The sequence below is a fragment of the Triticum urartu genome, chromosome 6A (genome assembly GCF_056163025.1).
Source record: "Triticum urartu cultivar PI428250 chromosome 6A, HENAU_Tu73, whole genome shotgun sequence".
NCBI lineage: Eukaryota > Viridiplantae > Streptophyta > Magnoliopsida > Poales > Poaceae > Triticum > Triticum urartu.
The window spans coordinates 408,083,016-408,155,104 of record NC_141878.1 but is presented as its reverse complement, the minus strand read 5'-3'; positions in this window follow the sequence as shown (position 1 = coordinate 408,155,104).

Sequence of the window (72,089 nt, the reverse complement as noted above, 5' to 3'; positions counted from 1 at the left end):
CTTGGTGTAGTAGGATCTTTATTTAGTTTGATGCATACACTTGTTCTTTTTTGGTATCCCTTTTGTAATGATGGCTGATGTTTGGTTTGGAAGAGAGAGCTGCATCTTCACTCTTCTGCCCTGCTTACTGCTTCTGTTGCACCCCCAGCCCTGGTTGTTGCTGCTGCTGTTTTCAATGTACAATCAGTAGTATATTTCGTCTGTTGGTTGAATAAATGTGTTGTTAGAACGACAAACATAATGTTTTGGAAGTCGTTGCACGGTTCGATCCTTTAGTGCTCTGTACCGTACGTAGCGCATACTATTTTTCATACGGAACACATTTTCCACTTGTTGATAACATGTAGCCCACTGATGAAGGCCCAATAGAGAAGCCCATAATTAACTGGAAGGGAGGCTCTCAAATGAATCCGGCCCAGATACATGCTCATGGTCCCCTAAACCTAAATAAGTAAATAAATAAAGCTAAATGCTCATGCACCAGTTCTTTGGGAAAATAGGTAGTCCAGTATTTCTTTTTGAAGAATACCCAAGCTAGGCCTATTTGTTTTCTTCGAATTACTGGGCTGCAAATCTTTCAAGACGGGGAGGGATGCATTCCGGCCTGGCTTAAGAGTATGGTCAATGTCTGTTAAAAGTAATATCAAAAGGGGTTGAAAATTCCAAAAAAAATTATAGCAAATGGGATATAAGTTTCTTTTTTTGTTTTTGTTCTTCACTGATATCTTATACGTATTTCATTGGATTTAACATGACATAGTGCTAATTTATTTATAAATTTGTTTTAGTATGGCAATTAATTTTTGGATTAAGAATATTTTGTTCCCCAGCAAAAATTTGCGAATTTTCAAAATTTTCCACATATTTAGTTAATTTTTTGACCCTGGTACTGACCAGAAAATGGCCAGCAATTCTAAAAATGGGAAACAGGCTGCAATAAATTCCATATGAATTAGAAAATGACTAAAAAATATATAAATAATAGCAAATGGGTTGTACACGCCACAGATTTCGAGGCTGACTTGTTTACGCAAGGCTTTGTCAGTGAACACACGATTCTAGCATCAGTGACTGTTGGATGTCCATCCAACGGCCGACGTGCTTCTTCAATCTCTAATCTTCCTGCTCCAGCCGCCTAAACTAGCGCCGGTGGGACTGCCTGCTCCCTCCTCTTGTGGCCCGCTATGATGCCACGCAGGCTTCCCCGACCCACCCTACTCCCTCCGTTGGCCTGGCCGCACGCAATCAACTGCCTCCTTATTACGTGAAAAAATGATTCCTCCCACTGACATCTAGGGCGCACCGGTTGGGAGGCTGACCTGTGGGCCTACTAAGTTGACGCGTACGCAGGGCTTGTCAACTTAGTCAACAAACGATTCTAGCAGCAGTAACCGTTAGATTTGAATCGAACGGTCCTGTTACTTCTTCAATCGCTGCTCTTCTTGCACCAGCCGCCCAAACCAGCGCCAGGGAGACCGCCTGCTCCTGCCTCCAGTGGTCGGTTGTGCTGCCGTTGAGGCCTCATCGCCCCCTACTACTCCCACCGCTAGCCAGGCCCTGCTGCGACGGCAGCCTCACATCGCAGTCGAACCAGTGAACCCCCGTACTCCTCTTCGTGTGGGCATCCACTGCTGCGTCTTCCGCGGCTCCGCGTTGTCCCCTTCCTAGGCCTCGCCGTCGTCCACCGCCTTGGTGCTCTCGGTGCGGCGTGGTCAACATGGTCAATGACATTCCATCGGAAGAGTACTGTACGTGGAGAGGCTTACAGTTGAGTCCACGGTCACACCCATTTTTTTGTGATTTGCCAAGTAAGTCATTTTGTCAGGCCTGTTGGGCTGCAAATCTTTCAAGACGAGGAGAGCTTTCATTCGGCTAGCCGAGAAAATGGCCCATCAGTAATAAGAAATGGGCTGTACATTTTTAAAACACATCAAACCGGCAATTAGTTTCAAATATCTTTTTTTTCATTTCGAGATTTTAAATTACATTAATTTGTATGCGTGGAGAATTTGTTGGATTTTATATTGATATACATTTATTTTTAAAATTATTTTGAATGTGAGTTGAAATTTCGGGATTAAAAACAGTTCGGACCACACCGAAATATGCAAAATTCCGTATATTTTCTTAACCGTGGCCACAATATGGGCTGTAATGCTAACAAAAAGAATATGGGCTCCAAAAAAACCTTAATAATTAGCAAATGGGCTGTAAATTATTAGAAATAATGGCAGATGGGCTGTATGCTATTTTCCACAGATTTGAGGTTTTCCTAAAAAAAGGTTGATGCACAAGCAGTGACTGTTGGATGGCCATCCAACGGCTGTCGTGTTTCTTCAATCTCTGATCTTCCTGCTCCAGCCGCTCAAACAAGCGCCGACGGGACTGCCTGCTCCCTCCTCCCCGCGGTTGGCTCTGCTGCCGCGCAGGCCTCACCGCCCCACCCTACTCCCATCGCTGCCTAGCCATCCCTCTACTCACCCACACCTGTTGTTATTCTCCGGTGGCGGCAGACGAACCAGTAAACCCTCGTATAGTCGTACTCCCCTCCGCGTGGGAAACAACTGCCGAGTCTTTCCTGCCTCCGTGTCGTTCCCTTCCTAGGCCTCGCCGTCGTCCACCGTCCTGGTGCTCTCGGCGCGGCCTGGTCAACATGGTCAACGATCGACATGCATCTGAAGTGGATTGTACGTGGAGAGGCCGACAGCTGGGTCCACGGCCGCACGCAAGGAAATGCCTCCTTATTACGTGCAAAATAATGATTCCTCCACCTAACATCAGGGACCCACCGAAAGGGCCTCTGTATTTCGCGAAAAAAACGTTACCGCCGCTGACAGCTCGGACCCACCAGCTATATCTTCGGACGCAAGGAAGTGCCTCCTTATTACGCACAAAAAAAATGAATACTCCCCCTGTTAGCTGGGACCCAGTATAGTGGTAGGCTGACTTGTGGGCCTACTAAGTTGATGGGGATGGAGGGCTTTGTCAACTTAGTCAATATGCACGATTCTAGCTCCAGTGACCGTACGATGTCCATCCAACGGCTGTAGTGCTTCTTCAACCTCTGGTCTTCTTGCTCCAGCCGCCCAAACCAGCGCCAGTCGTGCCTCGTGCTCCTGCCTCCCATGGCCGGCTGCGATGCGGCGGAGGCCTCACCGCCCCCTACTACTCCCACCGCTGGCCAGGCCATCCCTCTACTCACCCACACCCCCTGTTATTCTGCAGCGACGGCAGCCTCACACCGCAGCGAACCAGTGAACCCTCGTACTCCTCTACGCGTGGGCATCCACTGCCGCGTCTTCCCCGGCTCCGCATCGTCCCCTTCCTAGGCCTCTCTATCGTCCACCGACCTGGTGCTCTCGGCGCAGCGTGGTCAACATGGTCAAGGAACGGCTTCCATCGGACGTGGACTGTACATGGAGAGGCTGACAGCTGGGTCCACGGCCGCAGCAAGGAAGTGCCTCCTTATTACGTGCAAAATAATTATTCCTCCACCTGACAGCGGGGACCCACCGGACGGGCCACCGTATTTCGCGAAAAAAACGTTTCCCCTGACTGCTGGGACCCACCAGCTACATCTTCGCACGCAAGGAAGTGCCTGACAGTCGGGACCCACCTGGTCGAAGCGTACGTAGCGTTGTCATTCTGGTCGCGAACGTGTACATACATATATACTGGTGGATGTAGAGGCGCGCACGTGTCGTAGTAGAGGCGCGCACGTAGCATGTACACATACGTACAGCGGCCAGGGTGCAAAAAAGAAAATATGGCCACGTATGTGTACATACGGGCGGGGTCTCGAACGCCTACTTGCGCATACGTACGGCCAGGGCTCGTGTACATGTCTGGGTCAGAACGGAGAAACAACGTCGTCGTCGTGTTCATGGGGAGGCAACGGAATGAGTCGTGTTCATGGGGAGGCAACGGAATGCGTCGTGTTCATGGGGAGGCAACAGAATGCGTCGTGTTCATCGGGAGGCAACGGAACGCGTGGGAACCAACCGGCTGGGTCGGAACGGAATGCGTGGTCGTGTTCATCGGGAGGGCTTGGACGAAACAGGCGATGGAAACGAGGCATGGCGTACCGCAAAATGGAGGAAACGGACCTCCTACGGTCGAAACGGGGGTCCTATTGATCGGGAGGGGTGTGGCGTACCGCAAAACGGACGAAACAGACCTCCTACGGTCGAAACGGGGGTCCTCTTCATCGGGAGGGGTGTGGCGTACTGCAAAATGGACGAAACAGACCTCCTACGGTCGAAACGGGGGCCCTGTTCATCGGGAGGGGTGTGGCGTACCGCAAAACGGGACTCCACGGGATACTGTTCATCTCCACCGTCGACCTCCTCCAGCCTCCACGGGCTCCTGTTCATCCAGCCTCCACCGCGCGCTACTCCACCGGCTACTGTTCAACCACCCCTCCATGGGCAGCCCTCCACCGTCTACTGTTCATCCAGCCCTCCACACCACAGGGTCCTGTTCAATAACCCCTCCACGGGCACCCCTCCATCGTCTACTGTTCATCCAGCCCTCCACACCATGGGGTCCTGTTCATCCAGAGGCAATGCCACCGCTCACTGTTCATCCAACCCCCCCCCCCCCCCCGCAATGCTCACTGTTCATCCAATCGATCGGCTTCACTTAGCAGCAGTAGCGAAGGAATCGCTCAATCGGGTTCAGTTAACAGCCATCGATCGATCGCTCGGGTTCAGTAACGCGTAGCCTGTAGTGCAATCGCTCGGGTTCAGTTAGAGCCCAATGCCTCACTCGGGTTCAGTTAGAGCCAACGCCTCGCACACATGCGCGTACGTGTACGAGAGAAACGTGCATCGCTCGGCCCCCGGCCTCCCACCGTAACCGGGAACTCCCCGAAATTTTCCTCCCCCTCGCTTCTACCATGGTTTTTTCTGTCATGGACGGCCCAAAGAATGTCATGCAGCTGCGTCTCCGGCCCGCCCAGGACGAAAAGCCCATTTTTCGTCATGATTTTTTGTCATAGAAGTAGGAGCCCACCACATCTATGATGATACCAGGTTTTGTCACAATTATCGTCATAGAAGTGTCATATGTATGAAAAAAAATTCGTTTGGCCCAAAATGTCACGGATGTGTCCTTTTTGTAGTGGTTACAAGGGAAGAACAGCCTTGCGAGGTGAGGTGTTCTTGTGCTTGGTAAGTTGATGCTCTCTCTCTCTCTCTTTCTCTTGGATTCGCCCGATCCATCCGAATTAGGTGCTCTTGTGCTTGGTGGACTTGTGCGGTTCGGGATGATCCAGGTCCGAACCAGGTGCCTCCCTATGGTGGTGGCTAGTCCTATATAGAGAGGCTCGGGTCCTCTTCCCAAATATTGAGCGGGAAAGGATCCCACAACGGCCAAATTTGAAGGGAGACAACTAGTACAAGCTATCCTGACAAAAGTAGTCTTCGCTTGCCAAAGGCTCTGGTGGTGACGCCGTCTTGGGCTCCATGGTGACCTTCGTCCAGCTGTCCTGCTGGTCTTGGTCTTGTTGCACCGATATGGAAACCTTTGCCTGATGCCTCGGGACTCCTCGCCTGCGCTTGCCCCTTTAGCACCAAAGAGGAAACGAGGACACTGCACGCACTGGCGCCCGCCTGGCTCCAGTCATCATGGCTTGCATCATAGAAACCTCGCGAGGTGTCCCTTGCCTTCATCTCTCCACCCCTTGCGAGCCAGCCTGGTGAGGCTGCCCCTGAGGAGGTCTTGGATCATCCGCCTCACGAGGCTCGGCCCCTCGTGAGGGTCTTGAGTGTTTACTGGTGAAGATGGGCCGTACAGGGCTGATGGTGGAGCCATGCTGCGGGCCGCAGGAAGGCAAGTCTAGGGACCCCCGTTCCCAGAACGTCGACAGTAGCCCTCGGGCCCAAGGCGCGCCTGGCTTGGCTTCGAGGCGAAGCCAAAGGGCAAGCGCGGAGCGCCGCGGGCCCCAACAGCCTGCATCCACGGTTGGCGTGTGGCGATTGATTGTACATGGGCGTCTGCGCTTCCCCACACTGCCTCAGCAACTGCCCGTCTTGACGAGTCCTGGCTGCATGCAGAGAAATATCATTATTACCTTAGATCGTGGAGGCCGGCGGTTGGCCTCCCCTTGGCTATAAATGGGAAGCGGGGGCGGAGGCCCCATAATCCATCTCTTCCGTTGCTCCTCCCGCTCCTTCTTCTTCCTCATTCAACGGCTTGCTGGCGCGGTCATGGCGCCGATACGGAGGTTCTCGACCATGGAGAAGGGCAAGACGCCCCTCAACGAGCCCGAGCTACTCCTGCCGAAAAAGAGGCGGTCCCATCATCGCGAGATAGCTGTGAGGCCGGTAGTGTCATGGCCGTGGTATGAGCGGCCACCTCCTGGGTACCCGTTGCCCTTGTACGCTCAAGCCAAGGACTCCGAAGGGAGGAGTGATGAGCACCGCCGCCCGCGCCAGGGCCGTGGTCACCGCGCTGTGGTGACGCACGCCATCGCCCCAGGGGTCCATGTCGCGGACTCCTCGCGCGAGTTCGTGCTGTGGGCGGTGATGCCCCCGAGCACTTGGATTCGCTTCCCGCAATTCTTTGCCGCCGAGATGCCGCCGAGAGGTCCCCTTCAGCTTTGGCTACAGCACGACGACTGCGACGCCCCTGCAACTGGAGCGGAGGTTGAGGCCATCTCCTCCGGGAGGATCTTCATGACTCGCGGCTGGGGCGAGGTCACTCGAGTCTACCGCGCGGAAGGCGCCCTCGCCATCCACTTCGAGTACAACGGTGCCTCCACGTTGCTCTTCAAGGTCTTTGATGAGGAAGGCTGCCGCTTGGAGTGCTGCCCTGAAGGGGTGGCCAGGATGGCGCAGCGGCTGGCGCCAGGCCTACCGCCGGCCTCGCCCGTAGCTCCTCCAGCGACAGCGATGACTCCTGGTGGTCCAGCGACTCTCCTGAGCTCGTCGAGTCTCCGGAGACAAGCGACGACAGTTACGTGCCCCCGAGCTCTCGCCACACTCGAAGCAAGGCCACAGCATCCGGCAGCCGCCGTCGATGATCTGGATGGGGTTGGCACCGGCCTCCGGAGGCCCACTGTTGATGATGGAGTCGGCACGCTGTTCGGCATGCGTAGATAGAGCTCCTATGAACTCATTTCTTTTGTTTCATGTGAGGAATTAGAACAAACCCCGTGGGTGTGTGTAAAGGATCTGTAATGTCTTTTGTTGATATTATCCTTTTCATGATAATTTGCGAGCGCATGTCCTGCTGAGGCTCGGTTTCCCCTTTCCAATCCCGCGGCAGCTTGGTGCTCTACGCTGACAGGTCACGGTCCCCAGGCAGGCTGCAGCAGTCGCTGGTATGCCAGGTCGCGATGCCGTGGTCAAGGCCTGGAGGTGAGCGGCTCGAGGTCCAGTAAGAGCTCCTGAGGCGCGATGTTCAAGAGGTTCCCTTTAGCGCGCAAGCAGCTTCCTGAGGATCAGAAAGGGGGGCGGCGTTGCCGCAACAGGCCAGCGAGAGGCGAGGGTCTTATGCCGTAGTGATGGGTTGATCCAGGCGCAAGACTTATCTTGGCGTTCCGGAGCCTCTTCCTCATGTTGCGCCAAATTTGGGCGTCGTCCACTGTTGGGTAGCTAGGTTGGGCCCGTGTGAGCCTCTTCCTCTTCTCCGCACTCTTCTGTGTGCTCTGCGTCCTCATGTCCCGGCCCTCGAGCGAGCTGAGCCGCCGCTGGTATGCCAGGTCGCGATGCCGTGGTCAAGGGGGGTGAGGGCTAGAGAGCCAGTAAGAGCTCCTGAGTAGCGATGCTCAGGAGCCCCCCTTTTAACGCGCAAGCGAATTTCATGGAAGAAGAGAGAGAGTCCGTGGTACCACCCGTTGTAGTCCTCAGGAAGTTCCTGCAGGTTAGTGCGAGGAAAGGCACAAATCACCATGGTGATTGCTGGTCCATCACCGGCACGTGGGAAGGGACTCCCTACTGCGAAGAGCCCCCGGGGCGTGTACAGCCCCGCCCTGACACGCGGCTTGCACGGCATGGCTAGACGAGGTGCGCCTGGGCATTCATGAGCCAGCGTGGGACTCACGAGGCCCTACCTCAAGGTGGGTTGCGCCCGGTCTTGGTTCTTGATGGTTGTGGCGTTCCTGCGAGATGGTTAGACAACCTATGCCGAATGAATTTCCTGAGGGTATCGCACGAGAAGGTCAAGCACCAACGACCCCAGGAGGTGACGTGAACGGGGCCGGCCCGTCAAATAGAGCTCAGCCGTTGCATTTATCGATGCTGCAGGGACGGGCCCGAGCACAGACGTCGTGCCTAGCCTTCTTATGCGAAGGGTCTGATAATCCCCAAGTGCAAGGGATCATCATAGCAATTTCCAAAGGTGGAAGTGATAAGTATGGAGTGTCAAACCCACAAGGAGCTAAAGGTAAGATCAATATTCTCTCAAGCCCTATCTGCCACTGATACGACTCTACGTACACCGAACGTTTGCTTCCAACTAGCAACAAGAAATAATACTATGTTGTGGGTATGAAGAGCATAACTTTGTATGATATCAGAGAGATAAAATATAAAAGTAGGTGTTGTTATCATAAAGTTAGAATATATTACTAAATATTATAAATAGCGAGTGTGTAATAATGGTGGATTGGTGTGCGGAATTGTCCTAGGCAATCGTTAACAAGACCGGTAATCACTATTGCAGTTTCATATGAGGGAGAGGCATAAGCTAACATACTTTCTCTACTTGGATCATATGCACTTATGATTGGAACTCTAGCAAGCATCCGCAACTACTAAAGATCATTAAGGTAAAACCCAACCATAGCATTAAAGCATCAAGTCCTCTTTATCCCATACGCAACAACCCCCTTACTCGGGTTTGTGTTTCAGTCACTCACGCAACCCACTATAAGCAGATCATAAACATATTGCAACACCCTACAGCGGGAATCCCTCACGCTTGTGCGACACGGAGGGCACCATAGGACAGCACCAAAGTAAAACATACAACTCATACCAATCTAGATCATCAATCAACCCAAAGACAAAAGATATCTACTCAAAACATCATAGGATGGAAACACATCATTGGATCATAATATGTGGCATAAAGCACCATGTTCAAGTAGAGATTACAACGGGGTGCGGGAGAGTGGACAGCATAAAAGAGATGAGGGTGATGATGATGGTGATGTTGATGAAGACGATCACCACGGCAATGATTCCCCTCCCGATGGCACTCCGGTGCCACCGAGAGAGAGGAGGAGAGGTCCCCCCCCCTTGTGCTTCCTCCTCCATGGCCTCCCCCTAGATTGGGAGAGGTTCTCCCACTGGTCCTTGGCCTTCATGGTGATGATGGCCCCTCCGGGATCCTCCTCCATGCCCTCCGGTGATGATGGCCCCCTCCGGCAGGGTGCCAGAGAGGGCCTAGATTGGTTTTCGGTGGCTACGGAGGCTTCTGGCGGTGGAACTCCCGATCTAGGTTAATTTTCCGAGGTTTCTGTATTTATAGGAATTTTTGGCGTCGGTCTCACGTCAAGGAGGTGCCCGAGGCATCCACAAGGCAGGGGCCCACGCCCAGGGGGGTGGGCATGCCCCCCACCCTCGTGGACAACCCGGGAATCTTCTGGCCCAACTCTTTTACTCCGGGGTCTTCTTTTGGTCCATAAAAAATCGTCAAAAATTTGCACGTCAATTGGACTCCGTTTGATATTCCTTCTCTATAAAACTCAAAAACAAGGAAAAAATAGAAACTGGCACTGGGCTCTAGGTTAATAGGTTAGTCCCAAAAACCATATAACATAGCATATAAATGCATATAAAACATCCAAGGTTGATAATATAATAGCATGAATACTTCATAAATTATAGATACATTGGAGACGTATCAGGGTCCTGAAGAAAGACGATCGGCGCGCGGCTCCCATGGTGGGTGACAAATCAAGCAAGTGATATCCACAGATAGATTACGCATTAAAGGCAACTAGCTTAGGTAAATGCATGAACGATACATGCCACTGGGTCGGACCCGAGCGGCCTGGGGATGATGCAGCCCGAGGGGCGCCCCGGCGAGGTGAACTAAATATGCAAACGGATACATGCCACAGGGACTGACCCACGCGGCCTCGGAATGATGCAGCCCAGGGGGCGCTCCCAGCTGAATGAACTTGTAAAGATGTCACCTGGTTTGGTTGTCGAAGGAGTGTTGGGGTAGCTGAAGACACGCGCTGAAGAAGCCGCTCCTCATGAGCCGTCGAGACCCCGAGCCTCGGGAGGCTCTGGAGGCTCAGGTGGCCTCCTGAGGACCGTCTCCATCTCTTCCAGGACTGCATGATGCCTAGCCTCCTGACCCGCCAGGGTGCTCCGTAGGCTGCGCTGGAAGGCGGCTACTACGCTCGGCAGGCCGAACGGCATGCGAACGTAGCTGTGAGGTGGACCCTCACACCGTCCAGCACACGAAGGCCAAAAGCGCACCTGAGATGCGGCCCTGTTGTGCCCTGGGATGTCGACGCAGACGCGCAGCTCACCACCCTCGCCTAGGTGGGGAGCAGCGCCAGGTTGGCGGCGGTTGCCGCGTATGGCTCTTGCTTCCTGAAGCTCCTGAGTTGCCTTGGTGATGAACTCATGAGCGTCGGGCGCTCCTCGCTCGGTGTCCTCCTGAGGGAAACGTGTCGCGAAGCATGCCTCCACGTGGTGCCCAAGCAGCTCCCTCATGATGTTGGCCAGGTCTGAGGCCCTCCAGAAGAGAGCCCCCGAGCCCTGTCCGAGGAGGGCGCTGGGCGCGCCTCCCTATGCGAGGGAGGGAGGCGCCCCAGGCGCTGGTGCAGATCCTAAGGTGGCACCACTAGAGGTGCCGCTCACTTGAGGCCCAGTGTGGAGTAGCTACTTCTTCTTCTTGGGGTTGGCCTCAGGAGGGTACTACACACCCGCGCTTTCAGGGTCTTCGATTGCTGCAGCTTGGAAGACACGCTCGAGGGAGCACACCGCGTCTCTTTCTTCGCAAGGGACTGTGATGATTCCGCCGCTTCCCGGCATCTTGAGGACATTGTAGCCATGGTGGGTAACTGGCATGAATTTGGCCAGTGCTGGGTACCCGAGGGTGGCATTGTACGGTAGGCGGATGTGGGTGAGATCGGAGTTGACGAGCTCGGTGTGGTAGTTGTCGCGCTGACCAAAGGTGACAGGGAGGCGAACTTTCCCTATCGAGGTGGTGGAGCCGTCTGTCACTCCTGAGAAAGGCTTGGTGGGCTCGAGCTGATCGTATGACACTTGAAGGTTGTCGAACGTCTCGATGGACAGGACACTGAGCCCTGCGCCACCGTCGATGAGGGTCTTGGTGACTTGGACATTCCTGATAACGGGTGAACAGAGCATCGGGAGGACGCCAGCGGCTGCCGCGCATTTGAGCTGGTCCGCCGAGCTAAAGGTGATGGCGTACTTGGACCACCTGAGCGGGTGCGTTGCCTCGAGCTTGGGGAGGGCTGCTGAGGGAGTCCTGGATTAGGGGGTGTTCGGATAGCCGAACTATACCTTCAAGCCGGACTCCTGGACTATGAAGATACAAGATTGAAGACTCCGTCCCGTGTCCGGGAGGGACTTTCCTTGGCGTGGAAGGCAAGCTTGGCGATACGGATGTTCAGATCTCCTACCATTGTAACTGACTCTATGTAACCCTAACCATATCCGGTGTCTATATAAACCGGAGGGTTTTAGTCCGTAGGACAAGATACACATCAACAATCATACCATAGGCTAGCTTCTAGGGTTTAGCCTCTCTGATCTCGTGGTAGATCAACTCTTGTAATACCCATACCATCAATATTAATCAAGCAGGACGTAGGGTTTTACCTCCATCGAGAGGGGCCGGACCTGGGTAAAACTTCATGTCCCCTGCCTCCTGTTACCATCCGGCCTAGACGCACAGTTCGGGACCCCCTACCCGAGATCCGCCGGTTTTGACACCAACATTGGTGCTTTCATTGAGAGTTCCTCTGTGCCATCGCCGTCGGGCCCGATGGCTCCTACGATCATCAATGGCGATGCAGTCCAGGGTGAGACCTTTCTCCCCGGATAGATCTTTGTCTTTGGCGGCTTCGCACTGCGGGCCGATTCACTTGGCCATCTAGAGCAGATCGAAAACTACGCCCCTGGCCGTCAAGTCAGATTCGGAAGTTTAAACTACACGGCAAACATCCGCGGGGACTTGATCTTCGACAGATTCGAACCACTGCCGAGCGCGCCGCACTGTCACGATGAGCATGATCTAGCTCTGCTGCCGAGCAGTGCCCTGGAGGCCGCACCCGCGTCGGCTCCGACCCCTAGTTCGGAGCCGGCCGCGCCGATCGAGGACGGGCGGTTGGACGCCGCCTCGGGGGCTGAGATCCCAATGGCGGTTGAGCCGAACACCAGCCCCATACCCTGCAAGACTCGTGACTCCATGGAGCCGGATTCTTCTCCGGACTCCGAACTCTCCGTGCCCCTGTCGAGCGAATCTAATTGGACACCGATCATGGAGTTCATGGCCGCAGACGTCTTTCAGCACTCGCCTTTCGGCGATATCCTGAAGTCACTGAAGTCTCTCTCTTTATCAGGAGAGCCCTGGCCGGACTACGGTCAGCAAGGTTGGGATTCGGACGATGAAGAAATTCAAAGCCCACCCACCACCCACTTTGTAGCCACTGTCGACAACTTAACCGACATGCTCGACTTTGACTCCGAAGACATCGACGGTATGGACGCCGATGAAGGAGATGATGAAGAGCCAGCACCTACTAGGCCCTGGAAAGCCACCTCGTCATACGACATATACATGGTAGACAACAAAAAAGAGGGAGAGGGCGATGGAACAGCAGAGGATGACCCCTCCAAGAAACAGCAAAAGCGCCAGCGTCAGCGGCGCCGCTCAAAATCCTGCCAACACAAAAACGGCGATTCCAGCACGGGAGATAATAATACCCCAGAAAGCGCCAAAGAACATCCCCCCGAGCAAGATTTAGCATAGGAGGATGGAGAAACCAACCCTCATGAAAGAGCGGCCGACAGAGAGGTCGAGGACGATAATTGTATGCCTCCCTCCGAAGACGAGGCAAGCCTCGACGACGACGAATTCGCCGTGCCAGAGGATCCCGTCGAACAAGAGCGTTTTCAACGCAGGCTTATGGCCACGGCAAGAAGCCTCAAGAAAAAACAGCAACAACTTAAAGCTGATCAAGATCGGCTAGTCGATAGATGGACTGAAGTCCTTGCGGCCGAAGAGCATAAACCCGAACGCCCCTCCAAGTGCTACCCTAAGCGCAGGTTACTACTCCGATTAGAGGAGGAAGCACTCGACACGGCCGACAGGCCACCTCATGGCCACGACAGAGAGGCCTCATGGCCCTCCACCCAAGCCGCACCCCGTACCAAGGCACGGGAATACGCGCCGGACTTACGAGACATGTTGGAGGACAAGACAAGACAAACAAGATCGATCTACGGATCGCGTAGGCACCCCACACCTCGAGACGACAACCGTCACGCCGGCCACAAATTCGGCAGGGCCGAACACAGTAGACAAAGCTCATTGGAGTTACGTCATGATATCACCCAATACAAAGGCGCCACACACCCATTGTGCTTAACAGACGAAATAATGGATCATCAAATCCCCGAGGGTTTCAAACCCGTAAACATCGAATCATATGATGGCTCAACAGACCCCGCGGTATGGATCGAGGATTATCTCCTTCATATCCACATGGCCCGCGGCGATGATTTCCACGCCATCAAATACCTCCCACTCAAGCTTAAAGGACCAGCCCGGCAGTGGCTTAACAGCCTACCAACAGGGTCAATCAGCTGTTGGGAGGACCTGGAAGCCGCATTCCTCGACAATTTCCAGGCCACTTATGTGCGACCCCCAGACGCTAACGACCTAAGCCACGTAATTCAGCAGCCAGATGAATTGGCCAGGCAATTCTGGACACGGTTCCTAACAAAGAAAAATCAAATACTCGACTGTCCGGACGCAAAGGCCTTAGCAGCCTTCAAGCATAATATCCGCGACGAGTGGCTTGCCCGGCACCTAGGACAGGAGAAGCCGAAATCTATGGCAGCACTCACGGCACTCATGACCCGCTTTTGCGCGGGAGAAGACAGCTGGCTTGCTCGTAGCAACAACATGACCAAGAACCCTGGTCGTTCGGACACCAGGGACATTAGTGGCAGGTCGCGTCGCAACCAGTAGAAGCGCCGCATCAACGGCGACAATGCTAAGGATACGGCAGTTAATGCCAGATTTAGAGGCTCTAAATCCAGTCAACGGAAAAAGTCATTCAAAAGGAATCCTAGGGGCCCGTCCAGCTTGGACCGAATACTCGACCGCTTGTGCCAAATACATGGCACCCCCGAAAAGCCGGCCAATCACACCAACAGGGACTGTTGGGTGTTCAAGCAAGCAGGCAGATTAAGCGGCGACAATGAAGACAAGGGGCTGCATAGCGATGATGACGAGGAGCCCCAGCCCCCGAACAACAATGGACAGAAGGGTTTTCCCCCACAAGTGCGGACATTGAACATGATATATGCCACTCATGTCCCCAAGCGGGAGCGGAAGCGCACGTTAAGGGACGTATACACGGTAGAGCCAGTCGCCCCAAAGTTCAACCCATGGTCCTCCTGCCCGATCACCTTTGATCGAAGAGACCATCCCACTAGCATCCGTCATGGCGGATTTGCCGCATTGGTTCTCGACCCAATTATTGACGGATTTCATCTCACTAGAGTCCTTATGGATGGCGGCAGTAGCCTGAACCTGCTTTACGAGGATACAGTGCGGAAAATGGGCATAGATCCCTCAAGGATTAAGCCCACCAAAACGACATTTAAAGGCGTAATACCAGGTGTAGAGGCAGCTGCACAGGCTTAGTCACACTTGAAGTGGTCTTCGGATCTCCGGATAATTTCCGAAGCGAGGAGTTAATCTTTGACATAGTCCCGTTCCGCAATGGTTATCATGCACTGCTCGGGCGAACTGCATTTGCCAAGTTCAATGTGGTCCCGCACTACGCATACCTTAAGCTCAAGATGCCAGGCCCTCGAGGAGTAATTACGGTCAATGGAAACACCGAACGCTCCCTCCGTACGGAGGAGCACACGGCGGCCCTCAAAGCGGAAGTACAAAGCAGCCTTTCCAGGCAGTTCTCTAGTCCGGCCATTCAACGACCGGACACCGTCAAGCGCGCCCGGAGTAACCTACAACAAGACCGCCTGGCACGTTCCGAGCAGGCGTAGCAATTCGGCCCCGACCCCAACCCTCACAAAAATGCGACGCCAGTACTTCGCATCCATAACTACGCTCTGGAGATACCCTAGGCATAGGGGGAGGGGCACCATCACGGCACGCCCAAAACACGGCTTAAACCGCACCAGGGGCTGCCGATTTTTTACTTTTCTCTTACTTTCAGGACTCTACTCTCCGGAAGGACTGTTCGGCAGTTCAACTACCGCACAAACGATGCAAGAACCAGGAAGCTAACAAGCCATGCCGCATTACGGAAATCACAGGTGGTCTCTATCACGAGCAGTATACCTGTTTCGCATACTATTCCGCAGCTTGCCCCTGGAGCAGACATGTTAAATAGTCCAACTTTTCGTTTATCACATTACTTGTATCGTTCTGCTTTGATCGCAGCCATTTTAATGAACAATGCATAGCTTTTGTCTATTTTTTGCATTACCTTTTTTCCTTAATGACATGTTGCACCCGTACACCTTGGTACGGCAAAAATACGCCAGGGGCTTCAGTACCCCTCAACATGGTGTAAGAAGTCCGAACACTTTCACAAGTGCGGCACCCCGAACTTATAGCATTATATGCATCGGCTCTGAATCATGTCTTGGGTCAATAGTTGGGTTTGCCCGGCTCCTATGTTTTGGTGCCTTACGTTCCGCTATATCGGCTAAGGTAGCACTAGGAGAACCACTGCGATTGTGCCCAGTTGAGCTAGGCCGAGCACCTCAGTGGAGAAAGCTAAAACTGACCGTCATGATGAGGCGAGAGCTGGTCGCTGTTCAAGAGGTCTTTTCAAGTCCTTAAAGACTTATGCCGCTTAGGGCGAGGAGTCGGCTCTGTCCAGCCAAGGCGTGGATAGCGCCCCGAACTCGGTCTTCCGAATACTAGGGGCTTCGCCGAAATTTAAAATTATAGAATTCTATGGCTAAGTGAGAGTGTTCACTCATTATAGTCCGATTGCCTCGTTCGTGCGGCTGAGCGCCTCCCTCGAAGGACCCAAATATGGGAAAAAGAGCGCCCAGGTTTATCCCCGAACACCCCAGCACTAGCGGCAAGGGGGCAGAAGCCGACGACTCGCCATCTCTCAGTATTGATAAACAGCCGCACAGAAGGTAATATTTTAAATTCAAGCAGCATTGTTTAGCGCATATGAACAAGTTTTCAGCACACAGGATAACACAAGCGGGTTTTATTCAAAAAATACATCCTTGGTACATTCATCCGCAACAAGGCGGGCACCCTTCAGAACATCCTTATAATAATTCTCGGGCTTGCGATGCTCTTTCCCCGGTGGTGGACCGTCCTTCACAAGCTTCTCCGCATCCAGCTTGCCCCAGTGCACCTTAGCACGGGCAAGGGCCCTATGGGCACCTTCGATGCAGATGGAGCGCTTGATGTCTTCAAGCCTCGGACAGGCCTCCACCAGCCGCCGCACCAGCCCGAAATAGCTCCCAGGCAGGGCCTCTCCAGGCCACAACTGAGCTAGGAGGCCCTTCATGGCCTGTTCGGCCGCCTTGTGGAGCTCGACCAGTTGCTTCAGCTGGTCGCTCAGGGGCACGGGGTGTCTGGCCTCAGTGTACTGCGACCAGAACACCTTCTCTGTCGAGATGCCCTCCTCGGCTCGATAGAATGCGGCAGCATCAGATACACTCCGGGGAAGATCTGCGAACGCTCCTGTAGAGCTCCGGATTCGGGTAAGTAACAGGTAACTCACGTTTATGTGTTTGCTTTGCATAAAGAATGCCTTACCCACCGCAATCTTCTTCACCTCATCCAATTCCTGGAGGGTCCTCTGGGACTCGGCCTTGGCAGACTTGGCATTCTCTATAGCTGCCGCGAGCTCGGACGCTCGCGTCTTCGAGTCAAGCTCCAAACTCTCATGTTTCTTCATGAGAACCTGGAGCTCTTGCCGCACCTTGCCAACCTTAGCCTTGTACCTCTCCCGCTCGGTGCGCTCCATAGCCGCACTCTTCTTGGCCTCAAGCAGCGCTTGCTTAAGGGTCACCACCCCAGACGTGGCCCCTACAATAGCCATGTCAATCCTGTCATTTTTTGCAATTGCACCTTTTTTATATACATATTCAAACAGGGTATTTCTTACCTTCCTTCTCCTCGAGCTGCTTCTTGGCACGCCCGAGCTCTTGCTCGGACTTCTCAAGACTCTGCTTCAGCACGCCAACTTCCGCAGTCAATGCGGCGGACGCTAGCAGAGAAGCCTGCATACGCATATTGACTCCTTTTGTTAGACTCCTGCGAATTCTCTGATCCTCTATTCGGTTTTTCTTCCCGAACGCCCAACAGAGCATCAGGGGCTACTGTCTATGCGGTAACATTATTTGAACATTCTTTACTTACCTCAAAGCCTGTTAAAAGGCCTGTACAAGCTTCAGTCAGTCCGCTTTTGGCGGACTGAACCTTCTGGATCACCGCACTCATAATAGTGCGGTGCCCCTCGTCGATGGAGGCACCTTGGAGTGCCTCCAACATATTGTCCGGTGCCTCCGGTTGGACGGAGGTCACCGGCACGGCAGGCTTTCTCCTCTTGGAAGGAGGTCGCCCGCCGGACTCTGGAACCCTTGAAGATTCCGGAGCTGTGTCCGGCCTTAAGCCAGACTTGGAGCCCTGGGGGGTTTCATCCCCTTTACTCCTGGAGTCCGGGAGGTCGCATTGCGGCGCCTCCAGGACCACCTCCTCCCGGCTTGGAACCTGTTGGGACAACACTTCGGTGTCGTCCACAAGGCGGGGGGATGAAGTCGTCGAAAGCGAGTTTACTTCCGACGGATCCAGTGAGCCGCTCGACGATGTGTAGAGCCGGTCTTTAGGTGGGCTGCATAAACACATTCGACGTAAGGGAAAGCTGTGCAATAAACAAATACTATGAGTCGCTCTGGTATCCGGATACTTACAATTTCGCCAGGGGCTTGGCCCTGGGCTGCCACTCCTCTTCGTCATCGTCGACGTCGGTGGAGCAGTCTGGAGGAAGGGTTTTCCCCTTCTTGGACCCTTCGGCCTCCTCAGAGAGGGCGGCCTTCCTTTTCTTCTCTCCTCCCGCTGGAGGGGGAGAGAGCTCTTCTTCTTCCTCCTCGTCTTCACGAGAGGAAGGTGCTTCGGGACCATCGGATGACGAGTCCGACACCTCCTGGCGCCGGGCACTCTTTCGAGTCCCCGTGGCCCTTTTCGTGGCCTTCTTCTCCAGCACCACATAGGGCGCCGGGACCAGCAGCTTCGCCAAGCAAGCGTCCGTCAGGCCTTCGGGCAAAGGAGCCGGACAGTTGATCTGTCCGGACGTCACCTCCCAATCCTGTCAAAGATAAGGGAGCTTAGATCCCGCATAGAGTCAAACTGTGAAAAACTAATACCTTGTAAAAAGACGAAAACAGCTTACCGCCAGAGCGCGGTGCTGAGCACTGAATCCGCGATCCTCGGCAGCGGATGCGGGAGCCTCGGCACCCTTGAAAAGCATCCTCCAAAGGTTGATGATGCGCTCTTGAAAAGCATCCTCCAAAGCATCCTCCAAAGGCTAGTCCTATCTATATAGAGGCTCGGGTCCTCTTCCCAAATAATAGGCGGGAAGGGATCCCACAACGGCCAATTTGAAGGGGGCATCTAGTACAAGCTATCCTGACAAAAGTAGTCTTCGTCTGCCAAAGGCTCTGGTGGTGACGCCGTCTTAGGCTCCACGGTGACCTCCATCCTGTTGTCCGGATGGTCTTGGTCTTGTTACACCGATGTGGAAACCTTTGCCTGATGCCTTGGGACTCCTCGCTTGCGCTTGCCCCTTTAGCACCAAACAGGAAACAAGGACATTGCGCGTGGTGGCGCCCGCCTGGCTCCAGTTGTCATGGCTTGCATCACACAAACCTTGCGAGGTGTCCCTTGCCTTGATCTCTCCGCCCCTCGCGAGCCAACCTGGTGAGGCCGTCCCTGAGGAGGTCTTGCGTCGTCCGCCTCACGAGGCTTGGCCCCTCGTGAGGGTCTTGAGTATTTGCTGGTGAAGATGGGTCATACGGGGCCGCTGGTGGAGCCACGCCGTGGGCCGTAGGCAGGCAAGTCTGGGGACCCCTGTTCCCAGAACGCCGACAGTAGCCCCGGGGCCCAAGGCGCGCTCGGACTTGGCTTCGAGGCGAAGCAAAAGGGCAAGTGCGGAGTGTCGCGGGCCCCAACAGCCTGCGGCCCCGCTTGATGCATGGCGATTGATTGGACGTGGGCGTCTCCGCTTCCCCATGCTGCCTCGGCAACTACCCGACTTCACGAGTCCCTGCTACATGCAGAAAATGATCATTATTACCTTAGATCGTGGAGGCCAACGGTTGGCCTCCCCTTGGCTAGAAATGGTTAGGGGGGTAGAGCCCCTATCGCCCATCTCTTCCTTTGCTTCTCCCGCTCCTTCTTCTTCCTTGCTTCACAGCCAGCGGCGACACCCATGGCGCCTGCGAAGAGGCTCTCGGCTACGGAGAAGGGGAAGGCTCGCCAGGAGGGGTCCGGCTCACCGCCGCCCAAGAGGGGGCGCGGCCGTCCCGTAAGCACACCGTGACCCCGGCCGCGGCCCTTCGTGGCCGCGGTGGCGCCTCTTCGCATGGTGGTGGTCGCCCGAGTTGTGGGAGCCCCGTCGATGAAGGGAGGCGCGCCATGGTTGCGCGGCCGCCCAGGCCGCGCTTCACTCTACGGAAGTGCTGCCGGAGTTCATCGTGTGGTCGGAGAACCCAGCCGACACTTGGCTTCAGCTCCCGTGCTTCTTTGTCGACGAGCTACCAGCCACTGGTCTAGGCAGTCTCTGGCTGCAGGCGGACGGCTGCTGCAGCAAGGCTACGTGGGTCGCGGTCGAGGACTCCGTCACAGGCAACACAGTCCTGGCTCGCGGCTGGCAGATGTTCGCCCGCGCGCGTGGCGTGGGCCAACGGTGCTCCCTCCGCTTCAAGTACGACGGCAACGTGACCCTCTATGTGAGGGTGCTCGGGGAAGATGGCCGCCATGTCGGGTGGCGCCCTAAGGACAACGACGGCGATGATGTGCTCGGCCTCGGCGACGGCCGTGACGAGAGTGAAGGCGGGAGCGGCCTCGGTGCTGGCCATGGCTCGTCCAGCTAAGGCGACTCTTCTTCTCGTGACAGCTCCAGCAGCGACGGCTATGACCAGCCGCCATGCCGCCGCGCCCGCTTCGAAGGTGGCAGCGGGTCGTCTCGTCGCCACACTTCAGTGAAGCGCGAGGAGGGGTCTGGCTGAGCTCAGGAGAGCGCCTCGGGCCCGTCCTCGCGACTTGCCGTGGGAGCACGTTCCGCTTTTGTTTCGTTCTTCCTTTCCTTCCTGCATTAAGAGAGAGACAAGTATGGGGCCCCGCTGGGGCGTGCAACAATTATGATTTCTAAGTGGCTGTGCTATGTTCATCATTCTTGTGTCGTGTTGCAGCGTCACGTTTTATGTATGCGCGTAGGAATAACTTAGCTTGATGCACCTGAAGTAGTTTCCGCCTCACGAGACGCGCGTTCCCCAATGCCTGGCGAGGCTTCCTGTGCTCGGGAGGCGTCTGGGAACTGCAAAAAATCGCTAGGAAATTCTTATCCTTCCGAATCCTGGTTGCAGGCACTACCGGTCATGACCCAGTGCTTCGTATCGCGGTACCCGGGGGGCATGGATTGAGAGGGGTGCGCCATCTTGCGAACTCGAGCGAGGGTGCCTTGCGAAAAACAGGAAAACGAAAACGCTCACGAGGGCACCTGTCCAGCCCCCTCGCGAGGCATGCGAGGGAGAGTACAGATCAAAAATGAGAAACCGAGGGCAGAAAAGGAGGAAACAAGGGCAATGGAATCGGGCCAGCAAGGAATGCCAGAAAGCAAATTGTCACTAAAAAGGGGCAAGCCAACTACGGAAAGCAAATGAAAAGTCGCGTCCGGCACCTAGTCTAGTCTTCTTGTCTTCTCGCCAGCGCGGAGCTAAGTGCTGCCACTAACATGTGGGAAAGAGCCCCCGAGGCCCGAGGGCGGCACTCCTGAGACTCCGGGGCGTGTACAGCCCCACTCATTATTACGTGAGAGTGTCACGAGCGAAGATCCTCACAGGCACTGGGCCTTGCTTCACAGGCACCAGGCCTTTCTTCATGGGTAGAACCTCCGGAGGTGCTGGATGTTCCAGGCGTTCTGGATGGGGATCCCGTCCTGCGTCTCCAGGCGCGCGGCGCCAGGCCTGGAGACGTGGGCGACCCGAAACAGGCCCTCCCACATGGGTGAGAGCTTGTGCAGCCCTTCCCTGGAGAGCGCCCGCCTCGGGACAAGATCACCCACCTTGAGCGTCCCGGAGCGGATGTTGCGGCAGTGCTACCGCCACAGCGCCTGCTGGCACCTCGCAGCTCGGAGCGAGGCTTCATGGTGGCGTTCCTCCCCCAACACGAGGTCCATCCCCCGCATGGCATCCTGCTGCATTTCGTCGAATGCCAGGACCCGCGCGGAGCGATGCCTGACCTCGTGTGGGAGAACTGCTTCTGCTCTGTAGATGAGGAAGAATGGGGTCTTGCCTGTCAGCCTGGTGGCGGTGGTGTGGATGGACCACATCATGGACTGGATCTTGTCGTGCCATCCCCTGCCGCAGGCCTCGAGCTTCTTCCTGAAGGTCCTTGTCTTGAGACCCCTCAGGACCTCCGCGTTGGCGCATTCGGCCTGGCCGTTGCTCCTGGGGTGCGCCACGCAGGCGTAGCAGATCTGTGTTCCAAGGTTAGCACAATATGTTTTGAAGAGATTGCTAGTGAACTGTGAGCCGTTGTCGGTGATGATGCAATTAGGGACCCCAAACCGGCTTACGAGGCCCTTGATGAACTTGACTGCTGACCCATCTAGGATGGTGCGGACTGCTTCCACTTCCGCCCACTTGGTGAATTTGTTGATGGCGACGTAGAGGTAGCGTTAACCTCCAGGTACTCGAGGGAATGGGCCCAGGATATCCAGCCCCGAGACTGCGAATGGCCATGAAAGCAGGATAGTCTAGAGGCCCTGAGCTGGCTGGTGGATCTGCTTGGCGTGGAATTGGCAGGCATCGCAGGATTTCACTAGCTCGGTCGCGTTGTTGAGTGTTGTGGGTCAGTAGAACCCGCTGCGGAAAGCCTTGCCGACCAGGGTGCGCGATGATGAGTGGTGCCCGCAGTCCCCGCCATGTATGTCGGCCAGCAACTCTTTCCCTTGTTCCCTGGAAATGCATCGCAGATAAACATCATTTGGCCGCTTCCTGTATAGCTCACCGTCCTGGATGCAGTACACCGTAGCCTGCCGGGCCACACGCTCCGCGTCTTCCTCCTTCTCCGGCAATGTGCCTTCGTCAGGTACGCCCTGAACTCTTCGATCCAGCATCCCTCCTGATGCTCGAGCGCTAAGAGGAGGCGCGCTCCTAAGGTCGGGCCGCAGACTGGGGATCCCGAGGCTGGTGGCTAGGGGAGCTCCTCCTGAGGTGGCGCCGACTCCACAGGCGGAGGTGCTACCGAAGGCTTGAAGAGCCGCTCCTCGAAGACGCCAGGCTCTTGGGGTAGCCGCTTGGATGCTCTTTTGGCGATGTCGTCAGCCTCTTTGTTGGTGCCACGGGGCACATGTTGTAGCTCCAGGCCCAGGAATTGCTTCTCCATCTTGCGTACCTTCGCGAGGTATGCCTCCATGTGCTCATCCTTTCATGCGTACACCTTGTTGGAGAAGTTGACGAGGAGCTACGAGTCTCCCTTGATGGTGAGGCGTTTCACCCCCAGGGCCACCGCAGCCTTGAGGCCAGTGATGAGACCCTCGTACTCTACGATGTTGTTGGAGACCTTCTCGCCCCGCTCGAAGCAGAGCTGCACGGTGTAGTAAAGTTTGACCTGAGTGGGCGAGATGAGCACAACTCCAGTCCCCGCGCCCTAGCGTGCAAACGCGCCATCGAAGTACATGACCCAGCCATCCGGCGCTTCACTCCCTGGCGACAGGGACCAGTTCTCGCCTGCTTCGAGCTCCGGGGAGTCGGTCCATTCTGCCACAGAATTCGATGAGTGTGGCCCCCTTGATGACCCTGGTTGTGCTGAACTCCAGGTCGAACACTTGCAGTTCGATGTTCCATACGGCGACCCTTCCCGCAGCATTGGGGCTCCTGAGCACTCTCTCCAATGGGTAAGCTGAGAGGACCTTGATGGGGTATCCCTGGAAGTAGTGGCGCAGCTTACGCAAGGCCACCAGGAGCACGAGCAAGAGCTTCTGAGGCATGGGGTATCGTGCTCTCGCATCGCGTAGCACTGTGCTGACAAAGTGCACTGGGTGCTCGATGGGGCGGGAGAGCTCACGGAGTTTTTGGCTCCCGAGGGCTGAGGTGTTCCCTGCGGGTCCCTGGCTTCTAGGGCTTGATGGCTAGCTGGGGCAGCCGCTGTCTCAGGAGCATCGCCTCGGTGCTGAGTTGCCTCATCCGGCTTGGCGACTCCGCTTGATGAGTCCTTGACCTTGGGCTCCTCCGTGAGGGCCACCAGCGCCGCGCTGGCGGAGTGTGGCGTGGTAGACAGGTAGAGTACCAAGGGCTCGCGAGGATGAGGTGCCACCATCACCGGCGGGCTCGTCAGGTATCTCTTGAGGTCTTGAAATGCTAGGTCGGCCTCAGGGGTCCACTCGAATGGGCCCTTCCTCTTCATCAGCTTGAAGAACGGCAAGGCGCGCTCCCCCAACTTGGAGATGAAGCGCCCCAGCGAAGTCACGCAGCCTGCAAGCTTCTGCATCTCCTTGAGGTTTTGTGGTGGGCTCATGTCTTCAATTGCTTTAACCTTCTCTGGATTGGCCTCGATCCCCCTGTGGGACACAAGGAAGCCCAGCAGCTTGCCGGAAGGAACACCAAACACGCACTTCTTCGGGTTGAGCCGCAGGTCCACCTGGCGCAAGCTCGTGAAAGTTTCCTCCAGGTCCTGAATCAAAGTTCTTGCCTCCTGAGACTTCACCACAATGTCGTCGACATAGGCCTCAACGTTTCTCCCGAGCTGCCGCCCCAAGGCAATGTGCATCAGTCGCTGGAAGGTCGCTCCTGCGTTGCGCAGTCCGAATGGCATGCAAGTGTAGCAGTATACCCCGCATGGGGTCAGGAAAGCTGTTTTCTCCTCATCTTCCACCGCCATCTTGATCTGGTGGTAGCCTGAGAACGCATCCAGGAAACATAGCAGATCACACTCGGCGGTGGAGTCTACAATCTGGTCGATGCACGGCAGTGGGAACGAGTCTTGAGGGCAAGCCTTGTTGAGGTTGCTGAAGTCGACACACACGCACTCCTTCCCTCCTTTCTTCAGCATGACGACCGGATTCGCCAGCCACTCTGGGTACCGGACTTCGCGAATGACACCCACTGCCTCCAACTTGCGGGTTTCCTAAACGATGAAGGACTGCTTCTTCGTGGACTGCCGCCTTGCCCTCTGCTTCACAGGGCACACATTGGGGCATACCCTCATATGATGCTCAATCACTCTTCTCGGAACCCCAGCCAACTGCTTGGGTTCCTAGGCGAATACTTCCTTGTTCGCCCGCAAAAAGTCCACCAACTTCCTTTCTTGATCTAGGGCGAGGTCGGCACCTATAGTAAAGGTGGCGCTAGAGGTCGCGTCCGCGTCGACTGGTATCTGCTTCGTCTTGGATTGACCTTGAGTGAATAGCTGCTTCTTCTTGGTCGGCGCCACGCCCTTGGTCCTGGGCACGGCCTTGTTGTCCGGGCAAGCTGCCTCCGTGGTCCTGAAGGCGAGTTTGGCCGCCAAGGCTTCCTTGGTGTCTTCGGCCATGGTGAGGACGCCTTTGCTCCCTGGCATCTTCATGAGGTTATAGGCAGGATGGGTAGCTACCATGAACTGGGCCAGCGCCGGGTACCCGAGGATGGCGTTGTACGGTAAGCCGATGCGTCCGATGTCGAAGTCGATTAGCTCGGTGCGGTAGTTGTCGCGCGTGTCGAAGGTCACGGGGAGACGGATCTGCCCCTGGGGGTTGGAGGAGCCGCTGCCGACTCCGGAGAAGGGCTTGCTGGGGCGGGGCCGCTCCAGCGGTATGTGAAGGAGACTAAAAGCCTCCACGGAGAGTACGTTGAGGCCGGCGCCACCGTCGATGAGGGTCTTGGTGACGGCTACAGATGGTGGGCGTGCAAAGCATCGGGAGCATGCATGAACCGACGGTGGTGACTAGGTGACCCCCCGAGTCGAAGGTCAGATCGGCCTTGGGCGCCGCCCAACCCGAGGGAGCCCCCTGCCGCATGGAGATGGCGCTGATCTGGCGAAAGAACGGCTTGGTGTGACGGTCCGAGGGTGGTGTCTGCGAGCCACCGAGGAGAGTTGAGATGACGGGGGGTGCTGGTCCCCCGAAGCGCGCGATGAAGAGGTCACGCAGATTCTCCTAGGAGGCCACAGAAGATTCCACTAGATGGAGGAGCCAGGCGCGCGGCACGCCAGCGAGGGCCATCGGGAGCCAGTTGGCCATGACTTTACCGTCGCCCCTGGCCTCCAGGACGGCCTCCTCGTACGCGAGCAAGAAGACTGTCGAATCCGCCGCACCATCGTAACGGGGCGGCATCTCCGGCTTGAACTTGTGCGGCCACCATACCCGCCGCAAGGCGGGGGTGAAGTCCCAGGGGCCCACGGCACTATGGAGGGCGCCAGTCGATCCAATCGGAGAAGCGGCGATGTCCATGAGAGCCGGTTGGAGCGGCGAGGCCGTCGGGGGGGGGGGGGGCAGAGCTTCGGCGCACCCCTACCTGGTGCGCCAAATGTCGGATTTCGGGTTCCAGCGAAACCCTTGAGGTTTGAACATTAGGGTGCGCACCAAGATCTCTCCCCCTCTCTAGCTCGCACACATCATGATCTCACGGCATAGCTCGATGAACCCAAAGAGCACGAGACACAAGAGTTTATACTGGTTCGGGCCACCGATGTGGTGTAATACCCTACTCCAGTGTGATGTGGTGGATTGCCTCTTGGGGTGAGGATGAATAGTTACAAGGGAAGAACAGCCTCCAGAGGAGAGGTGTTCTTGTGCTTGGTGAGCTGATGCGGTCGAGGATTCTTTCTCTTTCTAGATGAGATGCCCCCTATGGTGGTGGCTAGTCCTATCTATATAGAGGCCCGGGTCCTCTTCCCAAATATTAAGCGGGAAGGGATCCCACAACGGCCAATTTGAAGGGGGACAACTAGTACAAGCTATCCTGACAAAAGTAGTCTTCGCCTGCCTAAGGCTCTGGTGGTGATGCCGTCTTGGGCTCCACGGTGACCTCCGTCCTGCTGTCCGGCTGGTCTTGGTCTTGTTACACTGATATGAAAACCTTTGTCTGATGCCTTGGGACTCCTCGCCTGCGCTTGCCCCTTTAGCACCAAAGAGGAAATGTGGATGCTGCGCGCGGTGGCGCCCGCCTGACTCCAGTCGTCATGGCTTGCGTCACACAAACCTCGCGAGGTGTCCCTTGCCTTGATCTCCCCGCCCCTCGCGAGCCAGCCTGGTGAGGCCGTCCTTGAGGAGGTCTTGCGTCGTCCGCCTCACGAGGCTTGGCCCCTGGCGAGGGTCTTGAGTGTTTGCTGGTGAAGATATGTCGTACGGGGCCGTTGGTGGAGCCACGCCGCGGGTCGCAGGCAGGCAAGTCTGGGGACCCCGTTCCCAGAACGCCGACAGCAGTCGAGTGACGGTGGCAGGGTGTTTGACATTCATTCCCATTTCTTGTATGGGACCTAAGCAGGCAACCAAGGACAAATATTTAAATTTTCAACTAATTTATATGCATTAGAGCATGTGCGTGTAGTTCAAATTTGAATTATGCACATGAATGCACAAAATACTCAGTTAATGTATAAAAATGTCCAAGCGAACCCCGAAAAATCCCAAAAATTGACATAACACTCCTGTTGTTCTATGTTGACACTAGGAAAAAATTTGAAATCGAGAAGAGGTAACGAATATCGTTACGTCCAGAAAGGCGAAACGTTCGCTACCAAAACCATCACACTTGTTGTGTGAGAAGCTCTGGTTTATGATAAGCTTATTCCCAACCTGCCCCAAATGGGACAAAAATTTTACCACGGCATGGTGATGCCGCTCCATGATAGCATGCCAAGTTTCATGAATTTCAGACGAATTTTGGATTTACTAGAATTACAAAAGCAAGTACGTCAACATTTGCCAGAGAGCCACGGTGCCGTGGTGTTCAAATTTCATCCCCATTTCTTGCATGGAAGATAAGCATAAACCCATGGACACATATATGATTTTACAACCCATGTTGGTGCAACGGAGCATGTGCACGTAGTTTAATTTTGAATTGTGCATTTCAAATGGCTAGAAAACCAATTTAATGTATAAAATGTTCAAACGAACCCTGAAAAATTCCAATTCTTTTACGACACACATATAGTTGCATGTTCACTTCAGATAAAAGGTCTAGCAATTCAAACACCGTCCATTGCCGTTGTGACCCCATTATGTAATTCAAATCAAGTAGATCGCACACAGTTTATTATCACCAACTGTGTGAGATGCAACACAAAATATTCTGGAGCACCATCGGTGTATAGTACGCCTACGGCTTACGCGAGAAGGTGCGTCGGCTACAGTCCGCAGCCGGCGTCTCAAGCACACTAGCTCGCTCTCCAAATAGCATTTCATTGTTTAATTGTCACCGGTGAAAGATGGGCATGTGGACCCGCGTCGTGAGGGAAACTTCGGTGGCCCACTCCGGCGAGAGCACGGCCACAGCCGCCATGCGCGTGCTAACAAGGTGCATGAGCGCAGCCGCAATCTGCGACCGGGTGGCCATGGCAGCCCAAACGGACGCTATTGCTTCTCATGTGGCAGCAGCAGCATCTGGCTCGGCGATAACAACTGGCAAGAGCGGCACAACAGTTGTTTGTTCTGCAGCGGCGGCCTTAGCCCTGATGGAGGCCGCCCACGACCATGTCGAGGCTGCCCACGCCCAGCTCCTGGCGGTCACCGCACAAATTGAACGAAGCTTCTCTGACAACGGTCGGCAACCCACGGCCAAAGAGCTGGCAATCACCGAGAGTGTTCGAGCAGCCGTCCGTTCCTCCGTCGCATACCTTGCAACGATGGAGCCCGTCCAAGCCCAGATCGCGTCCTCCCATGCCCAGCTCGTGGCGGCCTTTTCAAAAGAGATGGCGGACGCGGATGGCGAGATGCTTGCCGAGTATGGTGCGATGGATGCCATGGAACCCCTTCCCTAGGAGACCGTCGGGCACGAGCTAGACATGGAGGCGGCGTCGGAGATCGACGAGCACCAGCCGTAGTAGTACTTTTTGTTTTGTTAAATTAAAAGTGTCAGTCTTTAATTTGTTAGAGTAATGTTTAGGTCATCTAGCACTGTTTAATTGCTGAACTTGCTCGATTAAGAAGTTATTTTCCTTTGTGTACCCAAATTATGCAATGACGTGGATGACCACTGTAACCAGGGAAATTCGAACCAAAATTTTTGACGTTTAAACTCATCACACACGGGTTAAGCTATCTGAATCATTTGTGATGTTCACATATCGTACACAGTTCTGAATAAGGGACCGTGTCTGATGACACTTTGCGCTCCAGCTTTTTCGCTGAAGCAATTCCAAATTTTTGGCTTCCGTGGAAATATCTACCTCCCCGACCCCCCGCCTTAAGAAAAGCAACATTTCCCCTGTTTCCGCCTTCCTTTCCAAGTTGAAACCTTCACTCCTTGCTTGCAGCGCCGCTGCCTCCTCGTCGGCGACCCTCCTTCATGCTGCTCGGCCTCGCCTATCCAGGGAGGTGATCCACACCCGGCCCCCATCCTCCTCCTCCTTCCACATCCCACATGTCCCGACCGCCGGCGCGAGCGTGACACCTTCCACCCAAATCACCGACCCCTCCACCAAATAAGCACGACCCTAAGCCATGGTGCACGCAATATAGCCAGGATCTCAAGGAGCATTTGGCAGCGGAGAAGCAAATCACGGCCACACGCGCGGATGAGGTCGCGATGGTTGCCATTCATGCCGACCCCCAGACCTTGGAGGAGCACCTTTCCATTTGCTAGCTACGCCGGTTAAGCATGCTCGGTTTACCCGTTGCGTGTGCTGCTCCTGCATTTCCTTCACAAATTCTAGTGAATTGTGCTATCTAATTTTACCATGCAATCTGTTGCTCTAGTGTATATGTTCTATATGCCGTGTAGTGTGGTTCTCACTTATTAACTGTTTTGTTAATTAGTTGTCATCTTCAGTTAACTGTTTGGTTCAATTCTGCAAATGTGATGTTCAATTCTTCAGGCTGCAATTTTGTATTGTCTTCCATGTGATAAATAAATCAAATTTATCTTTACAAAATACATGAGAAACGAATACAATTGTTGTATTTCCAAGTTGTCAAGCATGCTTGGTTTGGTTATACATTGTGCAATGTGGTACTCAGTTAACGTTTGGTTCATTTATGTTGTGGTGTTTAGTTAACTGTTTTGTTCAATTCTGCAAAGCAATGTTCAATAATTGTGGGTGCATTCTGTTATTGTATACCATGTGAGGAATAAATTGAATTTGGCTGTAGTAAATACTTAACTTGATGACTAACTACCTTATATGTGTTGCAGGGAAACAATGAGAAGCACTGAGGTTTACAATCGAGGTTAGCACGTGCATGGTCCGTTGTCTAATATCACATTATTGTGCAATTGCAGGAACCATTCTAATATTTTGGTTTTTAACAATTTGGTCTTGCACATGTAGGTCTTGCTGTCGGAGGTTTTGACCCACTGTTCGACCCTTTTTGCATATGGGGAAATGAGTTGTCCATGAATATCAATCAAATCAATAAACTCAAAAAGATTGTTAGGATAAAGAAATTAGCGACAAAAAACAATAAGATCTTTGTCTGCATAATGGAGAAGACATCAGTTTACTACAAGATGGTACTAACTATTATAACTTGCCTTTTTTATTCCTTTGCCCCATTTCCAATATAGAGACGATATTTATGCACATCCTTGTTTTCAGGCCTTTCCAAAGCAGTTCACTGATGATTACCTCTCAACCCACCTCTATGGTCAGGAGGCGAGGAAGGTTTTCATACAACACTCATGATTCAATATTGAAGTGTTCCTGAAGAGGACGAAGGACGGACGGTCAATCATCCACAGGCACTGGCCTAAAGTTGCAAAGACCTTCAACATGAATGAAGACTCAATATTCGCCTTCCGCTTCAGCAGTTTTGCACATGAGATGCATCTGCCTATATACCGTTTATGATGCTAATTTTGAAAGGTTCTACGTGTTGCATGTGGAACTTGGTGTTGGTGCAGTTGTGTAATGGGGTAGCTGAGTGCTGAAGCTATATCATGTTGTACTCTTATGTATTTTCAATTATGAAATTCTGCTTCCTTAATATGGAAAATGAAATATATTATGTGCTTAATATGAATGTCAATTAGAATAATAAGTGGATTATTAATAATAGGGCAATTAGCCTACTAATGGCGAATTAGCCCGCTAATTGGGTTTTGCTATTGCAAACGGTTGTTGAAAAAATACTGTGGTCGATGACCTCACGCAACACACATAGTTGCTAACCGTGTTGGATTAATGAACAATCACACACGACTTTCTCTTGAAAACGGTTTGCGTTAGGCCACCTTGCACAAACGTTTACCACATAAAAACTATGTGTGATGGACAGCTTTTGCCACACCGTTTCTTATACAGACCATGTGTGATACATTCAATAACGCAAACGATTTAACGGGAAAAATTATGTGTGATGTACCTGTGAACGGAAACGTTTTCCTTGGAGTGACTATGTGGGATGTACATACAAACGGAAACGTTTAGCGGGGACTGGCTGTGTGGGATGTACTTGCGACCAGAAACAATTTTGCCGTATAATTGTATTTTTAGCTCTACTGTGCGTATTTCCGTATTTGAGTGCTCGCCGGTCGCACACGACCTCATTTTGCCGAGTGTGTGTGCCAGGAGGGCATATCCCCGACGGTTTTGGGTCGTGTGAGAAGGACCCCCTATCGCCCACACTCACTTCGAGATGGTTCCAAATGCCGTCGCGGAAAGGGGTTAAAAACCGTTTGTTTAGAACCGACGCGTACCAGTGCTATATCATGTTGTACTCTGATATATTTCAATTATGAAATCCTGCCTCCTTTAATATGGAAATGAAATAATTATGTGCTTAACATGAATGTCAATTAGATTAATAAATGGATTATTAATAATAGGGCAATTAGCCTGCTAATTGGGTTTTTGAGTCAATTACAACAGTGGTGCTTGAACTTGGTGTAACCGGTCATTTTGATGTTAGAACTTGTGGCATACATTGAACTGGTACAATAACTTGGCTCGGGTGTGCAAATACGGCCCTAATCGCGTTTGGATACGAAATCAACGTTGACTTGGCACACTAACGTGGCATGGGGCCCGCTGTCAGCGACTTGAAGAGTGTGGCCTGTTTTTTCTAAAAAAACTTGAAAATTAAAATTTTATTTCTCACAAAAAAGACCTTGGACATGCGCGCTCACAGCCACCGCACCATTTTACTCTTGCGTGTTCAACAAGGATAACAGATATTAATGTAGCATAAGGATATTCGGAAATGATAAAATGCAGTATAGTGATGATGCATGTGGGGCTTAAATTGGGTGCAGATAATGCGGCTCATTTTGCACGCGCTAGTTCCTTTTGAAATATTTGTAAAACTTAAGTAATAAAAATAAAGTTCAAAATATTTGTGTGTTATAAATATTATACATACAAACGATGATTAGTACTACATAAAAACATTTAAATATACACACATGTATTTATAATTGTTTTTAGTAAATGTGGGCACTTAAAATGCTTAATGAATATAAAAAAGAATACACTTGCATCTTATATTTAAATTATTCAAATTGATGAATATAAAAAATTTACTAAATATTCACTTGCGACTTATATTGAAAATATATAATTTATATATTAGCACGACGGAGTATTCATATGAACACTTTAAATCTTAAATTATGAGTATTTTTAATTGTACAAGCATCGAATTATACAAATGTGTGTATAATTATTGAAATATTTGTATGAAGTGAAAATTTAAAATATATTTGCATTTTTTAAATTATACAAACATTTTAATAATTCACAAATATTATTTTACATATATATGTATATTTTTAAAATAATACGTGAACAGTTTAGAAAAGTAATTTATTTTGTTTGCGCGTATATGATAATATTTATACCTAACGAATATTTAAAGGTTAGTTTTATTACTAAGATTAGAACTTACATTACCTACAAAAATCTATTTTTTTAGAGGATCTACAAATTTCTAAATAAAACTAACAACAGCCCCACAAGCTCCTCTATCCACTTCAAGATGTCAAGACGTGAATGGTGTCAGGACCGACCTTGACCGAAACAAGGGCCGCGTGTTCGATACGAGGAGCCCAACAAGGCTTTTGTGAGAAAAAAATCGAGGGAGTTTTTGAAAAAAAAACTGGCAACACGCTCTCTTTTGCCATTGGTTCGCTGACGGCAGGACCCATGCCATGTTGGCGCATCTAGTCAGCGGCTCGGACATACACAATCGAGATTTGCATCATATTTGCATGCTGGAGCCAAGTTATTACACCAGTTCGATATATGCCGCGAGTTCTAGCACCAAAGTGATCGTTAGCGTCAAGTTCAAGCACCATCGGTGTAATTGACTCTGGATTTTCTATTGCAAACGGTTATTCAGAAAACACCGTGGGCGATGACCTTAGGCAACACACATAGTTTGTAAAAATAAACCATGTTGGATCAATGGACAATCACATACGACATTCTCTTAAAAACTGTTTGCGTTAGGCCACCTTGCGCAAACGTTTATCACATAAAAACTATGTGTGATGGACAACCTTTGCCACACAATTTTTTCTACGCACCGTGTGTGATGCATTCAATAACACGAACGATAAAATTGTTAATATCGTGTGCAATGGCAACGCTATCACAAATGATTTAACGGGTAAAATTGTGTGTGTTGTACCTCCGAAGGGAAACGTTCTCTTTGGAGCGACTGTGTGGGATGTTCATATGAATGAGAACGTTTAGCGGGGACTAACAGTGTGGGATGTACTTACGACCGGAAACGATTTCACATGTATAATTATATTTTTTTAGCATTACTGTACGTATAACCGTATTTGAGCGCTCGCTGGTCGCACACGACCTCATTTTGCCTAGCGTGTGTGCCAAGAGGGTATATCCCCGACGGTTTCTGGGTCGTGTGGGAAGGACCCCCCTATCACCTACACTCACTTGGCGCCGGTTCCAAATGTCGTCACGAAAAGGGGTTAAAAACCGTTTGTATAGCACCTCGTTGTACCAGTGCTCGGTGAAGCTGCTTATATATTGGGCATCAAGATTTATAGAAATAGATCAAGGCGCTTAATTGGACTTTCACAAAGCACATACCTTGATAAAGTTTTGAAAAATTTCAAAATGGATCAGTCAAATAAAGGGTTCTTGTCTGTGTTACAAACACTACTGCGGGATGCTGCTAACACGACACTACGATCACAGACCCTTTGATGAAACTGTGTGCGAGGCATTAATCGCAAACGGTGATGTAAAAAAATCATCAAAAAGACGCAAAACGTTTGTGATGAATGATACATCAAACACGGTTTAGATTTTAGTTGTGTGTGCGATGTTGGGCATACGGTTGATCCATACGAATCGTTTGTGATGAGACAGAACAATAGAAATGGGCAGGCATATCAAGATGTGTGTGATATACGGCATACAGTTCGCTCTGATGAACCGTTTGCGATGATCGAGGTGAACACAAACGATTCGGCATAACAAGATGTGTGTGATACCCGGCAAACAGGTCGGTAATCAGAATTGTGTGCAATCATTACAGACAACCCATACAGTCTTTTTTGTGAATTGTGTGCTCGTTAGGGCACGCAGTTCAACAAACCAACCTATGGCCAATAATGTAGAAGATCTTTGTCGAATATGTATTACTAACCGCCTGCGATGAGATTAACAGGATAAACAAAGATAACAAATTAATATGAGCGAACAAAATAGAGATATATGCAGTCTGCTTAATTTAGTCCTTCTTGTTTTGTTGTTGTTGGATGGCCCCGCGACATCGTCTTGTCAAGGACGCTTCTTGCCACTGACCGTTGGATTTTCATCGCCGCCGCCATCATCATCATCATCATTGCAGTCATCGTCGTCCTCCTCCTCATTCGACCATTCCTCCTCCTCATCATTGTTGTCCTCTTCTTTGTCCTCCGACGGCTCCTCGTCCGTCTGGTTATCATCTGACGACTCCGGAGGCGGTGCCCATCCATGATCCGGATATAATCGAGGTCTGGGCTCGACGCCGGACTCATGGAAAATGAGCGGGATGATTCCGATGTTGACCTATCATCAAGCGCCAGACTGCTGGACGAACTGTCGTCCTCGCTATCGCTCGACATGGCTGCAGAGTGTGTGCCAGTGTGTAGCGCGGCCAACCAGAGGTGATGAAGATGGTAAAGACACTTAAGCGGGGTATGCAGAGAAGAGGAAATGCCAATTAAAGCGGGGGTTAGCATATTATCTAACCGCTGATATAATCAACCGCAATTATTTGTACCCAGTCGCTCCAAATTCCCGGGGTTGCGCGGGACTCCTATTGGCTATTTGGCTGGTTTCTTTTTTCAGGACAAAAACAAGGAACGAGTTTTGGGATTATGCATTGGTACCGATACGAACGGAGTAGGACAGTTGGCAAGCAATACATTGAGCTCTTCTTATTGATAAATCCAGTAATAATCAAACTACAAAGGAAACGAAAAAAGACAAAGAAAAATATCTGCACAAATCTTCGTGTAACATCAATGGCATAGGACCTAGATGTGCATTATTTACAGCACATCTAGATGTGCTTTAGCAATACTATCAAACAAAACCCCTAATCATCATTGCAAACAGCGCATAGAACATGGCCAATGCGACAACCACAACTACACATGCTAGTTCATTCTTGTCTCTTGCTTTCATTTGTTGCATGTGATTGATTCTTTCTTGCTTCATCGTACTGATTGTACATTCCAGATCAGCCAGTTTCTTCTTCAGCTTTACGTTATCTTCTGCGAGCTTTGTGATAACACTCCGAGCCCTGCCATGCCATTCTTCATCCAGCCAGTAAATAAAGGCACAGGCCTCATATCCCTGCCAATGTTAAATAGTATTCAGGATGAGCGGTGACATTAATCAAGTAAAATGATGAACTTAGCACTAACCTCTAAGGGGCAACTGAGAAACCGCATGCGAATGTCGAATCCCTCCGTGCATACACATCGAGCGGGAGTGTGCCCGTGCACACAACTTAGCTTTTGGTACTTCTCCGTGACACAAAACTCTGAATCAAACTCATGTTGCAGGAGTCTGGAGTCATGCTCCGGATCCGACGGTAGATCGCTTTCCTGGGGGGGTTTGATACGTCTCCGTCGTATCTATAATTTTTATTGTTCCATGCCAATATTCTAAAACTTTCATATACTTTTGGCAACTTTTTATATTATTTTTGGGACTAACATATTGATCCAGTGCCCAGTGCCAGTTCCTGTCTGTTGCATGTTTTATGTTTCGCAGAATATCCATATCAAACGGAATCCAAACGGGATAAAAACGGACGGAGCTTATTTTTGGAATATTTGGAAAATCTGGGAGAATATCAACGCGAAACGGTGTCCGAGGTGGGCATGAGGTAGGGGGCGTGCCCCGCCCCCCTGGGCGCACCCCTGACCCTCGTGGTCCACCCGTAAGGCGGTTGATGCCCTTCTTCGGCCGCAAGAAGGCTATTTTTTGGTAAAAAAATCACGGCGAAGGTTTCGGTCCAATCGGAGTTACGGATCTCCATATATATACGAAACGGTGAAAGGGCAGCAAGACAGAACGCAGAAACAGAGGGAGACAGAGAGACAGCTCCAATCTCGGAGGGGCTCTCGCCCCTCCCATGCCATGGAGGCCAAGGACCAGAGGGGAAACCCTTCTCCCATCTAGGGAGGAGGTCAAGGAAGAAGAAGACGAAGGGGCCCCCTCTCCCCTTCTCTTCCGGTGGCGCCGGAACGCTGCCGTGGCCATCATCATCATCACCGCAATCTACTCCAACACCTCTGCCATCTTCACCAACATCTCCATCACCGCAATCTACTCCAACACCTCTGCCATCTTCACCAACATCTCCATCACCTTACCCCCTCTATCTACAGTGGTCCACTCTCCCGCAACCCGCTATACCCTCTACTTGAACATGGTGCTTTATGCTTCATATTATTATCCAATGATGTGTTGCCATCCTATGATGTCTGAGTAGATTTTCGTTGTCCTACCGGTGGTTGATGAATTTCTATGATTGATTTAATTTGCTTGTAGTTATGTTGCTGTCCTTTGGTGCCCATCACATGAGCGCGCGCGTGGATCACACCATAGGGTTAGTTGTATGTTGATAGGACTATGTATTGGAGGGCAAGAGTGACAGAAGCTTCAACCTAGCATAGAAATTGATGCATACGGGATTGAAGGGGGACCAATATATCTTAATGCTATGGTTGGGTTTTACCTTAATGAATGTTAGTAGTTGTGGACGCTTGCTAATAGTTCCAAACATGAGTGCATAGAATTCCAAGTTAGGGATGACATGCTAGCAGTGGCCTCTCCCACATAATACTTGCTACCGGTCTAGTAAAGTAGTCAATTGCTTAGGGGCAATTTCTCAACTCCTACCACCACTTTTCCACACTCGCTATATTTACTTTATTGTTTCTTTATCTAAACAGCCCCTATTTTTATTTACTTGCTCTTTATATTCTTGCAAACCTATCCAACAACACCTACAAAGTACTTCTAGTTTCATACTTGTTCTAGGTAAAGCGAACGTCAAGCGTGCATAGAGTTGTACCGGTGGTCGATAGAACTTGAGGGAATATTTGTTCTACCTTTAGCTCCTCGTTGGGTTTGACACTCTTACTTATCAAAAACTGTTGCGATCCCCTATACTTGTGGGTTATCAAGACCTTTTTCTGGCGCCGTTGCCGGGGAGCAATAGCGTGGGGTGAATATTCTCGTGTGTGCTTGTTTGCTTTATCACTAAGTAATTTTTATTTGCTGTTCTTAGTTGTTCTCTATCTTTAGTTATGGATTTGGAACACGAAATACCAAAAAAAATAGGTGTACTTGCTACTCATGGAGATGAGGAACCTCCTAAAACCCTCGGTGCTCGTTATGTGACAAAAATTATGTACTACTTTGATAATCCTGAGAAAACCCCATTCAATCTGGTAATGGGAGTAACGTTGGATCAACGTGAATACTTTAGGGATTATCGCTTGACACAAAAAGGGAAACTATTATGGGATCAAATTTATATATTGAAGTGGTATGCTCGGCAAGTATGCTTGAGTTATGATTATACTTGTTGCTCTAGGATGAAGGCTCCACACCTTCCCTTTTCATGCAAATTTAATGATAATGAAACCTTAGCTTCTTATGCTAATGGTATATATGATTACTATGATGTGGAACAAATAGAAGAATTTGTTGCTTTTAAGGGTGCTTATGAAATTGAATCTTTGTTTGAAAAGTATGAAGCTTTTGATGATGATGTTTATAGGCCTGAAAGTTTAGCTATCCTAAAATATTGCTATGATAATTATGAATATAATTCCTATATTAATGCGCTTATTGAGAAAGTCTCTGTTGTCCAAGAAGAGACTAATATTTTGCAGGAATCTATGGAAGAAGAAGTTGATGAAACTGTGAGCTCATTGGATGAAAAAGATGAGGAGGAGAGCGAAGAACAAAAGGAGGAAGAGCGGATTGATCACCCGTGCCCACCTTCTAATGAGAGTAACTCTTCAACTCATACATTGTTTAATTCCCCTTCATGCTTACCGAAGGATGAATGCTATGATAATTGCTATGATCCCGTTGATTCTTTTGAAATATCCCTTTTTGATGATGCTTGCTATGCTTGTGGCCAAGATGCCAATGAATTATGCTTATGGAGATGAACTTGCTATAGTTCCTTATGTTAAACATGAAATTATTGCTATTGCACCCACACATGATAGTCCTATTATCTTTTTGAATTCTCCAAACTACACTATATCGGAGAAGTTTGTGCTTATTAAGGATTATATTGATGGGTTGCCTTTTGCTACTACACATGACGATTTTGACGAGTATAATATGCATGTGCTTGCTGCTCCTAATTGCAATTATTATGAGAGAGTAACTATATCTCTGCCTCTTTATGTTTCCAACACGAAAAAATTGCAAGAAATTGTTTATACTATGCATTGGCCTTTACTTTGTGTGCATGAATTGTTCTTTTATGACATGCCGATGCATAGGAAGAGAGTTAGACTTCGTCATTACATGATATATGTTACTTTGTGCTCACTACTAAATTACAAATCATTGTTAATTAAAATTGGCTTTGATATACCTTGGGATTCGGGTGGATTCACTACTTGAGCACTAAATGCCTAGCTTAATGGCTTTAAAGAAACTGCTGCTAGGGACACAAACCGGAAGTTTTATAGAGTCACTTATTTCTGTTGAGTGCTTCTATATAGTTTAAAAACAAAATAAAATAAAGAGGGGAACCCAAAACTTTTTCAAAAGGAAAGTGAAAGTGAGAAAGACAAGCATTGTTGAAGTGGGAGAGCTCCTTGAACTTTGTTCATGCTCACCGCAACTTTGCGAATCTTAATTACAGAAACTTTTCAACAAAAATAATTATCCCCTTGTAAAATTCCATTGTATTATAAAAATAATGTGCCAAGGTTTGCTTTTAGGATGTTTTAGATGCTTGTTGGTTTGTACGGTGCAGGACAGAAACTTTGGTTGTAGTGTTGATACGTCTCCGTCGTATCTACTTTTCCAAACACTTTTGCCCTTATTTTGGACTCTAACTTGCATGATTTGAATGGAACTAACCCAGACTGACGCTGTTTTTAGCAGAATTACCATGGTGTTATTTATGTGCAGAAGCAAACGTTCTCGGAATGACCTGAAACTTCACGGAGCAACTTTTTGGAAAATATAAAAAATACCTGCAAAAGATGAAGGCCAAGGGGCCCACCACCTCTCCACGAGAGTGGGGGGCGCGCCTGCCCCCCTAGGACGCGCCCCCTACCTCGTGGGCCCCCTGTTGCCTCTCCGACTCCTACTCCAACTCCATATATTGTGTTTTGGGGAGAAAAAAATCAGGGAGAAGAATTCATTGCATTTTACGATATGGAGCTGCCGCCAAGCCCTAAAACCTCTCGGGAGGGCTGATCTGGAGTCCGTTCGGGGCTCCGGAGAGGGGAATCCGTCGCCATCGTCATCATCAACCATCCTCCATCACCAATTTCATGATGCTCACCGCCGTGCGTGAGTAATTCCATCGTAGGCTTCCTGGACGGTGATGGGTTGGATGGGATCTATCATGTAATCGAGTTAGTTTTGTTAGGGTTTGATCCCTAGTATCCACTATGTTCTGAGATTGATGTTGCTATGACTTTGCTATGCTTAATGCTTGTCACTAGGGCCCGAGTGCCATGATTTCAGATCTGAACCTATTATATTTTCATCAATATATGAGTGTTCTCGATCCTATCTTGCAAGTCTATAGTCACCTATTATGTGTTATGATCCGTTAACCCTGAAGTGACAATAATCGGGATACTTACCGGTGATGACCGTAGTTTGAGGAGTTCATGTATTCACTATGTGTTAATGCTTTGTTCCGGTACTCTATTAAAAGGAGGCCTTAATATCCCTTAGTTTCCGTAAGGACCCCGCTGCCACGGGAGGGTAGGACAAAATATGTCATGCAAGTTCTTTTCCATAAGCATGTATGACTATGTTCGGAATACATGCCTACATTATATCAATGAACTGGAGCTAGTTCTGTGTCACCCTAGGTTATGACTGTTACATGATGAACCGCATACGGCATAATTCTCCATCACTGATCCATTGCCTACGAGCTTTCCATATATTGTTCTTCGCTTATTTACTTTCCCGTTGCTATTGCTATCATCACTACAAAATACCAAAAACATTACTTTTACTACTGTTACCTTTTGCTACCGTTACCACTACTATCATATTACTTTGCTACTTAATACTTTGCTGCAGATATTAAGTTTCCAGGTGTGGTTGAATTGACAACTCAGTTGCTAATACTTGAGAGTATTCTTTGGCTCCCCTTGTGTCGAATCAATAAATTTGGGTTGAATACTTTACCCTCGAAAACTGTTGCGATCCCCTATACTTGTGGGTTATCAAGACTATTTTCTGGCGCCGTTGCCAGGGAGCATAGCTCTATTCTTTGAGTCACTTGGGATATATACCTGCTTATCATTATGAAGAACTTGAAAGATCCAAGAACCAAGATTTATCCCTCAACTACGAGGGGAGGTAAGGAACTGCCATCTAGCTCTGCACTTGATTCACCTTCTGTTTTGAGTAAGCTTGCGACACCTAAAACTGCTTCTGCTATTCGTTCTGATATGTTGCATGTTATTGATGATGCTACTTCTGCTATACATGATACTTATGATGAAACTACTTCTATGCTTGATACTACTGTGCCACTTGGTGAATTTCTGAATGAACAACTTGTTAGGGATAGAGAGATTGAAAATATTGAATCTGATAATACTGATGAAATTGATGATGAAGAATCACTTGTTATTCCTGAGGGTTATGTTTTTGATCAAGAGGCTCTTTAGCTATTTTAGCTTGCAAAGATAGATACGAACTTAAGAGGTTATTAGCTAAATGGAATAAGCAATCTCTAAATGCTAGGATGAAACCTGACCCTGCTTTTGCTACTTCACCTATCTGTATTACTGATAAGGATTATGAATTCTCTGTTGATCCTGATATAATTACTTTGGTTGAATCTGATCCTTTTCATGGTTATGAATCTGAAACTGTTGTGGCACATCTTACTAAATTAAATGATATAGCTACCCTGTTTACTAAATATGAGAGAACTCGTTACTTTTATATCCTTAAAATATTTCTGTTCTCATTAAAGGGTGATGCTAAGCTATGGTTTAATTCTCTTGATCCTGGTTGTGTGCGTAGTCTCCAGGATATGATTTATTACTTCTCTGCTAAATATTTCCCTGCTCATAAGAAACAGGCTGCTTTAAGGGATATATATAATTTTGTGCAAATTAAAGAAGAGAGTCTCCCACAAGCTTGGGGGAGGCTTCTCCAATTACTTAATGCTTTGCCCGATCATCCTCTTAAGAAAAATGAAATACTTGATATCTTTTATAATGGACTAACCGATGCCTCCAGAGATTACCTGGATAGTTGTGTTGGTTCTGTTTTCAGGGAAAGAACACCGGATGAAGCTGAAATTCTATTGAATAATATGTTGACAAATGAAAATAATTGGACACCTCCGGAGCCAATTCCTGAGCCTATTCCTAAACCAACTCCGAAGAAGAGGGGTATTCTATTTCTCAGTCCTGAAGATATGCAAGAGGCAAAGAAATCTATGAAAGAAAAAGGTATTAAAGCTGAAGACGTTAAGAATTTACCTCCTATTGAAGAAAATACATGGTCTTAATTTAATGCCTGTTGAAGAAACATATTATCTTAATCTATTATCTATTGAAGAAACTCATGGTCTTGATAACCCGACACGGGTAGTAAAGGTAAATTCTCTCTATAGATATGATAAAGCTGAAATCCCATTTACTAAGTTTGCTAGCCCATGCTTAGATGAGTTTGATAAATTTATGGCTAAGCAAGAAGATTTTAATGCTTATTTTGGTAGACAATTGAAATAAAATTCAAATATGCTTGAACACTTGGGTGATTATATGGCGAATGTCAAAGGTGAACTTAAACTTATTAGTAAACATGCTTCTATGGTTACCACTCAAGTAGAACAAGTACTTAAAGCTCAAAATGATTTGCTCAATGAATTGAATAGTAAGGATAATGATAATGTTGTTGGAGTTATGACTAGAGGTGGTAAAATGACTCAGGAACCTTTGTATCCTGAAGGCCACCCTAAGAGAATTGAGCAAGATTCTCAGAGAAATAATATAGATGCACCTAGTCCTTCTAAAAGGAAGAAAAAGAAAAATGATAGGACTTTGCATGCTTCTAGTGAACCTATTACTGAAACACCTGAGAATCCAAATGATATTTCTATCTCTGATGCTGAAACTCAATCTAGTAATGAACCTGAAACTAGTGATAATGTTAATGATAATGTTCATGATGATGCTCAACCTAGTAATGATAATGATGTAGAAATTGAACCTGCTGTTGATCTTGATAACCCACAATCAAAGAATCAACGTTATGATAAGAAAGATTTTGTTGCTAGGAAACATGGTAAAGAAAGAGAACCATGGGTTCAAAAACCCATGGCTTTTCCTCCCAAACCATCCAAGAAAAAAGGATGATGAGGATTTTGAGCGCTTTGCTGAAATGATTAGACCTATCTTTTTGCGTATGCGATTAACTGATATGCTCAAAATGAATCCTTATGCTAAGTACATGAAAGAAATTGTTACAAATAAAAGAAAGATACCGGAAGCTGAAATTTCCACCATGCTTGCTAATTATACTTTTAAGGGTGGAATACCAAAGAAACTTGGAGATCCAGGAGTACCAACTATACCATGCTCCATTGAAAGAAACTATGTTAAAACTGCTTTATGTGATCTTGGAGCCGGTGTTAGTGTTATGCCTCTCTCTTTATATCATAAACTTGATTTGAATAAGTTGACACCTACTGAAATATCTTTACAAATGGCTGATAAATCAACTGCTATACCTGTCGGTATTTGTGAGGATGTGCCTGTTGTAGTTGCAAACGTTACTATTTTAACGGACTTTGTTATTCTTGATATTCCTGAGGACGATAGTATGTCTATTATTCTTGAAAGACCCTTTTTGAATACTGCAGGGGATGTTATTGATTGCACTAAAGGCAATGTCACTTTTCATGTTAATGGTAATGAGCATACGGTACACTTTCCGCGGAAACAACCTCAATTTCATAGTATCAACTCCATTGGAAAAATTCCATCGATTATATTTGGAGGTTTTGAATTTCCTCTTCCTACTGTCAAGAAGAAATATGATATTCTTATTATTGGGGATGTGCATATCCCCGTTGAGGTAACATAGTGTTATTCGAAATTTCTCTGGTTCCATGTTATTCGGAATGAGTTCGTTAACAAGACTTGATCAACCTTGTTAGTGGATTCCTTTTGATGAGTATGAGATGGATGAAACTAGAAGGCACAACCTTCTGTACCCCACTTTTACTTTCTGCTATTTATATTAAATGAAATAAAAGTAAATATTTTTCTGTCTATTATCTGATTATCCATGTAATATAAAAATACTTCGAAAATAAAAGTTCTCCAAATGCCCTGAAATTTAAATATGATTTTTTCTAGAATATTTGAGAATATTTGGCACTGAGAACACAGCAGGGGGGTCAACCACCTGTCCACGAGGGTGGAGGGCGTGCCCCCTGCCTCGTGGGCCCACGGTGGCCCTCCTCCACTTATTATTTCACCCACACACTCCTTCTTCCTCGCCCAAACACGAATATCCAGCTCAAGCACGAGTTCTAGCTCATCCTGCTGCCATTTTCGATCTCCTTGCTCAAAGCACCACTCACAAAACTGCTTGGGGAGATTGTTCCTTGGTATGTGACTCCTCCATTGGTCCAATTAGTTTTTGTTCTAGTGCTTTATTCATTGCAAATTGTTGCTGCTTAGGTGACCCTGTTCTTGAGCTTGCATGTCAAATTTATATGGTCAAAAGTAGTTTTGATGCATGATATAGGCCCTAGGCACTTATAGGAGTAGTTGCTATCAATATTATTGAGTTTGGTTCACTTTTATTTTGAAGTTACTAAAAATTTCAGAATTTTTCAGAAAATGATGAAGAGATTTTTGAGGGGCTCATCGAGCCAAAGCTCGAAGGAAAAGGCACCAAAGCCTAAGTATAATCTGCCTCGCACCACGGAGGTTCGGGCGTGTGAATGGCCTTTCGATGATTTCTTGAGAGCAGCCGAGATTTATGAGGATTTTCATGAATTGGCTAATAATGCAGGCCTCACCACTTTCCTCCACGACCAATGCGATCGGTATCTATTACTCACAAATACCTTTGTGCAAAACTTTCATTTCCATTCTAGGAGCTCACCACCTATGGTGGAGTTTCATTTATATGATGAGCACAAGGAGATGTTAATTTATGATTTTTGTAGGGTTTGTTTAGTCCCTTTCGAGGGCAAGACAGAGGAACCACATCGCGATGATGTGGACGGGTTTATTGATACTATCACTGTAGGGGAAACAAGGAAGGTTTCCGATGCACGAATCACTAGCATACATTTCCCTGTTTTACGCTATTTTGCATTATTTGCTAGTCGTTGTTTAACTGTTCGCGGAAACTGTGGAAACCTTAGTATCCCTGATATTATTTTTCTCCACGGTTTATACAGTGATAACTCTGTTAGTATGGGCGGCATTATTGCTAAACAGTTAAGTCTGAACCGTACCAAGGGCCCCATCTTTGGAGGCATCTATGCTTCACGCCTAGCTGCACATTTTAACATGCCTATTAGGCATTATAAAAAGGAAGAAAAGGTGCTGCCTCGTGTTTATTTAGATTATAAAAGTATGGTGGCACGTGATTTTATTGTTAATAATAGGGAAGGAGAGCTTAAATATAAATTGTTCTTTGATAAACATCATCCTAAGACTATTACCCTGCCTGCTCCTTTGTTTGATTTATCTACAGGCCGGTACCTTGTTCCGTTGAAGGCTATTCACGCCTACTAGAACCCAGCACCAGCCATAGAGCCAGAGCCGGAACCACAAGTTGATCCTTCACGACAGTCTAATTACTAGTGGGATCCGGAGATGATTGTCAGCCAGTGGCAATCGGAGTCTTCTTCTTCTTCGCAGTACGACCCCAGCTACTATTATGGATATCCGCCAGGCCAGCCGTGGCCATAGACCAACTTAGGCCAAAAGCCTAAGCTTGGGGGGAGTATGTATTTCCCACCGACATAACATTTATGTTCACACACTCATTGCTAGATGTCGGTGCTCATACTTTTTCATTGTATCATCCATGCTAGTTTATTTCCTTTTTATGCTTTCTTCTTGTGTGTTTAATAAACCTTAAGAAAAACCAAAAAAATTTAGTTGTAGCTTTTAGCTAGTTTTAATTTCCATGCTTGTAGTAGTAATTAAAAATAAAACCCAAAAAGATTTCTTGTTCTTCTTTTGCTTGTTGGGAGCTTTCCCGTGTAAATAGTTTTATTTCTTTTCTTTTATTTGGGGGTCGATAGGAGAAGACCATAATTAAATTGTTGAAGTGGCTCTTATATGCATTATTGTTGATCTAACAAAAGAGCCCATATTGCCTTGTCTTCTCCTGTTTATTGAATGCTTGCAGATTCCAGCTTAGTCCAATGCACGTGCACTATTATTATTATTCACATCGTTCGGTCGTGCAAGTGAAAGGCAATTATGACCATATATGATGGACTGACTGAGATGACAAAAGCTGGTATGAACTCGACCTCTTTTGTTTTTGTAAATATGATTAGTTCATCGTTCCTGATTCAGCCTATTATGAATAAACATGTTTGCAATGACAACTAGAGATCATAGTTTCTTGTGCCATGCTTGATTAGCTATGAGTTATAATGGTTTACCTTGCGTACCAACATGCTATTGAAATGGTTATGATGCGGTATGATAGGGCGGTATCCTCCTCTGAATGATTTAAGTGACTTGAGTTGGCGCATGTTTACGCATGTAGTTGAAACAAAATCAACATAGCCTTCACGATATTTATGTTCATGGTGGATTATATCCTACTCATGCTTGCATTCGGTGTTGGTTCATTTTAATGCATGTTCATGACTGTTGTCACACTCTAGCTGGTCGCTTCGTAGTCTTTTGCTAGCCTTCACCTGTACTAAGCGGGAATACTGCTTGTGCATCCAATCCCTTAAACCCCAAAGTTATTCCATATGAGTCCACTATACCTACCTATATACGGTATCTACCTACTGTTCCAAGTAAATTTGTATGTGTCAAACTCTAAACCTTCAAATAAATATCCTGTTTTGTATGCTCGAATAGCTCATGTATCAACTAGGGCTATCTGTATCTTCCATGTTAGGCGAGTTATTCTCAAGAGGAGTGGACTCCGCTCCTCACTCAAGAGATAAATGGCTGGTCACCGGGATGCCCAGTCTCATGCTTTATGCAAACTAAATCAAAATAATTGCAAACAAAACTCCCCCTGGGACTCTTGTTAGTTGGAGGCACTTGTTGTTTCGAGCAAGCCATGGATTGATGCTTGTTGGTGGAAGGGGGAGTATAAACTTTACCATTCTGTTTGGGAACCGCCTATAATGTGTGTAGCATGGAAGATATCGCCATCTCTTGGTTGTTATGTTCACAATGAAAGTATACCGCTCAAAATATTATTCACCTCTACTTCAAAACCGAACTCTGGCACCTCTACAAATCCCTGCTTCCCTCTACGAAGGGCCTATCTATTTACTTTTATGATGAGTCATCATCCTCTTATTAAAAAGCACCAGTTGGAGAGCACCGCTGTCATTTGCATTCATTACTGTTAATTTACATTGAGTATGACTTGACTGGATCTCTTTTACCATGAATTACAATGTCTAGTCAGTCCTTGGTCTTTAAAGGTGCTCTGCATTTATGTTTTGCGGTCTCAGAAAGGGCTAGCGAGATACCATCTTGTTATATCATATTATGATTGTTTTGAGTAAGTGTTGTCATCCGAGATTTATTATTATTGCTCGCTAGTTGATTATGCCATTGATATGAGTAAACTTGAGAACCTAAGCGTTATTGCAAATGTGGTTAGTTATAATCTTTGCTGAAAACTTGAATGCTGGCTTTACATATTTACAACAATAAGAGCAAACAGAGTTTGTAAAAGTTTTTCTTTATCACTTTCAGTTTGTCAACTGAATTGCTTGAGGACAAGCAAAGGTTTAAACTTGGGGGAGTTGATACGTCTCCGTCGTATCTACTTTTCCAAACAATTTTGCCCTTGTTTTGGGCTCTAACTTGCATGATTTGAATAGAACTAACCCGGACTGACGCTGATTTCAGCAGAATTACCATGGTGTTATTTATGTGTAGAAGCAAACGTTCTCGGAATGACCTGAAACTTCATGGAGCAACTTTTTGGAAAATATAAAAATACCTGCAAAAGATGAAGGCCGGGGGCCCACTGTGACGCCCGGATAATCAAGCTACAGTAACCTCTGGTAATGATGCCACATCATCATGATTACTGTTGCTAAATCTCGCGTCAGTTCGAAACCCACTTCAAAATTTTAAAATAAAGTCAAACAATAAAAATTTCCAAACATTAAAACTAAAATGCTCTAGACGTGCCAAATAATGCATAGGTAATTATGGTGAAGAAACCCCATTTTAATAAAATGTTTAAATACCCCTAGGTGAATAAAACAATAGCAAAAACCAATATTTAAATGCTTTTATAATTAACAAAATACTAAACCAAATTATTTTGGGGTAAAACCTTTTGCTGTAGTGGGTTTTAATGTATTACTAAATTAGGGATCATTTTAATATTGGATAAGAACTAAATAAAAAAGAAACTAGAAATAAAACGGAAAAAATAAATAAAAAGTAAAAAAGAAAACAAAACAAAAGAAGACCTCCCTCCCCTGGGCCAAGTGGCCCAGTTGGCCACAGCTGACCAGGCCGGCCCAGCCACCCTCTACAAACCCCGGTCCAACTTCCCCGCAAACCCTAAACATCCCCACTCCTCCCGATTCCCTTGCCCCCTCCCCCCCCCAATGACCCGTCTGGATCGGGGCGCTCGCCCCCGACCTCGGCGACCCGTCACCCCGCGCCCCGACACCGGCGCCCACCCCCGGCATCACCCCACCGCCGTAGTCCTCCCCTCCTCCCCTCCCTATCCAGACGCCTCGCCGTGGCGCCCCGATGACGCCGTCGCCCATCGCCCCTGCCGCCGCTTGGAGGACCACATCGCCGCAGCCCGCCCCGCCACGACTCCGTCGCCGCACGTCATCTCCGACCACCGCCCCGCGACCCACTGCCCTGTGCCCTGCAACCCCTTGTGAGGCCCCCCTCCTTCCCCTTTTCCCCGCGGTCACCGCCATGCGCTCGCGCTCCGCCCATGCCGTGGCTCCGCTCACCGCAGCCCCGCTCCTCCTCCGCGTGCGCGCTCGCGCTCACCGCGCCCAGACCACATCTGCCCGCGCCCTGCCTTGCTGAGGCCTCGTTGGCCGCGTCCCGGCTACGCCCTATGCGTGCGCCGCCCGCGCCTTGCCTCCCTCCTGCATGCGTGTTGCTGCTTCTGTCGCGCGCCCGCCTGCCTTTGGTCGCGGCCGCCCATGACGTCCGCACACCCAGCTACCTCCCTTGCCGCGTCTGCCACCGCTGGCCCCGCTCGCCTCATCGCCTGCCTCGCTCACAACCGCCCGTGCCTCCCGCTCGCCGGCCTCGGCGCCCGTCCGTGCGAGCCCCGCCACTGCTCCCCTCCTCCTACCCTGCAGCTGATGCTGCCCGTTGCTGCTGCGGCTGCCGCAGCCCCTACCGTGGCCCACTCCCGCTCGGCAGCGCCCGTCACCAGCCGGTCGCCCTGGCGCGCGCCGGTTCTTAGCCGCGTCCACTCAGCCCCCACCCGGGTCGGGCGCCCGCACCCCTGTACCCGTTAAACCGCACACCTAGTCGACCCTATGAGCCACTGCCCATTGCCCCCCCCCAGCCCCAGAACGTTTATAAAAAAAGAATTAAAAATAAATAATAATAACAATTAAGTAATTAATTAATTAAAGGTTTAATTAACTTAATTAATTTTGATTAATTAAATTAATCAATTAACTAAACTAATTAAACTATTAGTTAATTAATTAATTAGTCAATGACAGTGGGGCCCACCCCCTAATTAATCCTGATTAGGTTAATTAAACTGGATAATTAAATGTGTCACTGACAGGTGGGACCCACCTATCAGGTTGACCAGGTCAACTGCTGATGTCATGCTGTCATCATGCTGGCGTCAGCAAACACTATTCTGGATAATGTTGAATTTAAATAATTAAATAAATCCTAAAAATGATTTAGATCTTTTAAAATTAATATAAAATAAACTGTAGCTCGGATGGAAAAACTTTGTACATGAAAGTTGCTTAGAACGACGAGACAAATCCGAATACGCAGCCCGTTCGTCCGCCACGCATCCCTAGCATAGCAAACACGCAACTTCCCCCCTCCGGTTCATTTGTCCGAAAACGCGGAACACCGGGAATACTTTCCCGGATGTTTTCCCCCTTCACCGGTACCACCTCGTACCGCGTTAGGGGACACCTAGCATCACGCTTTGTCATGTCATTCATCGTCATGCATTTGTTTGCATTATATTGATTGTTTCTTCCCCCTCTTCTCTCGCTAGACACCGAGACCGACGCCGCCGCTACCCAGTACGACTACGGAGTTGACGACCCCTCTCTCTTGCGAGAGCAACCAGGCAAGCCCCCCTTGATCACCAGATATCGCATATTCTTCTCTGTACTGCTTGCATTAGATTAGTGTAGCATGTTACTTCTTTCAGTTAATCCTATACTACCGCATAGTCTGTCCTTGCTACTACTGTTGTTACCTTTACCTGCTATCCTACTGCTTAGTGTAGGATGCTAGTGTTCCATCAGTGGCCCTACACTCTTGTCCGTCTGCCAAGCTATACTACTGGGCCATGATCACTTCGGGAGGTGATCACGGGCATATACTATATACTTACACTGTTACAATACCAGTGATACTGTTTGGAGATGGGGGCTGAAGGGGCACGTGGCTCCATCCAGGTAGTGGTGGGCCTGAGTTCCCGACAGCCCTCGACTGTTACTTTGTGGTGAAGCGACAGGGCAGGTTGAGACCACCTAGGAGAGAGGTGGGCCTGGCCCTGGTCGGCGTTCGCGAATACTTAACACGCTTAACGAGATCTTGGTATTTGATCTGAGTCTGGCTACTGGCCTATACGCACTAACCATCTACGCGAGGACCGTTATGGGCACTCGACGTCGTGGTATCAGCCGAAGCCTTCGTGACGTCAGCGACTGAGCGGCGCGCACCGAATTGGAACGTAAGCTTGCTCTTGTATTAAGGGGGCTAGTTCTGCTTCTGGCCGCCCACGCAACGTGCATGTGTGCAATGGGCGATGGGCCCAGACCCCTGCGCCATAGGATTTAGACCGGCGTGCTGACTTCTTTGTTGTGCCTAGGTAGGGCTGCGACATGTTGATCTTCCGAGGCCGGGCATGACCCAGGAAAGTGTGTCCGGCCAAATGGGATCGAGCGTGTTGGGTTATGTGGTGCACCCCTGCAGGGAAGTTGATCTATTCGAATAGTCATGTCCCTTGGTAAAAGGACGACCCGAAGTTGTACCTTGACCTTATGACAGCTAGAACCGGATACTTAATAAAACACACCCTTCCAAGTGCTAGATACAACCGGTGATCGCTCTCTCACAGGACGACGAGGGGAGGATCGCCGGATAGGATTATGCTACACGATGCTACTTGGTGAACTTACCATCTACTCTCTTCTACATGCTGCAAGATGGAGGTGGCCAGAAGCGTAGACTTCAATAGGACTAGCTATCCCCCTCTTATTCCGGCATTCTACAGTTCAGTCCACATATGATATCCTTATTCCATTTGATACCAATGCATACATATGTAGTGTAGCTCCTTGCTTGCGAGTACTTTGGATGAGTACTCATGGTTGCTTTGCTCCCTCTTTTCCCCCTTTCTGTAGCCGATTGCTGCGACCAGACGTTGGAGCCCAGGAGCCAGGCGCCACCGTCGACGACTACTACTACTCGGGAGGTGCCTACTACTACGTGCAACCCGCTGACGACGACCAGGAGTGTTTAGGAGGATCCCAGGCAGGAGGCATGTGCCTCTTTCGATCTGTATCCCAGTTTGTGCTAGCCTTCTTAAGGCAAACTTGTTTAACTTATGTCTGTACTCAGATATTGTTGCTTCCGCTGACTCGTCTATGATCGAGCTCTTGTATTTGAGCCCTCGAGGCCCCTGGCTTGTAATATGATGCTTGTATGACTTATTTTATTTGTAGAGTTGTGTTGTGATATCTTCCCGTGAGTCCATGATCTTGATCGTACACGTTTGCGTGTATGATTAGTGTATGATTGAATCGGGGGCGTCACACCCACCACCTCTCCACGAGGGTGGGGGGCGCGCATGCCCCCCTAGGGCGCGCCCCCTACCTCGTGGGCCCCCTGTTGCCTCTCCAACTCCTACTCCAACTCCATATATTGTGTTTTGGGGAGAAACAAATCAGGGAGAAGAATTCATCGCGTTTTACGATATAGAGCCGCCACCAAGCCCTAAAACCTCTCGGGAGGGCTGATCTGGAGTCCGTTCGGGGCTTCGGAGAGGGGAACCCGTCGCCATCGTCATCATCAACCATCCTCCATCACCAATTTCATGATGCTCACCGTCGTGCGTGAGTAATTCCATCGTAGGCTTGCTGGATGGTGATGGGTTGGATGGGATCTATCATGTAATCAAGTTAGTTTTGTTAGGGTTTGATCCCTAGTATCCACTATGTTCTGAGATTGATGTTGCTATGACTTTGCTATGCTTAATGCTTGTCACTAGGGCCCGAGTGCCATGATTTCAGATTTGAACCTATTATGTTTTCATCAATATATGAGTGTTCTTGATCCTATCTTGCAAGTCTATAGTCACCTATTATGTGTTATGATCTGTTAACCCCGAAGTGATGATAATCGGGATACTTACCGGTGATGACCATAGTTTGAGGAGTTCATGTATTCACTATGTGTTAATGCTTTGTTCCGGTACTCTATTAAAAGGAGGCCTTAATATCCCTTAGTTTCCGTAAGGACCCCGCTGCCACGGAGGGTAGGACAAAATATGTCATGCAAGTTCTTTTCCATAAGCACGTATGACTATGTTCGGGATACATGCCTACATTATATCAATGAACTAGAGCTAGTTCTGTGTCACCCTAGGTTATGACTGTTACATGATGAACCACATCCGGCATAATTCTCCATCACTGATCCATTGCCTACGAGCTTTCCATATATTGTTCTTCGCTTATTTACTTTCCCGTTGCTATTGCTATCATCACTACAAAATACCAAAAACATTACTTTTACTACTGTTACCTTTTGCTACCGTTACCACTACTATCATATTACTATGCTACTAAATACTTTGCTGCAGATATTAAGTTTCCAGGTGTGGTTGAATTGACAACTCAGCTGCTAATACTTGAGAGTATTCTTTGGCTCCCCTTGTGTCGAATCAATAAATTTGGGTTGAATACTTTACCCTCGAAAACTGTTGCGATCCCCTATACTTGTGGGTTATCAAGTGCGCGATTTTTAACTTTTTACTGGAACATCAAATGGTTCTGAAACTTTTTGCACTATCTTTCTATACAAATTTGTTATTTTCCTAATTTTTGCAGAATTTTTCAAGTATCAGAAGTATAGTGAATGTTCAGATTGCTACAGACTGTTCTGTTTTTTGATAGATTCTGTTTTTGATGCATAGTTTGCTTGTTTTGATGAAACTATAGATTTATATCAGTGGATTAAGCCATGAAAAAGTTATATTATAGTAGCTACAATGCCAAAACAAAATATGAATTGGTTTGCAACAATACTTAGAGTAGTGATTTGCTTTATTATACTAACGGGTCTTACCGAGTTTTCTGTTGAAGTTTTGTGTGGATCAAGTGTTCGATGATCGAGAAGGTATCGATGTGAGAAGAAGGAAGAGAGGTAAGAGGTCGAGCTTGGGGATGCCCTAGGCACCCCAAGTAAATATTCAAGGAGACTCAAGCGTCTAAGCTTGGGGATGCCCCGGAAGGCATTCCCTCTTTCTTCAACAAGTATCGGTATGTTTTTAGATTCGTTTCGTTCATGTGTTATGTGCAATCTTGGAGCGTCTTTTGCATTTAGTTTTCATTTTTATGCACCATTGCCGGTGTCAAAACCGGCGGATCTCGGGTAGGGGGTCCCGAACTGTGCATCTAGGCCGGATGGTAACAGGAGGCAGGGGACACGAAGTTTTACCCAGGTTCGGGCCCTCTCGATGGAGGTAAAACCCTACGTCCTGCTTGATTAATATTGATGGTATGGGTATTACAAGAGTTGATCTACCACGAGATCAGAGAGGCTAAACCCTAGAAGCTAGCCTATGGTATGATTGTTGATGTGTATGTTGTCCTACGGACTAAAACCCTCCGGTTTATATAGACACCGGATAGGGTTAGGGTTACATAGAGTCGGTTACAATGGTAGGAGATCTGAACATCCGTATCGCTAAGCTTGCCTTCCACGCCAAGGAAAGTCCCTTCCGGACACGGGACGGAGTCTTCAATCTTGTATCTTCGTAATCCAGGAGTTCGGCTGAAGGTATAGTTCGGCTATCCGAACACCCCCTAATCCAGGACTCCCTCAGTAGCCCCCGAACCAGGCTTCAATGACGATAAGTCCGGCGCGCAGAGTGTCTTCGGCATTGCAAGGCGGGTTCTCCCCCTAATTCCGTGTACCTGTTGAATAAAGTCCGGTTTCTTGTAGATGTTGCGCTCCTTGGCTTCTACGCCCAATAATGGCTGCTTCCCACGTGTCAAATGAATATGAAAAGTCCGAGCGCTTTTACATTCACACCCCTAGCCGCGTAAATGAGCTACCCTATTTAGGGGGACGAGGATTTAGATCCAAACCACATCTTCCTTCCTTCGCAAGTGTTCATTAGAGCGCATCCGACGAAGGTCCATTCCACCATGGCCAGTCATCACAACTCTTCCCCTCGCCCTTCCAGCCCTCAGCCCGGGTACTGGGTGAGATGCTCCGTCCCGCATAGCGAGCTGGTGAAGCTCCAGACCAAGGGATTTCTCCCCCCGGCCTACATGGTCCCGGTTCGAGCCGGTCTTGCCATCTATAACGGCGGAAAGCAAGCGGAGGATGCCCCCAATCCCTCCAAAGGAGAGCGAGTATGCCTTGCCCCTTATTTAATAAGGGGGCTCAGGTTTCCAATCCACCCATTTCTCCGGGGGCTGCTAGAGTTCTACGGTCTCCAACTACACAATCTCACGCCAGCCTCCGTATTGCATATCGCGGGCTTCGTAGCCCTCTGCGAGCTGTATTTGGGCGTGGAGGCTCATTTCGGGCAATGGAAAAGGCTATTCTGCCTTGTGCCCTGCTCTAAGGAGGGGTCAATGTATCAAGTGGGCGGAGCCGAAGTATGGCGCATCGCCGGGACCGGATATCTGTCCGGAACCCCAAAGAAGGCGTCCGAAGACTGGCCCTTGGAATGGTTCTATATAGAAGACGTCCCGCTGCCGGATCCTGTCCGGGTCGGCCTCCCTGAATTCGACAGTGCTCCCTTAAAGAAGCGCCTAAGCTGGCGTCCGTGGAGCCCTCAGAGGGAAAGTGACAGGGACATCATTTACCTGATGGGCCGAATAAGACTGTTGGCCCATTTCGGACTAACCATGATCGGGGTTATGGCCGAATGCATCAGGCGGGGGGTGCAGCCGCTTCAGTATAGAAGCCACCCCATGTGGGACTTCAACTAGGAGGACGACGCCACCCGCTGCGGCCGTCAGGGGCCGGATTCGGCTGCCGCTCTACTAAAGATCTTGTCCACTTTGTACAAGGGAGAAGAGGAGGAATTTTTCCGCGTCAACCCATAGGGTGGATTCTCTATACACAATCCCCCAAGCTGGGTAAGTGGTTGCCTTTACTTGCTCACCCGTTTCGTATTCCCATTGTTAAATATTCAGTCTGACGACTTGAACGCAGGAACTGCGCCGGGCTGTTAAGGAAATAAGCAGCCCTTCTCCACAACCCGAGGACCCAGAACGGTCCCTCGACCCGGCCTCTCAAGAGGATCCGGACATATCTGTGGAGCTAATTGATGGAGTGTTCCATCAATTGAGTATGGACAACGCCTTGGTGGCCATTATGGCTAATTACCCAGGGCTAATTCCGGCCTCCCAGGTAACTGAGATCAAAGTCCCAGTACCCCGAATAGGTGTCCGTCCTCTCGTGTTTTCAGTTTCCTGATTACAACCGAACTTTGCAGGGGAGGTTCTTGAGGCGGGAGGCCGAACCTGCGGCGACAAGCCAACGAGGGGCCGCAGGGCCCCGTGGGCAGAAAAGAAGTGCGGTCCGGACCGAGGCATCAGTGCAAAGGTATGGTGCGCCTCCCCATCCTAGGTGTTATACCTTCGAGGCACATCTGACACTTGTTTTCTTTAGGACAAAGAGACCTCGCCGGACTATATCCGGAGATGCTGTCAATCGTGCCTCCACCAGCCAGGCTCCAAAGCCTGGTCCGGAGGTAGAGGCGAACGCAAGGCGTGTGCCAGACGCTCCTCCGACGGAGGAAGCGGACGGGTTGTCTGCCACCAACTCTGAGGTGGAGAGTGCCATGAACCACAGGCGCCACCGGACAATTCTTCGCGACGCTTGTTTCTCCCAAGGGGCGTTAGATGCCTTCAATTCAGGAGATGCGTACCTCCGTGCCGCTCAAAATGGTCTAGCCAGAGCCACGGAGGAATATGTAAAAGACATACGGGTAAGAAAACTTTGGTATATATGTAGCAGTAGCCCCCGAGACTGAAAACAGTTAGAATAACTGGTTTAAGGATCATTTGAAATGCAGGTACTTACAGAAAAGAATTCCCTACTGTCCCAGGAGCTGGAAGAGTGCAAAGCCCAACTGGAGGCCGCACTAGCCGCGACAGGGGAGCCTAAGGAGACCCCCTCCGGTAATATATATTTCAAAAGATAAGTATGTGGCGAAGCACGGTTTGTGTGTGAATCTGACAAATAAAATTGCAGATGGTGCCGGATTGAATCCAAAAAGGCAACACCTCGAACGCCAACTAAAGGCTGGTGAGAGGGTGCTGTTAGAGGTGATGGGGGAGAAGAACGTTCTCCAAGATGCCAACACCCGGCTGGGCGTTGAGCTAAAAGATGTTCGTGCCCAGCTGTTAGACTCCGTGAAGGAGAATCAGCGGCTTCGGCGCGGCATATTTAGTAAGTGCTTTGAACGAACCTTTTTAAAAGAAAGTTCGGCGGTGCCGTTGATTAACAGAGTGATATCTGTAGGTATGTTAATAGGTCGTCCTGCAGAAGAGATGCCCAGTTCTACGGGTGACCTTCTTCCCGAGCTCTTGCAATTGCTCGATCGAGTTCTGCAGGCGATGTGAGGCGTCGCCCAGGTCCTGTGGCCATTCGTCTCCACGCCCGAAGGTCTGGGAGAGCTTGCGGAGAAGCTGAGAGGAGCACGGCGGCGCTTCCAGTTGTGGAAGATATCAGCCTGCCGTCAAGGCGCTAGGGAGGCCTGGGCCATGGTGAAGACGCGGTATTCACAGGTCGACCCCAACCATATGGCCAAGGTTGGACCTGTAGGGCCCGATGGGAAGGAGATCCCTGTGAGCTTAGTATACGGCCAAGTAGAGTTGGCCGCAAAGTATTCACAGCAGGACTGTAAATTGGACAGCCTGTTAGATGGTATTGAAGAGGAGTACAGTCAGTCAAAATGACTATGTAATTGAATTGACATTTATAATGCCTTCTAGCCGGATTGTAGATCATTTGTCATGGCCGACCTTTTCGCTTCAACCTCGGGGCCTGATGGTCCGGAGTGTGTCCGAATTCCCATGCGGTTATATAGGAACCGGGGAATGCGTGGAGACCAGGCGTAGGGGTCATTATGGCGTTAACAGACAAGTGCCCGACTAGTTATGTTATATTACATGGTTAGTAAGAAACATCTTCCAGGGAGAATAGTTCCGTTAGGGGTTCCTTTCCCTGGGAGGCATGCCCTAAAGTGCATGTCCATGCTGCGAAAAGAAACACAGGAAAAACATCTGGGGGCATGTAGATAAAATAAAAAAGATCATCTTTAGTTCACCGACCGAATATTCCCTTAAGAACGCTAGCTTTCGGCTTCACCCAGTCTGAGGTACACGTCCGGCTGACCCGGCAGTAACAATCGCAGAGGTGCTCCCTTTACCACCTAGCCGAACAATCAGGAACGTAGGGGTAAGCACAGGAGCCAGGCAACCTAGCTTGGCCAAAACTTAAGTCATATCGATGCATATAATGGTGAATAAAAGGTACATGCGGAAGTGTGACACATGTGTGGGGCATGAAGCCCGTATAAATAAGCTTCTGTTTAAAGAAGCCCCCAGGTCTGATGAGCGCGGATAGCGCGTCACTTTATGAGCTTTTAAAGGCTATAAGAGATTGAGAGAGAAGAAGAGGAATGTAAGACAGAAAGTATATAAAAAATGGACAGAGGAAGGAGACGAACACTGAGTCCGGCGCTAGGCATAAAATCTTCGGACACGGGCTGCGTTCCATGGGTTCGGCTCGAGTCGGTTATCTGATGCATTTCGCAGGCGGTATGCTCCACCAGTCAGAACTTGGTCAATTATGAAGGGACCTTCCCATTTGGGCTTGAGTTTGTCCTTTTTCTTGTCCGGCAGGCGTAGAACTAATTCGCCAATGTTGTAATTTTTGGCCCGTACTTCTCTGCTTTGGTATCGTCGAGCCTGCTGTTGATAGAATGCGGAACGGGCTTTTGCCACGTCACGCTCCTCCTCCAATGCGTCCAAACTGTCCTGCCAATCGAGCTCGGCTTCTCTTTCTTCGTACATGCGCACCCGAGGTGAGTCATGAATTATGTCGCAAGGCAAAACTGCCTCTGTGCCGTACACCATAAAAAATGGTGTGTATCTGGTGGTGCGGTTCGGCATGGTCCATAGCCCCCAGAATACGGAGTCGAGCTCCTCTACCCAGTGCGTGTTGGATTCCGTGAGGGACCGCACTAATCTGGGTTTAATGCCGCTCATGATAAGACCATTTGCACGTTCGACCTGGCCGTTAGTTTGTGGATGATAGACGGAAGCATAATCGAGCTTGATGCCCATGTTTATGCACCAGAGTTTTACCTCGTCGACTGTGAAGTTCATGCCGTTATTAGTGATGATGCTGTGGGGGACGCCGTAATGGTGTACAACCCCGGATATAAAGTCTATCACAGGTCCGGATTCGGCCGTCTTAACAGGCTTGGCTTCTATCCATTTGGTGAACTTATCCACCATGACCAGTAAGTATTTGTGTTTGTGGGTTCCGCCTTTAAGGGGTCCAACCATGGCTCGTCGTGGCTTATAAGTTATGTCGAACGGGAGGAGCTCGATGGCCCATTTCGCAATCCGGCCCGTTGCATCACGGTTGTTTATAATGTCGTTAAGTGGTACTTCCGAGGCTACTGTTATTGAACACTCTTGAAAGTAGTGTCGTAGCTTCCGGGATGCCATGAATACCACGTACGCAATCTTATGATAATGCGGGTACCGTGATTTGCAGGGAGTGAGGACAGTGGACACGTAATAGACCGGCCTTTGAAGGGGGAATTTGTGTCCGTCCGCTTCTCGTTCGACGACGAGCACTGCGCTTACAACCTGATGTGTTGCTGCGATGTACAATAGCATTGGTTCGCCGGTGTTTAGCGCAGCCAGGACTGGGTTTGTTGCCAATATGGCTTTTATTTTGTCGAGTCCGGCCGTGGCTGCGTCCGTCCATTTGAAGTGTTCGGTGCGCCGAAGGAGACGGTAAAGGGGGAGGGCCTTTTCTCCCAAGCGAGAGATAAAGCGGCTTAGAGCCGCCACGCATCCGGTTAACTTTTGTATTTGTTTGAGGTCCTTTGGGATATCTAGTTGCGACAGAGCTCGGATCTTGGCTGGATTTGCTTCAATTCCTCTGCTGGATACAATGAAGCCCAAGAGCTTTCCGGCTGGAACGCCGAAAACGCATTTTTCCGGATTGAGCTTGATGTCATATGTTCGGAGATTATCAAATGTGAGCCTCAAGTAGTCTACTAGAGATTCAACATGTCTTGTTTTGACGACCACAGCATCTACGTATGCCTCCACAGTTTTACCGATCTGGCTTGCCAAACATGTCTGAATCATGCGCTGATATGTTGCGCCGGTGTTTTTGAGCCCGAAGGGCATCGTGTTGAAGCAGAATGGCCCGTATGGTGTGATAAATGCCGTTGCGGCTTGGTCTAGTTCTGCCATCTTGATTTGATGGTAGCCAGAATATGCGTCGAGGAAACACAACGAATCGTGTCCTGCGGTTGCATCGATAATTTGATCGATGCGGGGGAGGGGGAAGGGGTCCTTTGGGCAAGCCTTGTTAAGGTCTTTAAAATCAACACACAGGCGCCAGGATTTGTCCTTCTTTGGTACCATCACCAGGTTTGCTAGCCAGTCCGGATGTTTTATATCTCTGATGAATCCGGCCTCTAATAGCTTTGCTAGATCCTCTCCCATAGCCTGTCTCTTAGGTTCAGAAAAACGCCGGAGAGCCTGTTTGACAGGTTTGAATCCTGTTTGGATATTTAAGCTGTGCTCCGCCAGCCTGCGTGGGATTCCTGGCATGCCTGAAGGGTGCCAGGCGAAAATGTCCCAGTTCTCTCGTAGGAACTCTCACAATGCGGCGTTGACATCAGGGTTTAACTGTGCCCCGATGGAAGCTGTTTTATTGGGGTCCGTTGGATGGACTTGGAATTTGACTATTTTGTCCGCTGGTTTAAAGGAGGTGGATTTGGATCTTTTGTCGAGTACCACGTCGTCCCTATTCACGGTAGAGCGCAGCGCAGTCAGTTCCTCGACCCCTAGGGCTTCGGATAGTGCCTCGAGGGCCAGTGCGGCTGTCTTGTTTTCAACGCGGAGTGCTATATCCGGATCACTAGCGAGAGTGATGATCCCGTTAGGCCCGGGCATCTTGAGCTTCATGTACCCGTAATGGGGTATTGCTTGGAAGATTGTGAATGCTTCCCGCCCTAGCAAAGCGTGATAACCACTGCTGAACGGGGCCACGTGGAACGTGACTTCTTCGGACCTGTAATTGTCCGGCATGCCGAACACCACATCTAGTGTGATTTTTCCTGTACAGCGCGCTTCCCGACTGGGGATTATTCCTCTAAAGGTTGTGCTGCTTCGCATGATGCGGTTCCAGTCTATATCCATTTTTTGGAGGGTTTCCTCATAAATGAGGTTCAATCCGCTGCCGCCGTCCATGAGTACCTTGGTGAGACGAAAGTCGTCCACTATTGGACTGAGGACCAATGCGGCTGGTGCTCGGGCTGTTCGGAATTTAGGTTCATCACTGGCGTTGAAGGTAATGGCCGTGTCACTCCATGGGTTTATTGTTTCTACTTGGTAGACTTCTGCAAGGCTGTGGAGTGTCCTTTTTCGCATGTTATTTGATGCGAAGGTCTCGAAGACTGTTAATACCGTATTGGTGTCTCTGGGGTGGCTTTCTGTGGCTTCCGGGATTAGGACGTTTTTGCCAATTTTAGCCACCTGGCGGAGTATCCAACATGCTCTAAGGCTGTGAGTTGGTGTGGCGTCCTCTGTACTATGAATTTTACAGGGTCCCTTAAGCCATCCTTCCAGTACGGTTCCATGCCCTGTAGAGGGTTTTTGCCTTTTGGTGTTTGACCCGGGTGTCTGGCGATGATGCACCCTTTTATTTCGGACTGGGCTTGCATTAAGGGCCGGACTGTCCCAAAATTTTGTTTCGGTTTTCTGGGCACTGTCCATCACACAGTACTTTTGTACTATGGACGCTAAGTCAACGAAGCGTGTAATATCACGGCGACTTATGGCGTTGAGTATTCCCTTGTCCGTGCAATTATTGCAGAAGGATAGAATTGCGTCTTCCTCGCGGTAGCCCTTTATCCTGTGCATAACCAGGAGGAATCTAGCCCAGTAATGATGTACTGTTTCTTTGGGCTCTTGTCCGATTTGGGATAGATCGCTAATGTTTGGGTGGGTGGGTGGAATTGAATCCGAAGCCTTACCCCTTCTGAGGCTCAGAGGCCGAGGAATTTCCGAACTCGAAATTTGGATTCCTGGATGTCGTCCAATGAATCCAGTCCGTCGCCTGATTCTAGGTTCAGGTCTTGAGTGATATCCTCCCCTCCACGGACATCCGGCTTGGAGGGATTGGGAATCCGGATGTAGCGAGTCCTTAGGATAGATGAAGGGTCGCCGCACTGTCCCTCTACCACGGCAACGTGGTGGGTGGCTTGGGGAGAGTTAATCTCTCTCAGATCGGTTTTAGGCCCAATCTGGTCGTAATCCGTAGCGACTCCCAGGGCGGCGAAGTGATCCAAGAGCTCGTTTATAGAGGAAAGCTCTATTGGATCTAACTGCTCAGCAAGTTCCAAGTTGACATGAAGATTGTTTTCGATGGCTCGAGAGGTCATCGTCGGCGTAGAAGCCGAACAGGTGGTCATAAGAAAACCACCTAGCCGGAGGGTTTGGCCGATAGCCAAAGCTCCTTTAGCAACGGTGCCGTCTTTAAAGACGGGGCGAGGCATCCTTCCTGATGGCGACGACACAGAGGAACTCTCAATGAAAGCACCAATGTTGGTGTCAAAACCGGCAGATCTCGGGTAGGGGGTCCCGAACTGTGCGTCTAGGCCGGATGGTAACAGGAGGCAGGGGACACGAAGTTTTACCCAGGTTCGGGCCCTCTCGATGGAGGTAAAACCCTACGTCCTGCTTGATTAATATTGATGGTATGGGTATTACAAGAGTTGATCTACCACGAGATCAGAGAGGCTAAACCCTAGAAGCTAGCCTATAGTATGATTGTTGATGTGTATGTTGTCCTACGGACTAAAACCCTCCGGTTTATATAGACACTGGATAGGGTTAGGGTTACATAGAGTCAGTTACAATGGTAGGAGATCTGAACATCCGTATCGCCAAGCTTGCCTTCCACGCCAAGGAAAGTCCCTTCCGGACACGGGACAGAGTCTTCAATCTTGTATCTTCGTAATCCAGGAGTTCGGCTGAAGGTATAGTTCGGCTATCCGAACATCCCCTAATCCAGGACTCCCTCAACCATGCTGGTATGAGATAGTCCTTGGTTGATTTATATAATGCTCCATGCACTTCACTTATATCTTTTGAGTATGGCTTTATAGAATGCTTCATGTGCTTCACTTATATCATTTGAAGTTTGGATTGCATGTTTCCCTTTACATAGAAAACCGCCATTTGTAGAATGCTCTTTTGCTTCACTTATGGTTATTAGAGCATGGACATATCTTTTGTAGAAAGAATTAAACTCTCTTACTTCACTTATATCTATTTAGAGAGATGACAGGAATTGGTCATTCACATGGTTAGTCATAAAATCCTATGTAAAACTTGTAGATCACCGAATATGATATGTTTGATTCCTTGCAATAGTTTTGCGATATAAAGATGGTGATATTAGAGTCATGCTAGTGGGTAGTTGTGAATTAGTAGAAATACTTGTGTTGAGGTTTGTGATTCCCGTAGCATGCACGTATGGTGAACCGTTATGTAACGAAGTCGCAGCATGATTTATTTATTGATTGTCTTCCTTATGAGTGGCGGTCGGGGACGAGCGATGGTCTTCTCCTACCAATCTATCCCCCTAGGGGCATGCATAGTAGTACTTTGATTCGAGGGCTAATAAACTTTTGCAATAAGTATGTGAGTTCTTTATGACTAATGTTGAGTCCATGGATTATACGCACTCTCACCCTTCCATCATTGCTAGCCTCTTCGGTACTGTGCATTGCCCTTTCTCACCTCGAGAGTTGGTGCAAACTTCGCCGGTGCAACCAAACCCCGTGATACGATACGCTGTCACACATAAGCCTCCTTATATCTTCTTCAAAACAGCCACCATACCTACCTATCATGGCATTTCCATAGTCATTCTGAGATATATTGCCATGCAACTTTCATCATCATCATATACATGACTTGAGCATTCATTGTCATATTGATTTGCATGATCGTAAGATAGCTAGCATGATGTTTTCATGGCTTGTCCGTTTTTTGATGCCATTGCTATGCTAGATCATTGCACATCCCGGTACACCGCCGGAGGCATTCCTATAGATTCACATCTTTTTGTTCTAGTATCGAGTTGTAATATTGAGTTGTAAGTAAATAAAAGTGTGATTACCATCATTATTAGAGCATTGCCCCAAGAAAAAAAAAGAGGCCAAAGAAGCCTAAATAAAGAAGGGGGGCCAAAGAAGCCCACAAAAAAAAGAAAAAAGAAAAAGAAAAGGGGGCAATGTTACTATCCTTTTACCACACTTGTGCTTCAAAGTAGCACCATGTTCTTCATATAGAGAGTCTCTTGAGTTATCACTTTCATATACTAGTGGGAATTTTCATTATAGAACTTGGCTTGTATATTCCAACGATGGGCTTCCTCAAATGCCCTAGGTCTTCATGAGCAAGCAAGTTGGATGCACACCCACTTAGTTTCAGTTTGAGCTTTCATATACTTATAGCTCTAGTGCATCCGTTGCATGGCAATCCCTACTCACTCACATTGATATATATTGATGGGCATCTCCATAGCCCGTTGATACGCCTAGTTGATGTGAGACTATCTTCTCCTTTTTGTCTTCTCCACGACCACCATTCTATTCCACCTATAGTGCTATATCCATGGCTCACGCTCATGTATTGCATGAGGGTTGAAAATGCTGAATCGCATTAAAAAGTATGAACCAATTGCTCGGCTTGTCATCGGGGTTGTGCGTGATGTGAATATTTTGTGTGGTGAAGATGGAGTATAGCCAGACTATATAATTTTGTAGGGATAACTTACTTTGGCCTTGTTATTTTGAAAAGACATGATTGCTTTATTAGTGGGCTTGAAGTATTATTGTTTTTATGTCAAATGATAGACTATTGCTTTGAATCACTCGTGTCTTAATATTCATGCCATGATTAGATATGTGATCAAGATTATGCTAGGTAGCATTCCACATCAAAAATTATCTTTTTTATCATTTACCTACTCGAGGACGAGCAGGAATTAAGCTTGGGGATGCTGATATGTCTCCGTCGTATCTATAATTTTTGATTGTTCCATGCCAATATTCTACAACTTTCATATACTTTTGGCAACTTTTTATATTATTTTTGGGACTAACATATTGATCCAGTGCCCAGTGCCAGTTCCTGTCTGTTGCATGTTTTATGTTTCGCAGAATATCCATATCAAACGGAATCCAAATGGGATAAAAACGGATGGAGCTTATTTTTGGAATATTTGGAAAACCTGGGAGAAAGATCAACGCGAAACGGTGTCCGAGGTGGGCACGAGGCAGGGGGGCACGCCCCTGACCCTCGCGGTCCACCCGTAAGGCGGTTTATACCCTTCTTCGACCGCAAGAAAGCTAATTTTTGGTAAAAAAAATCACGACGAAGGTTTTGGTCCAATCAGAGTTACGGATCTCCATATATATACGAAACGGTGAAAGGGCAGCAAGACAGAACGCAGAAACAGAGAGAGACAGAGAGACAGATCCAATCTCGGAGGGGCTCTCGCCCCTCCCATGCCATGGAGGCCAAGGACCAGAGGGGAAACCCTTCTCCCATCTAGGGAGGAGGTCAAGGAAGAAGAAGACGAAGGGGCCCCCTCTTCCCTTCTCTTCCGGTGGCGCCGGAACGCTGCCGTGGCCATCATCATCATCACCGCGATCTACTCCAACACCTCCGCCATCTTCACCAACATCTCCATCACCTTCCCCCCTCTATCTACAGCGGTCCACTCTCCCGCAACCCGCTGTACCCTCTACTTGAACATGGTGCTTTATGCTTCATATTATTATCCAATGATGTGTTGCCATCCTATGATGTCTGAGTAGATTTTCATTGTCCTACCGGTGGTTGATGAATTGCTATGATTGATTTAATTTGCTTGTGGTTATGTTGCTGTCCTTTGGTGCCCATCATATGAGCGCGCGCGTGGATCACACCATAGGGTTAGTTGTATGTTGATAGGACTATGTATTGGAGGGAAAGAGTGACAGAAGCTTCAACCTAGCATATAAATTGATGCATGCGGGATTGAAGGGGGGCCAATATATCTTAATGCTATGGTTGGGTTTTACCTTAATGAACGTTAGTAGTTGCGGACGCTTGCTAATGGTTCCAATCATGAGTGCATAGAATTCCAAGTCAGGGATGACATGCTAGCAGTGGCCTCTCCCACATAATACTTGCTATCGGTCTAGTAAAGTAGTCAATTGCTTAGGGGAAATTTCGCAACTCCTACCACCACTTTTCCACACTCGCTATATTTACTTTATTGTTTCTTTATCTAAACAGATTTGGTTAGCGCCACGCGAGGAAATTTGGAGGCCATCTAGGGATTTGGGGGAAATGGGGAAACTGTGGGGATAAGCTAACAGTCGGGAACTACTTATGGCACTATATGTTGTATATGGCACATTATTTATACATGTCATTTGTGTTAGGTATTACAACGTCACACACGATTTCTACACCAAACTGTGTGAGAAGACAATGTAGGTGAGACACGGTTGCCATTGATATGAAAGAATGCAATATTAAGTTCCAATTTCCTTTGAGGAAGGGTATGGAACACTTTCCTGGAACAAGAATTAGGCCACCATATGAATCAATCATGAGGGCATCTTATGGATCTCGAACCAAAGATGACAAAACTTAGATCCTTACTTTATGCCCAGCTAAAGGCGTAAAACTACATCGCTTGTTGGGAGGCAACCCAATGAATAAAATTTATTTTTATTTTTTGCTTCCTATTTTTGAGTGTTAGCACGATTATGCTATTGTTATGATTGTGTTTTTTATGTTTTAATTAGTGTTTGTGCCAAGTAAAGCTTTTAGGATCTTCTTGGGTGATAGTTGTTTGATATTGCTGAAAAAACAGAAACTTTTGCGCTCGCAAAAATAATTATCATTCTTTTACCCCAGAGAGATAAAATACCCATTCCACTTGCAGTAGATCAATATACAAATTTCTCAGGCCTTCCTAATTTTTTAGAATTTTTGGAGTTACAGAAGTATTCAAAATAATCAGATTGCTATAGACTATTATGTTTTGACATATTCTATTTTCTTTATGTTGTGTGCTTATTTTGATGGCTCCATGGTTTTCTTTGATGAGTTTTTGCCATAGAAAAGTTGGAATACAATAGATATAATGCAAGAATACAACATTTATAGCAGTGGTTTATTATCTTATACTAACGGATCTTGATACGTCTCCGTCGTATCTATAATGTTTGATTGTTCCATGCCAATATTCTACAACTTTCATATACTTTTGGCAACTTTTTATACTATTTTTGGGACTAACATATTGATCCAGTGCCCAGTGCCAGTTCCTGTCTGTTGCATGTTTTTGGTTTCACAGAATATCCATATCAAACGGAGTCCAAATGGGATAAAAATGGATGGAGATACTTTTTGGAATATTTGGAAAATTCCGGAAGAAAAATCCACGTGAGACGGTGCCCGAGGTGGTCACGAGGCAGGGGGCGTGCCTGCCCCCCTGGGCGCGCCCCCTACCCTCATGAGCCACCCGTAAGGCGGTTGACGCTCTTCTTTTGTCGCAAGAAAGCTAATTTTCAGGGGGGAAATCATGGCAAAGGTTTCAGGACAATCGAAGTTACGGATCTCCATATATACACGAAACGGTGAAATAGAGCCAGAGGAGAACACAGAAATAGAGAGAGACAAAGAGACAGATCCAATCTCGGAGGGGCTCTCGCCCCTCCCACGCCATGGAGGCCATGGACCAGAGGGGAAATCCTTCTCCCATCTAGTGAGGAGGTCAAGGAAGAAGAAGAAGGAGGGGGCTCTCTCCCCCTCGCTTCCGGTGGCACCAGAGTGCCACCGGGGGCCATCATCATCACCGCGATCTACACCAACACCTCCGCAATCTTCACCAACATCTCCATCACCTTCCTCCCTCTATCTATAGCGGTCCACTCTCCCGCAACCTGTTGTACCCTCTACTTGAACATGGTGCTTTATGCTTCATATTATTATCCAATGATGTGTTGCCATCCTATGATGTCTGAGTAGATTTTCGTTGTCCTATCGGTGGTTGATGAATTGCTATGATTGATTTAATTTGCTTGTGGTTATGTTGCTGTCCTTTGGTGCCCATCATATGATTGTGCGCGTGGATCACACCCTAGGGTTAGTTGTATGTTGATAGGACTATGTATTGGAGGGCAAGAGTGACAGAAGCTTCAACCTAGCATGGAAATTGATGCATACGAGATTGAAGGGGGACCAATATATCTTAATGCTATGGTTGGGTTTTACCTTAATGAACATTAGTAGTTGCGGATGCTTGCTAATAGTTCCAATCATAAGTGCATAGAATTCCAAGTCAAGGATGACATGCTAGCGTGGACTCTCCCACATAATACTTGCTATCGGTCTAGTAAAGTAGTCAATTGCTTAAGGGACAATTTCGCAACTCCTACCACCACTTTTTCACACTCGCTATATTTACTTTATTGTTTCTTTATCTAAACAACCCCTACTTTTTATTTACGTACTCTTTATTATCTTGCAAACCTATCCAACAACACCTACAAAGTACTTCTAGTTTCATACTTGTTCTAGGTAAAGCGAACATCAAGCGTGCGTAGAGTTGTATCGGTTGGCGATAGAACTTGAGGGAATATTTGTTCTACCTTTAGCTCCTCGTTGGGTTCGACACTCTTACTTATTGAAAACTGTTGCGATCCCCTGTACTTGTGTGTTATCAGATCTCATGAAGGTATTGTTGAGTTTTGTGTGATTGAAGTTTTCAAGTTTTGGGTTATCTTATGATGGATGAAGGAATAAGGAGTAGAAGAGCCTAAGCTTGGGGATGCCTTGGCATCCCAAGCTATTATCCAAAAATGAGCAACCAACTAAGTTTGGGGATGCGCCCGAGTGGCATCCCCTCTTTCTTCTAACGACCATCAGTATTTTACTCGAAGCTATATTTTTATTCATCACATACTATGTGTTTTGCTTGGAGCGTCTTGTATGATATGAGTCTTTGCTTGTTTTATTTTATGTTTTAAGTCTTGATCCCTTGCTGGACACACCTATTTGAGAAAGCCAAAATTATGTCATGACTTTTTAGAATTGCTCTCTATGCTTCACTTAAATCTTTTAGGAGCTATGGACTTACTCTAGTGCTTCACTTATATCTTTTTGAGCACGGTGTGCTTAGTATTTTTGAAGAAATTCTCTCTTGCTTCACTTAGATTTATTTGAGATTTAGTAAATTTTTAAGAAATTCTCTCTTGCTTCACTTAAATGAATTCGAGAGAAAGAAAAATTATGCTCATGATCTTCACTTATATTTGTTTGAGCTTATGAAAAGCAACATATGAAAATTAGTCCCAAAGTGATAGATATCCAAGAAGGATATAATAAAAACTTTCATGAAGATCATTGAACAAAATAAACTTGATTATTAGTAATAGTTTTTGAGATATGATGATGTGATATGTGAGTCATCTTGATGAGTAATTATGCTTTAGTAAGAATATTGGGAGCTCTGGCCGTTACAGGCTGATAAGCCACAAGTATAGGGGATCAATTGTAGCCTCTTTCGATAAGTAATATTGTCGAACCCAACGAGGATCTAAAGGTAGAACAAATATTCCCTCAAGTTCTATCGACCACCGATACAACTCTACACACGCTTAACGTTCGCTTTACCTAGAACAAGTATGCAACTAGAAGTACTTTGTAGGTGTGATAGGATAGGTTTGCAAGATAATAAAGAGCATGTAATAAAAGCTAGGGGCTGTTTAGATAAAGACACAACTAAGTTAGTTTTAGTAGAGAACTTTTTGTCACGAGAAAGTTATTTGTCCCTAGGCAATCGATAACTAGACCGGTAATCATTATTGCAATTTTATTTGAGGGAGAGGTATAAGCTAACATACTTTATCTTCTTGGATCATATGCACTTATGATTGGAACTCGAGCAAGCATCCGCAACTACTAAAGATCATTAAGGTAAAACCCAACCATAGCAGTATAAGGCATCAAGTCCTCTTTACTCACATACACAAACAACCTACTTACTCGGGTTTGTGCTTCTGTCACTCACGCCACTCACCATAAGCAAATCATGAACATATTGCAAACCCTACAGCGGGGATCCCTCATGCTTGCGCGACACGGAGAGCACCATAGGACAACACCAATGATAAAACATGCAACTCAAACCAATCATGATCATCAATTAACCCATAGGACAAAACGGATCTACTCAAACATCATAGGATAGCCATACATCATTGGGAAATAATATATAGCGTTGAGCACCATGTTTAAGTAGAGATTAAAGCGGGTAAAAGAGGGGTTACACCGCTGCATAGAGGGGGGGAAGAGTTGGTGATGAGGGCGGTGAAGTTGTTGGTGTAGATTGCGGTGATGATGATGGCCCCGACGGTGTTCCGGCGCCACCGGAAGAGAGGGGGAGAGGGCCCCCTTCTTCTTCTTCTTCATTGACCTTCTCCCTAGATGGGAGAAGGGTTTCCCCTCTGGTCCTCGGTCTCCATGGCATGGGAGGGGCGAGGGCCCCTTCGAGATTGGATCTGTCTCTCTGTCTCTCTCTATTTCTGCGTTCCAGATTCTTCCCTTTCACCGTTTCTTATATTTCCAGAGATCCGTAACTCTGATTGGGCTGAAATTTGGACATGACTGTTATCCGGATATTAGATTTCTTGCGGCGAAAGAAGGGCACCAACCGCCTTACGGGGTGTCCACGAGGCCCTGGGCGCGCCTGACCCCCTAGGGCACGCCCACCTGCCTCGTGGCCCCCTCGGGTATCGTCTCGCGTTGATTCTTCTTCCCAGAAATCACATATATTCCAAAAAAACTCCGTCAGTTTTTATCCCGTTTGGACTCTGTTTGATATGGATTTTCCACGAAACAAAAAACATGCAACAAACAGGAACTGGCACTGGGCACTGGATCAATATGTTAGTCCCAAAAATAGTATAAAAAGTTGCCAAAAGTATATGAAACTTGTATAATATTGGCATGGAACAATCAAAAATTATAGATACGACCGAGACGTATCAGCATCCCCAAGCTTAATTCCTGCTCGTCCTCGAGTAGGTAAATGATAAAAAAAGATAATTTTTGATGTGGAATGCTACCTAGCATAATCTTGATCATGTAATCTAATCATGGCATGAATATTAAGACACGAGTGATTCAAAGAAATAGTCTATCATTTGACATTAAGATAATAATACATCAAGCATACTAATAAAGCAATCATGTCTTTCAAAATAACATGGCCAAAGAAAGTTATCCCTACAAAATCATATGGTCTGGCTATGCTCCATCTTCACCACACAAAATATTCAAATCATGCACAACCCCGATGACAAGCCAAGCAATTGTTTCATACTTTTGACGTTCTCAAACCTTTTCAACTTTCACGCAATACATGAGCGTGAGCCATGAACATAGCACTATGGGTGGAATAGAATATGATGATGGAGGTTGTGTGGAGAAGACAAAAAGGAAGAAAGTCTCACATCGACACGGCTAATCAATGGGCTATGGAGATGCCCATCAATTGATGTCAATGCGAGGAGTAGGGATTGCCATGCAACAGATGCACTAGAGTTATAAGTGTATGAAAGCTCAAACTGAAACTAAGTGGGTGTGCATCCAACTTGCTTGCTCATGAAGACCTCGGGCATTTGAGGAAGCCCATCATCGGAATATACAAGCCAAGTTCTATAATGAAAAATTCCCACTAGTATATGGAAGTGATAACTCAAGAGACTCTCTATATGAAGAACATGGTGCTACTCTGAAGCACAAGTGTGGTAAAAGGATAGTAACATTGTCCCTTCTCTCTTTTCTCTCATTTTTTTTATTTTTTTCTCTGTTTTTTATGGGCTTCTTTGGCCTTTTTTTATTTGGGCTTCTTTGGCCTCTTTTATTTTGATAACCTCACATGGGACAATGTTCTAATAATGATGATCATCACACTTCTATTTACTTACAACTCAATATTACAACTCGATACTAGAACAAAGATATGAATCTATATGAATGCCTCTGGCAGTGTATCAGGATGTGCGATGATCTAGCATAGCAAAGATATCAAAAAATGGATAGGCCATGAAAATATCATGCTAGCTATCTTATGATCATGCAAAGCAATATAACAATGAATGCTCAAGTCATGTGTATGATGATGATGGAAGTTGCATGGCAATATATTTCGGAATGGCTATGGAAATGCCATAATAGGTAGGTATGGTGGCTGTTTTGAGGAAGATAAAAGGAGTCTTATGTGTGATAGAGCGTATCGTATCACGGGATTTGGATGCACCGGCGAAGTTTGTACCAACTCTTGAGGTGAGAAAGGGCAATGCACGGTACCGAAGAGGCTAGTAATGATGGAAGGGTGAGAGTGCGTATAATCCATGGACTCAACATTAGTCGTAAAGAACTCACATACTTATTGCAAAAATCTATTAGTCATCGAAACAGAGTACTACGTGCATGCTCCTAAGGGGATATATTGGTAGGAAAAGACCATATCTCGTCCCCGACCGCCACTCATAAGGAAGACAATCAATAAATACCTCATGCTCCAACTTCGTTACATAACGGTTCACCATACGTGCATGCTACGAGAATCACAAACTTCAACACAAGTATTTCTATAATCCACAACTACCCACTAGCATGACTCTAATATCACCATCTTTATATCGCAAAACTATTGCAAGGAAACAAACATATCATATTCAGTGATCTACAAGTTTTATGTAGGATTTTATGACTATCCATGTGCATGACCAATTCCTGTCAACTC